The sequence below is a fragment of the Ruditapes philippinarum genome, unplaced genomic scaffold (genome assembly GCF_026571515.1).
Source record: "Ruditapes philippinarum isolate M1 unplaced genomic scaffold, ASM2657151v2 ctg2050_1_1_1_1, whole genome shotgun sequence".
NCBI classification, from domain to species: Eukaryota; Metazoa; Mollusca; class Bivalvia; order Venerida; family Veneridae; genus Ruditapes; species Ruditapes philippinarum.
In genome coordinates this window covers 100,049-154,271 of record NW_026867228.1, presented here as the reverse complement: position 1 = coordinate 154,271, position 54,223 = coordinate 100,049, and the positions used below count along the sequence as shown (strand labels likewise).

The 54,223-nt window shown below is 30.7% G+C and overlaps 2 protein-coding genes and 1 long non-coding RNA gene across 3 annotated transcripts in view; 2 read left to right on the top strand and 1 right to left on the bottom strand.

The window, feature by feature from the left end:
* Positions 1–5,742: 5,742 nt before the first annotated feature.
* On the bottom strand, positions 5,743–9,204 carry LOC132735356 (complement C1q tumor necrosis factor-related protein 2-like). The gene is made up of 4 exons (XM_060722293.1): positions 9,150–9,204; positions 6,813–6,897; positions 6,526–6,577; positions 5,743–6,217 (listed from the first exon to the last, which is right to left on the bottom strand). Exons 2-4 carry the CDS (start codon positions 6,837–6,839, stop codon positions 5,820–5,822), a joined length of 477 nt encoding a protein of 158 aa, XP_060578276.1. The 5' UTR covers positions 6,840–6,897; positions 9,150–9,204; the 3' UTR covers positions 5,743–5,819.
* Positions 9,205–11,494: 2,290 nt separating this feature from the next.
* LOC132735350 (cilia- and flagella-associated protein 410-like) lies at positions 11,495–20,522 on the top strand. Its single transcript, XM_060722288.1, has 7 exons — positions 11,495–11,554; positions 12,976–13,076; positions 13,919–13,984; positions 14,322–14,545; positions 14,924–15,119; positions 15,804–15,894; positions 20,140–20,522. Exons 1-7 carry the CDS (start codon positions 11,495–11,497, stop codon positions 20,239–20,241), a joined length of 840 nt encoding a protein of 279 aa, XP_060578271.1. The 3' UTR covers positions 20,242–20,522.
* A 32,936-nt stretch (positions 20,523–53,458) lies between these two features.
* LOC132735358 (uncharacterized) overlaps positions 53,459–54,223 on the top strand; it is a 4,442-nt gene continuing 3,677 nt past the window's right edge. The window contains exon 1 of the long non-coding RNA XR_009626445.1: positions 53,459–53,676. This is a non-coding gene — a long non-coding RNA (uncharacterized LOC132735358). The remainder of the gene's footprint in view (positions 53,677–54,223) is intronic.

Below are 54,223 nucleotides of genomic sequence, written 5' to 3'. Positions count from 1 at the left end.
TCTAAAGACTCCTTGATCCTTAGTTTGAATTTCACTGAAAAAGGCGGACTAATTCTCCTTCACGTTTTATAATATTGAGTTTTTAGTTTTGATTATTGTAAAAAGGTGGATTATCCGTCATTTCAAGTAACCTTTTCAAAAGATTATTTGAAAAATATTACGACTTTGGTTTACGTTTTATTGAATGAAGCGGACTAGTCCTTTCTTTTGTTTTGTTTTATTATTGAACTGTTTAGTTTTGATTATTGCATAAACGTGGATAAGTCCACCACTTCAATTAACGTTTTCTAAAGACTTCTTGATCCTTAGTTTGAGTTTCACTGAAAAGGGCAGACTTATGCTTCTTAACGTTTTATTATCGAGTTGTTTAGTTTTGATAATGGTATAAAGTTGGATTAGTCCGTCTTTTCAGGTGACGTTTTCAAAAGACTCCTAGAAAAATGCATAATATTTGATCTGACATCGATAGAAAATGGCGGACTAGTACTCCTTTTCGTATACATTGCTTGCAATGTATACAGAGTTATAAGCTATATCTCAGAAATCGTTACAGGTTAAGTCGTTACCGAACAACATCCACTCCCGGATAAAAACCGCTATAGAAACTAGTTCTTTCTGCAGTAGCGTTACATTCCGACTACACATAATTAAAATAGTGTTTGCAAAGTTGTTTAAATGCTTTGAAAGTTCTTAATCGTTCATGTTCATGAAATAATAGACTCTACATTCCTTTAAAGAAAACAAAAAAAAAACAGTTCATTGATAAAATCGTAGTTTATACCTACGCGTTAAACTTCGCATATACGCATACGCTTGCTAGCATGAATGAATACATCGTAAATATAGTAAAGTCGTCAGAATTATATAAATGGGACGAAACATCTCAGATAAATATTTAATCAAATAAAATTCCTGATTTACATTTATGCAATAAAATTGGCCTAATGTGTTTTACAAAACGAGTATGGAGCTCCGTAACAAAATTTACCAGCGTATATCGGAAAATATTTTTTTTTAAACCTGGCAATTATCGTGGATTCGAAAAATAGAAATTTCGTAAGCTATTCTTAGAGAAATTGTTTTTTTTTCACAATTCCGATCAATAAATTTATCAATTATCAGCATTATATCGAAAAGAACACACTATATAAATGTTTTTGGAAACTCAACGGGCAAGCTTAAAAAATATGGATAAGCCGAAAAACACTTTTTACGGCGATACAATTGGTATAATTCCAACAAATTAGTTTTATCTACTTTTTTTCTATCCTTTAAATGATTAAAATTTACTTTCTTTTTGCAACCAGTGTAAATTAGAGAATGATTCTATTCTGTATTTAATGCGATATGAAAGTGTTTTCGGCAACGTAACAGTCTAGCGTCAAAAACATGGAAAAGCCGAAAAACACATTTTTACTGGCGATGTAATAGTCGTAGTTTAAACATGAGCCGCTATTAATTTTTTTCAACCTTTTAAATGAATAACTATTACTTTCTTTTGTTACCAATGGAAAATGTCAGAGATATTATTTTTATAAATACAGTATGAAAGTGTTTTTCGGCTACGTAACGGTCTAGCGTCAAAAACATGGAAAAGCAAAAAAAAAAAACAAAAAAAAAACACACACACACATTTTACTGGCGGTGAAATGGACATGTTTAAAATAAGAACTATTAAATAAATTTTTCAACCGTTTATATGAATGATTATAACATTATATTTGTAAGCAATGTAAAATATCAGTAATATTTTTGTAATAAACATTGTATGAAAGTGTTTTTCGGCTATGTTACTGCCTAGCGTCAAAAACGTAGAAAATAGAAAAGCCCCCCCCCCCCCCGCCAAAAAACAAAAAACAAAACACAAACAAACAAACAAACAAGCACATTTTACTTGCGATAAAATAGATATATTATTTAAAAAAGTGCTGCTAAATACATTTTTCAACCGTTTAAATGAATAACTATTACTTTTTTTTACCTTTGTAAAATGGCAGTTATTTTTTGTAATAAATACAGAAAAACTTGTATTTTTTCGGCTATGTAACAGTCAGCGTTAAAAACATGGGAAAGCCGAAAACCACATTCGACGCGCGATAAGAAAGGTATATGAATAAAAACACCCATAAAATAGACTTTTCAATCGTTTAAATAATCAACTTTTACTTTTTATTTGTTTATAGTAAAAAATAATCTAGCAGTCGTTTTATATTTATATGCTATATGAACTTGCGTAGTTACAATAGAGTAAAGAACATATATAGAAAAGCAATAATTTACTTCTGATATAATGGCTACATTTCATCTAAATCATTACGCAGTATTCATTTTTATTATCATATTATTTATACCAGTGGTGAAACTTATAGGTTGGCTCAGGGTGGGGCTTTAGATTGTTGAATGTTGGTCATCCATCATATGTCAACTGTGGTCTGTCCACATTTAGCATCGTCGGGTACCCACGGCCGAACTATTTACATTTATCAGTTATGTCATGTTAAATGTTAATCAACCATGTGTATCCGACGATGACATTACAGTTGTTAACACTCTGCTGGTCATTTTGTTTGTTAACTCTCTACTGGTCACACTTTTGCCCCAATTGTTACACAACATCGTAAGAATGTGTGTGACAGGTTTTGCTCGAGTTTGAACATGGATCACCTTGGTTGAAAATCAGAAGTAGGTCACAGTAGCAAAAAAATAGAAAAATGTTTTAGCTCAATGGTTCATCTAAAGTTAAGAAGTTGGTAACACAGCCTGATTATGGAAAAACCCTTGTTAACTTGCTGTCCAGTAATTTCTTGGAAATGTTGTATATGAAGACTATATGTAACAATTATTGAATAATGAAAATATTACAGTACATTAGAATTGTTTTGATTATAGATTTCATTTTTATTAATAAACGATAAAGTAATGCATTTGAAAATTAATGTGTAACACACCAGAATATATGTATTAGTGCATCAAAGTACAGTACATAGATCTGTAACATGGAAAGCTATACAAAAGGATGTACTATAATTTGGGAATTAAGCTTAAGTCTTGTAGGATGATTCAATTAATTGACTTTGTATAGAGTTCAAACCAGATCATGTATTTTATTAGATATCATCACTGGAAACTCAATATGACTGTTTCAATATTCTATACTGCAGTCCATTTAACAGGTGTTTTAAAAAATGATTTCTTTAGTGCTCATCTATCAGCTTGCCTAGCAATACACAGATGGAACATCACATCTTCCTTGTCTCATAAATAACTTTGGAAGAAAGAAGCTTTGGTGCATGTGATGCACTTGTTAGGGACATTGACCTTGGTCAGAAGATGACCCCTATTCTTTTTGAAGTCAATAGGTTAAAATCAACATGGCCTTGATGACAAAAATGGATTATATTATCAAGCAATGTATACTTCAGTACTTTCAGTGCTTTGATTGTTTAATAGTTTTAAGTTTTGATAATTGTATATATAAGGTTTTAAGTTAACGTTTTCTAAAGATTACTTAAAATATAACACGTCTTTAGTTACTTTTAATAAGGCGGACTACTCCTATTTGTTTTATAATTGAACATTTTAGTTTTGAGTATTGTATAAAGGTGGATTAGTCAGCCACATACATAGTCTTTTGTTTGAAGTACATTGAAGAGGCGAATTAATCCTCATTTGTTTTATTGTGCCATAAGATCTTTGTTAAAATACATGTTTTGCGACTTATGGTGGATTGATCCACCTTTTACTGGTACGGAATTATTTGTAATAAAATTTAAACTGGATTTCATGTGATTTTCTTTTCATTACTTCAACAAATCCAAGTCCTTTTTTCAACATTTTGTTGCAATTTTGATAATTTCTAAACAGTCCTCCTTGCTTTAGTGAACAAAGATTACCCCTCAATTATGGAAATCTTGAGCAAATTCCTAATTATAATATCAGCTGTAAAATTAATCTTCAAAAAGACATTTATATATTTACGGGCAGAAACAAAAAGACATTTATATTTTTACGGGCAGAAAAGAAACCTGCTTAAATTCTTCATTACGACAACTTGTATGATTGTTTTTTATTTGGTACAAATGTGAAACAGTAAATTAACGTTTGTTCATTTAAAATAGTGTTACTGTAATGCTTTCCCGCAAAATATTCTAACATCGGGCAATATCGTAGCAAATCAGTTATTGCTGTACGATTTTTTTTTCAAAATCTTGGACATTATTATTTTAAATCACTCATCATTTATTTCTTTGGACTAAATTCCGGCTATGAACAGTTAAGAATTATTGAAAACCGATAATCGTGAAAAATAACATTCCGGAAATGACTGATTAATTGCGATATTGACCGATGTTAGAAATGTTTTGGCGGGAATGAATAAAATTAAGACTACACTAAATAAACCCCATGGGATATACATTTGTCGTTTAACTACGAACAAACCATGATATGATACAACCAATACTACAATAAGAAGTGCACATAAAGTAAAAATATAGGACAGGTACTTATAAACATTTGCCCCTTTTATCAAAGAAGGACAACCGATTCAATGCACATTTGTGTCATCCGATCAGTTGTTTGGCTGAACGAGAAGCTCATCTGGTAATTATTTGAACGAATGTCACAAATAAATGTTTGGTACAAATTGAATATAAGGTTACATTGATTTTTTCGCACCCGTCTTGTTTCGCCAGTTACAGCTGGTCTTTCGTTAGCTAGTTTAATGGATTGCAGAGTTTGGGGTCAAGATTCATTCCAATCAGGAACAGTCTTAAATGCTTCACAGATATGCAGTAGATAATTAAAAACATGTTTGGGTGATGTCCTCCGCCGCATTCATACTTACTGATGCTACACAATTCAAGATATTATCAAATATTAAAATAATTATGTATTATATATAAGCATAATGTTTTGAGCTTTTTATTATGATTGCTTCATAAAATGCTAGGGTTTTAGCACTCCCGTATGAACTGCTCACGATCTTACTTGCCATCAAATGTTCCATTTACATAACTATTAATTATAATTAAACTGCTTTATATTATTTATATCTGGTAAAATAAAATAAATGTAGTAATGTTAAATAAATTAAAGATTAGCTAACTGAAATATACAATCATATTAATGATGTTGCACTTATTAAGACAAGCCGAGCAAGTCCTACGTTCATTTTCACCCACCAATGAACGACTAACTCGAACGGAGTTGTTTGGTGAACGCATAACATTATAGTGTTTATGAATTTATGTTTACATTTTTATTGAGGGAACACAAGACAAATTGTGTCGGTCCGCAGCTATGCATGCTTTGTATTCAAGTCGTATAAGATTTTACATCCGGAAAATTACTAAATAAAATAGTTATGAAAAAAGAAACGATTGCGTTGTGTATAAATGTTATGTGGTATGTTAAGTTTCTTCTATTTGACATTTATTAAGTAAACGTTAACAACTTGGATGACTTAAGCATTCATACTTGAATACTATACGAACACTTTTAGGATATTATACTGCTTTTTTAAAAATAACTTTTTCATCTTATATGTGATATGCAGATTTCATAACCTCTGTATCTATTACATTTTCTAAAGAACGCGTCCAAAACGACAAAATTGTAAATGTTGCAGGCTCAGTTTGATAGAGCCTGTCCATTGTGATGGGGAGTGCAAGTCGTTCAATTCTGTAAAATATAATAACATCTTAACACTCGTACGCACAAATAGAAGTAAAGAATGTGGAATATTATTGAATCAGTTTATTTCTTATGTAATTGAAAATTCTCAAGTGTCAGATTTTTGTCGAATTTCATGACTATGTTCAAACACTTGTAAGAAGACCGGTGAAGGATGGCCATCTGTTCTTATTTGAATACATGACGCTTTCTTCGTATGTACTCTTGACATAAACTTGATCACCCGTCTCAATTTTTGCTGGAACCATTGTCGAACTGCAGGTACTTACTGTGTCGTAATTTGTTGTAATTGCTATTGTAGTATTTTCATGTACAATAGCTGCGCACAAATATTTATATGCGGCATTACATATCTGAACGCTAAACTGGTACATTCCAGCCACAGGGGCTGTGAAGATCCCAGTGCTTTCGTTATAACCACAACCTTCATTAAGCAATACAACAGGAAATATGATAGATTCGTCGACGCCGTAATTACCCCCAGTACTGGAATATGCGTTAAACGCTACTTTCGGTGTGGTAACTGAAGGCAAAATAATGGAAATTTTAAGAAAATGTCAAGTCTGTTTATTATAGTAATATAACACGAGGAATAGCCTAACATTATTTTATAAAATAATTATAATCAATGTTTGTTTATGTCAAAATGTATGTAGCAAAAAAAAAATTAATTGAAGAAATCACTTTTTACATTTATTGTGAGGAAGTATCTCTTAATGTTATAAAACTGTATTAATAGCATCTTTGTGATGCGACATGATTTGATTGATTGTTGTAATACTCGGATACGTTAATCAGGCATTTAGTGTAAAATATAAAGCTGAAATTTACCACATCCCTGTGATTCTGTTGTTTCCAAACCAACCAACAGCAACATACATATCTGAAATATCACTTACTGAGTAATGTTATAAAAATTGAACAACTTACAACTTTGTTATGGTTGTTTTAAAGATATTTTACTTGTTACTAAGACAATAGCTCTAATGATACTATTAAGATTTTAAAAGTGAATCACAGCTTAAATTGGGAAAAAAGGCATATAATAAATTTTATTTCAGAAATCAACGATCAATAAAATTAAGATTCGATTAAATTGCACTAGAAATAAGTCATACCGTGGTAGGTAGGATAAATGACCTCATGTTTTACAGATTGGCAATTTCCAAGAAGGCAAGAGCGAAATGAAAGAGTATTTTCTTTCTGAAAATGCAAAAAATAGCATGATTCAACGGCAACCAATTGATTAATAATTAATTGAATATAACTTTTATGAAATTGTTATTTTCTCTCTGTACTTGTGAAAAATTGTCATTTCATTATGCTAAAATGGAGTTACTTATAAGCGAGGTATTTTACGCTTACTAATATTATGTCACGTTTAATGTATTTGTCATCGTATTCGAGTCTTGAAGTCTTTATAATGCATAAGATTAACAAAGTAGAGAAAAACAAAATCCCTAAAGAAAACCCAATACGAAAAAAACTGAAATTGTTTCAGCCCCGGTTAGATTGAGCCGTTCATGGACGTTAGTGCTTATTGCAAGCTATTACCCCAGTCCCCTAAAATTTGCTTTAGCAGAATTCAACATTTAAAGATATACTAGCTATGCCCATCTTTGGATTCAATACTTATACTGCAGAAATTTACTGCAATTTAGTAAATTCTCCCTGAATATGTCTAATTTGATTAAGTGAATATATAAACTATGTTTGGGAAGCTGCCTTCCCTTTTACTTGTCAAATTATTTTGGTCTATTTTTACAAAAACTGCCAGTTTTTTAATGACACTATGTATATGTTAGTGTTCATCCGTGCTGTTCTTCAGAAATTAGAGACTTCGACGGGAGCGACGGCGACAGGAGAACGTTTCTATTTGCTTTAGAACAGCTACGGATGAATACTAACATACTTGGTGTCAAGCTTTATTTGTCCTTTATTATGTCACGACTAATTTTTACGAGGGCGGTTCTATGAAGTAATATAAAAAAAGATGGCGACTATGGACGGAATTTCATTGGATGGCAACTAAAGCTGGTCACTAAGCATTCATACTGTGATTATTCGTAATGTGTAGAAATGAATATTAACATAACATGTTTTCTCTGTGTATATTCAAAACATGTTTATTTAACATTTCAAAAGATTTTGTGTAGTATGTTTATTTTGTGTGGCTTACGGGATAATCTCTACGGCAAAGAGTTGACTTTTTTCTAAACATGAACAACAACAAAATGTTCTCCTCAACTGCTATGAGGTTTACTGTTATGTGCTTTAAAATAAATATTATTAGTTATGTTGTATTTTTCGTATGTACATTATCATTTTCATCATTGTAACCAATATAAATTTATTTCACTTCAATTTGCATAAACTCGATGTTTAAAGACGGGAGCGATTTGTTGATTCTAGAATAAAAAGTCACGTGTTGGAAGTAATTCTGAATCGAACGATTCCGTTTCTGAATCAAGAAAAAAGTAATAAAGTTCTAAGGAGATATTCAAAATGGTGAAGAAAGCTGTAGTAAATTACAAAGTCACTTCACTTTTAATAATGCTGGATGAAGATGATGGATTGTTTTAATCAGTCATATAGCTTGAAATAACGAGAAAGGAAAAAAAGAAATCCCTGCATTGGCGGTTTCAACGATGTACGTTAAATAATTCTATTACTGAAACCTACTATGGAATTCGCCATCTTTTTACCACTTGATCTTTGATTCCATGAAGAATTGATTCCGAGAACCAGAATTGTTAAATCGAACGTGCTTCAGAAGTGCTTCTATGAATTATTGCAAAATCGCACTTGCCTAAAGTCAAGACCAACTTGGCTTTGGTATGACTAAAATACGCAAAGGAGATTGTTTTGGCGCAACGGACATATTTCATAAGCAAAACAGGCACAACGTTTGCTTTTGTTATAAATACAATGTAACTTTGTTTTAAAATGTAACACAGATAGTTACTTAAGGTTGTTTTGAAGGATTCTATGACACTTAAAGCGGTCCCTTTATACATCGTGAACACAATAAAATCATACAAGCACAATTACAAATCTTATCTGTTCTAAAATATTATTTGTATATCTACATGGTTACTGCTACCATTGACTATTATTAGGATGAACGTGTTTATCCGATATCTGTACAATGTAATTTTTAAGTGGTAAGTGATCATACGAGAGAGAACGCAATCGTTTCTATGTCATCCGTAAAGATGTATGGCTAATTAAAAAGCAAAAACACAGATAAATTTACATATTCCCACTAGTCATATTTAAATAGCTAAATCAACTAGGTCTACATGAAATTTTGCTGTTTCGAAACAAAAACATTTCTAGTTTGAATAAAGAACTAATTAAATAATTGTCAAAAACATGGTACAGTTTTAAGCATAATGTCACTTTTATGAAATATAACAATTATACATATATATAATGATATATTATGTACTCACGTGTTTCACTGACTGGACGTCTGAGGTGTAGTTGCATGTTGTCTGTGCTTAATTTATACTGTTTGCCTTGTAACATATTGCAACATTTCAATAGCAAAATCGACTGACAAAGCAACAAAAGATTTGATTTATTGGTTTAATTCTTTGTTTGATAACAATAGTAAAAGAACCAGAGTTGAGATGAAGATAAAATTTGCAAGCAGTTGCTTCAATTGTATAACCACGTGAGCAAAAATCTCTCAAAACATTTCAAATAACCATATAGTTTCTGTCACGTAGAATGATGATCTTTTCCGTACGATGAAGATGTGATAGAAAATGTTCAAGTTCATGCAATATGTATATAACATTGTAACATAGTTTCTCAGGAAGCTGACAAAGTAATTTATTGAAAAATATTATACTTTCATTAACTTTCTCGTTCGATCCTTTTATTCTCCGCAGATTTAAAACATATTTTTATATAATGTAGCATAAAATTAAAGCTAACCAGGAAGATGTTTTAATTTGAATTTTAATATGCAATCATTTTTTAATTTGATTTAATGAGTAGGCCTGGTTCTTATCATTTTTTCTTAGTAAAATTTCTAAAACTGTTGCCCCTGTTAGCTGATCATTTCAGAATTTCAAAGGCATTGCTTATATTTGCTCGTTTCTTATAGTTGAAGTTATAGTTGAAGTGAAAAGTATAATTTTGATTTAGAATGTTTTATGATAACATCTAAATATCTGCTAGTTAGCGCGCAATGACAGTTATATGATTTGCTCTTGTTGCATCATACTGTTTCATCAGAACAACTGTTGTTAGAAATTCACAGGATAATGTTATCAGAAAGACAATACAAAATCATACAGATTTATGCTTTGAGATTATATAAGCCTTTGGTTTGTGAAGCTAGATATCTGATTTTGCACAATTGTTAATTTCTCGTCAAAACAACATAAGTTACCAGACATGTACTCATACGTACATATCGCATACATGATATTTCAATCAAAAGTGAATGTTATACGAGAGTTGTTTAAAAACGAATTGGACTTACAGTCTTGCATCATCAATTCAATTTCAAATATGTTTATATTATATCGACCGTACAATGTTTCTACAATTTGAGCATAAGGTTAATAAATAATTGTGCTAAATGCTTGTTCCCTGCAATATGGAATAACCATGGTCACACGCACCCGGCGCAGCAATTCAAAAAAGTTATTGAATTTAAGCTGCACTTATCAAGTTTTAAACAGCAGTTGTCATAGCGTTGAATCTAAAAATATGACGTAGATGGCGCGATAGCTCAGTTGGTTAGACCACTGACTGTAACTCCTGAGGTTCCGGGTTCGATCCTGGGTAACACCCTTGGGATTTTTCAGAAACACTATCAGTGCTTCCAACTTCCCTAGAGGTAAACTGGTACGAAACCCAGGTAATCCTCGCATGTATCAGTGCTACACACTGGGCATACAAAAGAACCAAGGGATCTTCTATTCAATAAGAGCTAGGGACAGGTTCCCGGATTCCTTTGTATCTCAAAGCTGTCTCTAGTGTCTACTTAGGTGAGGACCCTACTGGAAATAAGTGCTTGCACTTTCGTAGGCTATCCATTACCCCGAATCAATCGAATAAATCAATTAATCAGACGTTTGCTAAAAAAACGGTAGTGTAAAGTTTGCCTATATATTATCAATGCTCCTTCAGATACATACAAATCAATTATTAAAGGAAAATTATTCGGGCACCAGGCCATTCGTTTTCAACATGTGCAGGCAATTTAAAGACTGCGAATACGAGATTTATACTAGCAAGGGGAAAATTTACGGAACTTTAGTGACGTCAATTGCAAAAGCGTTTCAAAGGGGTCGACAGTAACAACTCGGCGAACTGTCCGGTATGTTTGATATATATACATCGGGTCGATTTTTTTCAAAATCTGAACAAAGAATTAAATATGAGACATTTTGTTTTTAACAATAATTTTAATTTATTTAACAAGATAACATGTTAGCAATTAATTAATATTATAACGATTAACGGTAAGAATAAGTAGTATTTCATCATTTTTAGAAAAAAAGCACTAGCCGTCCGGTTACCCTTTTAAGTAGAGCGTTGGACTGTAAATCGTGTGGCCGGGTTCGATCCAGGACGGCAAGCCAGTTACGTAGTGATCACGAAATCCTTTCAACGATCACAGAAGTTTCAGTTCCTTGTGGAAAGCGAAGGCAACTGTAACTGGTAAGACTGCTTAATATATACACACTCCTGTGCATCGGTCAAATGTTTCACAATAAAAAGGGAAAATAAGAATAAAAATGCGAAGGGAGCTAACTTGACATCCTATCCAGGAATAATGTGGTGGATAAACAGTGCTCTGGTGAATTCAATGTGGTTTACTGCCGTGATCCGTATAGTGAGAGTGAAAACAACCAAACACCACTACCTTCACCTGATTTTCAAAAAATGATAGCCTGCATGTGCATTATCAAATTGTTTTGAACGTACGATAATGTTTAAATCTTATTATAAATCGCTTATACATTTTAAAACCATGCCAAGAGTTCTCAAACTCAGACAGTTCTTAGTTTTTTCCCTATTTCTGTTGTCCATGCCTCATTCATTTTAAGATAATTATTTTAAAATCTCAAGTCAACTGGAAATCAAAAGCGAAGTAAAGTAAGAAAATGTCTGTTGGCAAAATTTATGTTGTAATCTGTAATAATCATATATAAATGAAAAACTGTATTCAGAGTGCAGGGAACAAAAGAACACAGTTATGCACATAAGATAACATTCTTGGTTTCACAATGATACCGATATTTAAGCTGAGATAAATGCCGTGTGTAGAATTTGAAAGAGAATTGTGAATGTTCGGAAAACCAGTAATATAGTGCAATACGTGAAACATATGTTGTAATTTTCTAAAATGTTTTGTTTTATAGCTATAACGTTTATAACTTTCTTGCCTTGGATAAATCGTTTATGTAAAAGGCCTATCATTTATTTAAAGACCTCTTATGCCAGAAATGCTAAAGTTTTTTCATGTAAAGAAACGTAAATGTTTGGTATCTTGCTAAAATACTCATTTTCCATAAGGATTAAAGTTCTATATTTGCATATTTTGCTTTGTTGGCAATTAGTATAATTATAATGAATAAGTATTTTGTATGGAAGTCAAAATGCTGTTTTATTTACAGTTTTGCTACCTTTACAACACATTAATGCACAATTAGCACTACATCATTCAGCTGCACAAATCCATTATTAAAACATTATTAAAGAGGTGTTTAACATTTCTAAAGAATTAAGTAAATATTGATTTCTGAGGCATAATGTGCAGTTGCACGTTTAAATGTTCTTATCAAAGATTTTATTTATAATAGTATATCGCCACGTAGAAGAATTTAGCGGTTATATAAAGACGATAGAGTGTTCCTTTTGAAAACTGCTTTTAAAATTGCGAATGTGTAGGTTCAGCTGAACGGTATTGTAACAAATCGACCACAACAACAACAACAACTAAACCGCAAGTTTATGGTAACAGAAGCTTTCTGCGAAAAAAACAAAAGTGAGAATTTCGATAAAAAATGTAGGAACGGTAAAAGTTGAGAAATTATTGTTTACCAGCATTGTAGATAAATGTTTATTCTATGAATCGAGACCGGTGTTTATCTCCCTTTTGCAGTTGGAATGTTAGATCGTACCCACTGTCGAAAAGGTTCAATACCATGTGAAAACTATATATGACAGTATATATACGGGGGTGTGTCTGCAATTTTTTTCGGATAATATTTCGGGCAGTTTGTGTTATATGGGTATTTATGATTATTTTAGGACTCTGGTGCCAGTGCAACATTGAACAGTTTGACAGGTCCTATTGTTTTGGCTCGTACTCGAGCTCCTGATCTTGAAAGTGTTCGAAAGCTTAATTGCTGGTACGTTTAAAGATGGTGTTTTATATAAATTTCAGAATAATAACTTTTTTCTAGTAGCATAAGGTTAAGTACGCAACATTCGGATATAAATCCGTCCGGGCAGTTGACAGTTAAATTATCATTTTAACAAACATGCATTAATGAAAGTAAATTTGTTTATTTTTTTACCAATTCAATATCTCAAAATTACATGTAAATATTTGGAATGAAATGTCTAGGTGTACACTACTCTGGGAGTAAAGCATTTTTAGTGGGAGTGAAACGTCCGACATTCCAACCATGGATGGTCAAATTTTAATCAAACAAGGGTCTTTCAAATAGAAGTTTGGAAACGCACAGTGTAAATCCTCGCTACAATTAAACACGTGGTATGACTCGGTATAGTTTGCTATACAGTGAACAGGTGTATGCACAGTCATTTTATGTAAGTGTTCAAGAACAGGGCGCAAATTAAATATACTCAATTCATATGATATCATGGGTTCTATGATATCACGGTATTTATATTATCTGTGACTGCTAGAAAATGTAACACATGTCGATGCTTCTATTTTTATAAAATTGTTACTTTTTAAAGTAAAAAATGATAATGTAATGTAGCCAGGATTAGTTTTCAGTAAATGAGTAACCAACTTATTTTTGATCGAATAAACAGTAATCTTATAATTTGATTTTTGAACAGTGATGTACATCACTATCGATAGATAACTTAATCAAGGGACTCAGCCGCGACATCTTTTTGTTGTAAAATTGGTCTAAGTCCAGACCATTCTATTTGAAAGACCCTGATCACACTGAGTATCCTTATATTTCACACTGTGATTATAAACTTTATATTTCAGGGGTTCAGAGATAGATGATATCAGCATTGTAAGAGAAATGCCAAATTTAGAAATATGTAGTGTCAGGTAATACTCATTTTTTAATTGAAAAAAGGCTGTTTTGTTAACAGTTGTTGTTATTAAGTCCTCATAAGAATATGATTTTGAAGTTATAAGATCAATTTTCATTGTGTTAACCAGAGATGTAAATAGTTATCTATGTATGTGTGTTTACTGCCTTTATAAATGATATTGGTAAATTTAGTAATTAATAATGAAACTGATCAAATGCATTCAGTTTTATCTATTATTGAAAGCTATTTGTGAGTTAACCAGACATAGATCTGTTAAATATCTTGATTATTCTGGTAACTGCTTCTATCTGTTAAAATGTTCATGTTTAATTTTCCTGTATTTATTTCAGTGTAAATGACATCATTACTTTGAAAGAGTTTGAAGTATGTGAGAACCTACAAGAACTGTACATAAGGAATAATAAAATACAGGAGTTAACAGATATATGCTATCTTAAAGGCTTGGAAAAGTTACGCATCCTTTGGCTCTCAGATAATCCTTGTGCGGTGGGGGACAACTATAGAATGACAGTGATCAGAAATTTACCTCAGTTACAAAAGCTTGATTATATTGGTAAGTTTTAAAGTAGGAGCATGTTTGTTGTCATACCAGGGTCTGTATATATTTATTTACTAGTGTCCATTAGCTTCAGTCAAAATAAGGACAAAGCTTACAGGTAAACTTATTTAAACCATTCTTGAGACCACATTTTTTGAAATAATCAATACTGGTTCCATAATTTTGAGGAAACGAAATCGGTCATAAACCCTGCTTGGTTTTCTGGGTCAAGAGGCTAACGCCTTATCTACTAGGCCTAAGCTCTTCTTAATAAACATTAATCATTTTGATTCTTGCACAAGGAAGACAAACAGTGCTTGTTGCTACTTACATGTATGTCCCTTTTTGTAAACTTAAAATCATACATATTTATATTAGTCTTGTTTATTACAGTTATAAAGGATGGTGAGAAAACTGCTGCTAAAAATCAAGGGGAGGAACTCTCACTGCCTGATCAAGACCAAGGGAGTGAACCCAGTGAAGAAAAGCCAGTGAGCAATGGGGAGGCAATTGCTGGTGGAGATTCAGAAAGTAATGATATGAAAAAATTACCAAAAGATCCAGTGACATTAAGCTGGGAGGAAACAAAGTAAGTTAATAATTCAATTCTGTGGCGTAGCTGCTTATACGCCAAATACATACATTCGTACAATTCATTCTGAGAGGTAAAAAATTAGAAAATCATTTCAATGTGAAAAATGATTTTAAAAGAACCTAGTGGTATCCGGGGCTGCAGGCAAGGTACACAATGAAAAATTCCTCATTTATGAAAAAGACCATATATTTTTTTTTATTTTATATTAAAATATATTGTATCTATTCCTTGACCTCCTCTGTGAAAATGTGTATTTACATTTAAAATTGCCCCAGCTACGCCTCTTCAGATTGTTAGTTTTGTTTACTGATATACTTTTCACTTTTTGAAAGTGTAAGATGTCACTGTGACACAAAGATATAATACTATATATGTGATTGTGAATTTCATACTAGGAGATAACTTTGGAGGTGGTTTTTATGGTTTTTTTTGTGAAATGATTTAAAGTTTAAGTTATAACTTGCAATGAAAATTGAAAGTGAACAGTTGTACTAAGCATGTACTTTTGATCTTTAATATGACCTTAACAGTTACTGTATGATCCAATAAAACTTGCAAGTAGGCTTCTTGCAGAATGTAATAAAATGTTTCCACAGGAGAATTTATATTAGTATTGACATGCTTTGCATTAATTTCTTATAACTTTTATCAAGTGTTTTCCTGATGTTTTATTTTCAGTAACATACGAGAACAACAAGGCTTAAAGCCGTTACCTATAGAGAAAATAGGCTCACCGAAATCTGCACCTACTCATTCTACCAGGACCAGGGTAAGACTAGCAAATCTTTATAAAATATGTTGTGGATAATTTCAAAATTATAAATTTAACACATTTGTTTTCCATAAATATAGATAACGGCATTAATTTATGATTTCAATCTTTCCCTTATTTATTGATCAGCTGCAAATTTGACATTGACATAAGGATGCTTGGTAGCTGCTCATCCTTTTGTATCATTTATATCATCTTGTCCAATATTGAATAAAAGCTTTGCATGTGAGGTCTAGGGGGAGCTATCTAGTCATCATGCAAAAAAAAAACTAGTTAAAATCAGTCAAATTTTCACTGAAAACTATTAAAATGTCAGGTTCTCTTTGGAATATGCATTACCCATTTTTGCAACCCCCTGTGGTAAATAATTCTGGTTTTGCACCTGCTTTGGAGTAAGAGCAAGGTTCACTTAGCACCAAAAATGGCCCCATCTTAGATATTGATAAAAACCTAAAGATGTATAGTACAATGTGTTACATTTTCAAAATAGACATTGATTAGGCAGCTCTGGTTACTATGACGACATAATGGCGTCCTAATTATAACACCTGTTTAATTCAATTAAATCACAAATATGACGACAATTTTCATACAACACTAACAAATTTGTGTGTTTGACTGAAATAAACTCATAAAGATAGCAATATATTGCTTATATACTGTAAACAAAATTATAGTTTAGTTAAAATTAGGCTTTTGTGTCGCAAAACTAATATAAAAGATTAATGGGGCTCATTTCGGATATTCCAAATTCGGATATTTAGAAATAAATATGTGCATGCATATTATTTTTCGCCTAACTAAATATATTTATTTTTATTTTAATAAATACTGTAAGTTTGTTCATTTTTCATTTTTTAATAATAAATGTCGAATTTGTTTGTTTTATTCATCTACTTCTTACCTTATGCTAAAAATAAGGGTGTATAGAATCAATCGCAATTTTAATGTCCTGTTTTAGTCAGTCTTTGGACAAGGACGTTGAACATAATAATAATAATAATAATAATAATAGTAATAAATAATAATAATGATATCATTATTATTATTATTATTAATACACAAAACAGATAGGTATTTATGTCTAACTTACACTAAACATAAACTATGTAACATTATATGTAAACAAATAGTATGTTAATACTAGGAGTTGTTGACTTATTCCAATGTATAGTGTAAAAGTTCGCCTTAATCAAGTAAATTTATAGATATAAAAGTTTGTTAGAATTTTTATGCTACCACAAAGTGGGGAGCATATAGCGTTGCACTTGTCCGTACGTCTGTCCGTACGTCCCGAAATCTTGTGAACGCAACTCCTCTTAAACCGGATATGGCAGACTTTACTTAAACTTCCAGGGATGAACAACCTTAATGTGTAGATGGTAGTAAATTAAGGAAGGAATTTTCGCTGCGACCAAATTTAACACAATTATGGCCCTTTGTTGATTTGTTCACTATATACCATATAGAAATTTTGTGAACGCAACTCCTCTTTAAGCTGCATGCCTCCAGATGAGCCAAAATATTTCAATAAAATCAATAATGAGAAAAATGCACTAAAGTTTTAAGAAAGGATAAAACATTCAAGGTCCAAGTTATATTTTACATATTATGTTGGGTTTAACGCTAATTTTGCAGTATTTTATCACCATACTTCTGTTGCGTTACTAACGCAGTAAGGGCTGTTTTTGCATATGTTGGCCACTTTTTGGTAATTTTCGTGGATTGTACATGTTGTAAGTGCCGATTGCAATATGTAAATTACTTTATTTGTTCACCTCACATTATTTTACTTTTAAATACATTTTCAAAATTTTTATGAAAATTAACATGAATCTGAAGGCGTGCTGCTTTAAACCGGGTGGCAGATTTTGCTTAAACTTCCAGGGATGAACAACCTTAGTGAAGGAAGTAATTTTTGCTGCGACCAAATTTAACAGAATTATGGCCCTTTGTTGATTTTTTCACTATATACCATATATATGTTGTCAGTGGGGGCATCCGTGTCCTTTGGACACATTTCTAGTTTTGTCAAGTAATAATAATGTTTGCCTGTATGCTCTTTCGGAGTATACGTAATATTTGATACTGAACTGCAAATACGATACTATTTTCTTTTTTGAATTATGATACAGCCAAATACAGACAACTATTTATGTTATTTATAATTTTGGAAATCAGACTTCTATTACAATTGAAATGTAATGATCCATGACGAAATGAGAACTGAGAAAAAAAACAACATTTATTTACATGTATCCATAACTTATGTGACATAGAACCTAAGTAAGATTTGGTTTATATCATTCCAGTATGCCCTTACATCTATATAATGGTTGTAAATTAAACATTTAACATAAGGAAGCCTACAATTAAAATTTAGTTTAGCATTGTCTCTTTTACTGTTACTTTTAACAATTATCTTTCACACTGTATTAAATGGCTATCAATTTCAAAATACAGCTACATGATCAGCAAGATTGTCAGCCCAATTTCTCACTGCTGACCGAGTCTCATCACTCCTCAAGATATCCATATGCGAGGTACCATGTAACGGTGGAGACATCGAAACAAATTCAAACTACACGTGCACCAACCACCAAAATGCAGTAATACGCACCAATGCTGTCATTCATGTAGATAATCCAATTCATGTAGTTATGGCTGCTTTCATGTATGGTCTGCAATTTCGTGCACAAAATAAAAGGATCCTTTGTGAGGAAGGACAAGTCAAGACTTTTTGTCTAGTATTTCTTGGAAACAGCTAAAGCTTAATACCATGCTGCTTCTTTCTCATCCTGGGAAGGTCTACTGAACACATTTCGTCCGTTGACTCCTAACATATTTCCTGCTTTGTCAATTTCTTGTGAATATTTTTTTAATGAGAATAATACTAAATTAATAAGATTTATAACTTTTTGCTGAACTGTTAAGCAATCAAATGTCTAACACAACTTTAATACCTTAATAATTATGAGGTAGCACCGATTAGAAATGCTAAATATCTCAAGGAATAAATTAATATTTTCTGAAAAAAGCACCATCTATTTTGTTAATTATGAAAAAGAAAATGTAAAAAAAGAAAAAAAAAAGAAAAAAAAATCATGATCAAGGTTTTAACTCAAATATTCTGGGTGAGAGGCTCCCATGCTACCACTGAGCTAACGCAATATTCCGAGATGACATAACATCATTTAACAAGTAGTTTTACATATACATCAATGCAGACGATGTGGAATTATAGAGTTTAAATACTCTACATACAGCATTTTTTAATTATTTTGAGACTTTCAATAATTTTATTTTCACAAAGTAAATTGAATTCTTCTAATCTACCTTTTAAAAAGACATGAAAACCTCTTAATCACTGTGTTTAAACGACCACAGTTGTTTTTTGTTGTTGTTGTTATTTGTGAGGGCGAAAGAACCGGACCCAGATCAAGTATTCGCGATCAGCAATGAAATAGCCTGAACAGCATAACGTCTTTCAATGAATCAATACAATTACATAACAACACCTTGCTAATTCTAAGAATGAAATATTTAAGGCATAAACAGAATTTCAACATTTATTTATAAACGTTTACATATATTTCTTTTAACATGTCAGAGTTTTGTTCACAACCGTTACAGTGGAAACCGGTCGAACTCGTACCAAAACATAATCGTAATCATTTTAGTGAAAGTGCCTTTAATTTGCTAGAAATGATTTTCCTGCCAACATTTATTAAAATGTATGTTATGAATCATATTTCAACAAGTAAGAACAAAAATTAATAATGTTGAGTGCAGTATACATGCTCCATGGTTTGCATTTAATGAAATAAATGTAAAAAAATGACGTTAAGATATGAGGTAAAAATCTAATTTTGGAATAGAGCACAGGCAAGCCCCAACTTTATATTATAGTTGAAGCCTTAGATACATTACAAATCAATGGTGTAATGATTTTGTTGGGACTGGACTGTGCTGATACTTTAATTTTCGTTTAAAACACCAAAAATACGTGAATTTTCTTAATTTTGCTGGAAATAGGGGTATTTCCATAGAACATAAATCATACTAAATGTAAACATATGTCTATAAATTTATATGTTTTGAAGAGTTTAAGGATTGAACTACTAAATAAAACCTAAAAACAAGAACTTTGCATCAAATTATTTTTTGGCAAAATATTGGGCAAAAATCCATGGTTAGTGAACCTAGCTCTTTATAAAATGTGCATATTTTTCTTATTTTCAGAATGCCCATGTGTTACAAGCAGTGCTTCTTGTAAAAGAACTAGACAGAGATAGTCTGGAGATTGTGGAAACTGCCATCAGAAAAAGACTTCATACATTATGAGATTATAGCAGTCACAGATGGTCAACAAAAATCCGAAGTCTAGCCAGATAAGCATTTATGAAGGTCAAAGGTCGGTCAGTAATAGAGATCTTGACCTTTCAACTTTGCTGTACTCCTGTTGTTTATCATGTGACAATGTTGTGTGTTAGATCTATTGATATCTTCTGCAAAGATAAGTTAAGAACAGATTTTAAAAAGGTATGGGTAATGTTTTTTGAGAAGGTTGCTATAAGAGTATGGTAGGTGTTTTAAATGTATTCCTGACGAATGATGCTACACTGTATAGCTTAAGATAATTAGATTTGGAAACATGTATGTTGTGATAATATTTGAAGCATGATGAATTCTTATAATATCCCTGTACCAAGAATTACAATTTTCTTATAGGAATGACCTACGTCTGTCAGTCCGTACAAACCCAGAGGTACTTGTGTGACTTGGAGAACAATAGGTAAAGTGAATTCTCTTTGATCCTATTCATTTCGTTTTCACTTGTGTGTCTTTTTTTAAGCCTTGTGTGACTAAAATGGCAAAAAAGATCAAAGGACAAGTCACGTAAGTACCATTTCGTAAGTACGTCTGTCTGTCCGTCTGTCTGTCTGTAATACTTTCATGTTTAAACCGCTGAAATTTTTTTAAATAGCTTGGCATTATGAGATGATGTGCAGAGCGCAATAATTGAATTGCTACCCCAAGGTCAAGGTCACACATGTCAAATGTTTAAATGTCTACATTTTGTGTCTGTCCATAACATTTAAACTGCTGCAATGTTTTAAGGTAATAATCACCATTATGACACCATTGGCAAAGCACAATAATCAATAAAAAAACACTGAAGGTCAGGATCACACTCAAAGGTCCAATGTAAAAACATCTATTTTTCATGTCCGCTCTATTACTTTTTGAAGGTTTTAAAATTACTTGGTAAAGAGGTCAGAATTTGCTAAAATACCCCTTTCTGCGGTATAAACGCAGTATGAATACGGTGTTATGTACTGTAGAAATAGTCCTTAATCGCACGTTACCTTTCAAGTATTACTTGAATCGTAAATCAAATCTGTTTCCTTTTCTTAAAATCTTTCCAAGTTTGATTTTCTTGAAATATTTTCTTTCATTTGATGGCATGCAGCTTTCAAATTTCTTTCTACAACAAAGTTAAATGTAAATGCATGATAAATATCAAGCTACGAGTTCCATATCTTTCAGCAACTTTATAAAAATAAAATAATCTAATGTATTGGCTGCGAAAACCTCTTCCCCGATAATATTGAATTATAAACCGATCCTTCACGTTGTCGTTTCTAGACAGAAATGGTGTTGAAATGGTATCATGAAAAAGTATATCACCACGATGATCTATCAACATCCATTATCATAATTATATAGTACATGTACTTTTCTCACTATTTCCTTTGATCAATCAAATTACGACTAAAGGGCAATGTGTACGGGAAATATCTATAATTCACCATATATGGAGTTTCCTGGGTAACAGACATTGAAGATGCCACAGAAAGCATGTTATAGCTATATAGATGCATGTAAATATATCAGCATTTAATTGTTTTTTATGTGTTTGAGGTGAGGGACATTGTACTTTTTTATTTCCCTTCTTGAACAAACTAAGTCTGCGGCTGCAATTATCGTGAAATTTTGTTGTTTTTAATTGTTTTCATTTTTGCTTCCAAGAGACCAACCCTTTCCAGACTTGTTACTTCACAACAACAGGTGTCATGAGCCGTGTGGCAGCTATAAAAAGGTCAAAGTTTTCTACACGCGAAAAGATAGATAGACGGACAATATAACTTACTGGTGGAAAACACTTTTTATCACTACTACTATAAAATTATTTGTCCTGTACATTAAAAGTTAAAGCTTGTTATTGTTCAATATGTTTTCTAAAAGTTTCATTCTGAATCAGTTTACCTTAATTGATGCAAACTCAAACTTGTTAAAAAGTATATTTCAACTAAGTCGTCATTTATAGAAATGGTTAAATCGCAGTGTAAAATATCTAAATGTGACATTGTTCTTTTTTAAATAATTAACTTCTGAATCAGTTTACCGTTCTGTCAACTTAAATATTACAAAAATGTAGATTGATAAGATTGTCTGAGGAATAATACAAGCCTTTAATTGAGCCTGTTGATATAAAACAGTGGGCCCAATGGCACGGGATTTAAATGCAGAATTCAACATTTAAAAATGCATACTACCTTTGAAGTTTGATACGATAAAATCTATTTGAATGCATGTAAAAAAACGAGGTTAAGGATATAAGAAAAGCTATATTCTAACTTTGCCTTTTAAAATACACTTATACAGAAAAATTATCCATTATTATATCATATTATTCCGTTCTTAGTCAGAAATGGAACCAATCATGAGAATACGTCATTGATTTATAAGAAAAGTCGCCGGAAGATGAATAGTCTTTAAACCAACAAACATTTGGATACATGTCTTATAATATGTGTGCGTTGGCTCGTTTCCATTTTCTCTTTATAAACGAAAAATCATTGGAACAAAAAGGAAATAATCATGCGCCAAAAGTCTATTTGGAGTCTCACTCAAATTAGGCGTGTTGCTATCATTGTCTTCGTTAACAGTAAATGCAGATAATTTGAACTTAATTGATATTGCCTTTATATTTGCAGACAAATGCAATTTTATACGCAAAGCTTTTTAGTGTTTGGGTTATTGCCCTTTGGTGTGTCTTTAAATGTCACTGTGTGCAAATTGACTTATCTTCTAATAGATTTTGGCGTGGGCGAGTGGTTAAGGTCGTTGATATCAAACCACTTGCTCCTCGACGCTTCGGGTTCGAATTCCGACTTGGACTTTGGATTCCTTCATGTGAGGAAGCTATCCAGCTAGCTAACGGAACGTCGGTGGTTCTACTCAGGTGCCCGTTCGTGCCTGAAATAATGCACGGAAGGGCACCTGAGGTCTTCCTCCACCAGTAAAGCTGGAACGTCGCCAAATGACATGTACTGTGTCGGTGTGATGTAAAACCCAAACAAACAAACTAATATAGATTTACTGATTAGACCAAGGTTTGTTTGATCTCTCTCGGGTACATTTTGTATTATTATATATTTTATATGTGCATATCCCAAAGTTCTAGTATCTAAATGGACCTATATTTTGTCTAAATTTCAAAGTAATCGTTAGAATGTGAAGAAGTGTAGAATTTGTCACAAATACAATGCATGTTTGCTCTCTATCTGTAAATTAAGTGATTAAAATACTTTAAGAATTGTTAATGTCTTAGTCTAAATTCATTCTACCATAATATGAAAAGGATAAGGAATTTACAATATAAACGTAATTTTTGATAATGTTTATATTCTAACAGGAAAATAGAAATATAGAAATGTCTTTTTCGTTATCTCATAATGTATTCCTTTTGCAGATGATTTATATTCAGGTCTTGCCATATGAGGCATATAATGTGCTAATCATGTCCATTCAAATATATTCCCCGCTTCAGGAAACTCATTCCAACTAGACGCACAATAAATCGGAATATATTTGGAAGTATGAAAGGGTTTACATTGATTACTAAGTATAAATCTTCAACGTAAATATTACTGTTTTTAACAAATAAATTCTAATGTTACATTTTAGAACAGTTTTTAAACATTAAGACGCCGAATTAAAAATATACTTGTCCAGAATGATTATATCCAGATACCTTTTAACCAATGGTTATATACGGACTATATAAGGATATTGTATTGTCTGATCTGGTACATCATATTCTATCCTATCAAATCATAGTTACATCAAATGCAATATAATATCATACCATCAATTTATCATATTTGTATGTGATATGTTATTGTTCAAGTTAATTGTGTTAAGTTCTGGTCTTGTCTGGTATGGTTTTTCATGCCAAATTGTCTCTTTTCGAATTATATCTAATCATATCTTGTGCCATATTGTTTTATTTCATCATATTTGTTTCATAGGTTAACATACAGAAAATGGAGTACCATTTGATACAATATATAATTTATAAAATAAAAAAAATCTGGAAAAAATATTCTGATAAACTATGCAAAGAAAAAGACTCCCACTGTAGACTTTATAACATGTTTTAGTCTAAACAGTCTGTTTAAATTGTAAAAAAAGACTTTATATAATTTGGCAATTATTTCCCAGACAGCCGTTCGATTTTCAATTCATTGGATTATCTTACAAGGAAATGTGTATTTCAGCAGAGTAACATGGAAGAAAGACTTTCAGCCGAGTGAAATTCATTTTAAAGGTAAATGATTCTGGTTATAAAATGAGAAATCTTAGTTTTTAATGAGATAATTCATGTAAAAAGACGTAGTAGACACAAAATTTGTTCACCAACCTAATTTCTAATTATGAGCGGAAGAAAGTTGTTCAGATACTTGAATTTATATACAGAAGTAGCCGTCGGTTTTCTCTCGCTTGCTTTTAATTGAAAATGCAATCTTAGTTTCTACACACTCAGCAAAATTTAAATCTTTCGCCAAAAGTATTCTTTATCAATATGTTACAAAGCTGATATGTCTTCAACACTGTTTCTGGAATATGTATCATGTTGGGATAGTCTTTGTCATTGTTAAATGAACCTATTATGTTCAGGTTTGACATGGCAAATTCTTAATATTTGAATGAAAAATAAATGCAGTTATGTTGAGACCTTCTTACGATCATCAATTCAATTATGTTTAATTGTAAATAATTTTAATTCAATAGTCATTTAAATTCTCCAAAAATATAAGATATATGAACGAAGGTACTCTATAAATATTCTTTAAAGCATTTTTTGTATTTAATTGGTCATTGAATGATCTAATATGGTATTTACTTAATATGTCAGTCTTTTTCTGACAGTACATTTGTTCATTCACTTTTTTTTCTTGTCACGGACAAATATAATCTTTAAGTTTGATCCATTATATTATGCAGAGCAAATTTAAGAAATGCCGCTAACTTACTTATCTGTCTGTATTTTTAGTTCTAAGAAGCTCTCTTTTTTTATTTCTCCGATCAGTTCTAGCCAAGACAGTTTGAAATAGGGATCTTGTGCTCAAGAAATTGGTAAAGATAAAGATTAATTTTAACATTCCCTTTTGGCTGCTAATTATTTAAAGTACTAAATTACTTCCATTTTCCATCACCTTCGAACAAAACTTTGAGAAAGATAAAGAAGAGATATTTTAAATTTCATTAGAAGGATATAAAATTGAGTAGAAAACAATTAGCAATTAGAGGTTTTCAGTAAATGGCATAAAGACAAAAGTCAGTAAAGCAAAATCATCTCTCAAATTTCGTTAGCATCATTTAACTGAACAAGCTTTGATAAATGAATATCTTTAACAATTTTTTATGTACTAAATAAATTTTGTTTTATATGTTTTTCCAAAAGCAAAATATTTTAATGATATTTAAAAAATATATTTTGTTTTAAGTACAGTTGTTCATATTGGACCTAAGTACGTATAGTGACTTTGGACTCGAATTGACTGAGTCAGTTCAAATTGAATTACAAAGAAATATAATCACCTCTAATTTTCAAAGCATCGCTAAAATAATATTCCATCTTTAATAAATACATGTACCAGATAAAATAGCAAAACTTAGATTATATTTTGGGCGAGATATATCATATCAGCAAACACACATTTTACGAGCACATGCCTCAGGAGAGTTCAAAATTGAAAATACATTGTTTGAGTTTTATTACGAAACAATCGATCGTTAATGATAGCTGACAGAATGTGGTTTTGGATATTAGAAAACAAATTGTTTATCATTTGAAATACAAAGTACATTTGTTTAAAAAACGCTCGCTCTTTATGCTCAAAATCTCATTGCAGTGGATAATGCACTCTTTTTTATTGCTATAACATGCACAAGTAATGATATAGAAACACACTGTTATAAAAGATGTACTTTTGTTTTGATAGTTTCCTCTTCCTGTTTGCATTTTATCATTATTTGTCATATTCTTCCATATATAGACGTTATACCTTTTGGCGTGGCTCTTTTATGTGCATCAGCGCAACAAATATTGAAATTGTGATGTTTCAGCAGAAAAGATGTAGTGTAACTATAATTGCTTACATTGTCATTAGATGCAGATAATTGAATGTAATTGACTATATATTTGTAGACTAATATAGCTCTACATTCAAAAGAGTGAGTTGTTAGTTTTTATTCTTTGGGCAAAAGTAAGAGACACAATTATCAATATCACTAAAAGTTTGTTTTATAAAATTATCAAAACACTTGAATTCTAAATCTAATGTGAATTTACTTTGACAGGAAATGTGCGCCCGCTGTTGCACGATGAATATCAGAAGAATTTAGTTTGATTCGGCAGTTTAATCCAAAAAAATTTTAAAATGCCAATATTTCAGGTTACAAAAAAACTTTATTACAAATTGGATGCTTGAATGAGCATGATAAATTAATTTTTATTACCCTTCCAGATTTTTTCCGCCTTTTTGATTGGATATTGATCACCCGAAAGAAATTGATATAACCGAGCCAGACGGGTAATATACACACTAAATTTCCCCATTGGGTACCCAACGTTATAAACAACATGCGCTGAAGTGATGCGCGTACGGTTCGATTTTACGCGGTGTAAATTCCGATTTACAAGCACTTTTTAACTGTCAAATGATAAATATTTACCAACGTAGAGTAATGATACATATTACCATCAGTATCGAAAACAAATATGACCTTGTGAAAGCTTGATATTAATTACAAAAAAGTGCGGTCAATAGACTACTCCTTTTCTCTTGTTTACATTCGTTAGGTAAGGGAAAAATACGTCATGTATTTATGTGACGTCATGTTGTGACGAAGAGGTACCCTAAAGGGAATCTTATTTCGACGTTTCATTTGAAACAGCAATGATTTTTTTAAAAATCGTCTAAACTCGGCAGGGGAAGGGTAATAAAATTATTATTTTGGTTTTGGAGTGATATATGTGGATATATTACATGCCAAGATAAAATATCACCCTCGCCTAACGGCTCGGGTGATATAAAATCTTAGCAGGTAATATATCCACATATATCACTCCAAAACCAAAATAACATATATAATATAATGAGCATCAGCCCAATCTCTCTTTCTGGAAACAACACCTCAACTTCGGTCATTACAACTTCATTTAATAAGCCAGAGCGGGGCGTTCTTAATTGTAAAAACAATATATATTTTTGGACGAAAACGTTATCTTCAATTGTCTAAGGTGTCCTATTTTGATGTCATTTTTTCTGTTTTGAGTGAAACGCAGTTTATTTCCTTCAAATTGAAAGTTACAAAAAATGTCACTCCCAACTGCTACATATATATCACCACTGTTTCCTTTCCATATGATCTCATTCAAGAAATTATTCGTTTCCGTAATCGACAAGGTAAAGAAAAACAAGCTAGTTTTCATAAAACACTGATCCCTTATTTTGAGAAATCTGAAAGCCTACTTGCCAAACTCAAGTTATGCATTTCAGCATACAAATACTTGCTTAGATGTTGGGTAAGTTAATAAGAAAACGTCTGCAAAAGAAAAAGGAAATATAAAAGTATGTAGCTTGTCTTAATAATCTAAGAACCTTTCATCTAATTAAAAAATTGAAGACAAAACAGTTTTATCTGAATGCTTTATCTATATGTATGCATGTTAGATAAAGTGGTTAAAAAGTCTGTCATTGACATTTCAATGAATGTGAATTGTTGTGGAGATAAACGAAATATTTAATAGGAAAGGAATATTATTATCTGATAGTTAATCAATTTGAAAAGGATCTTATTAACTTCTTCTAGGGTGAATACGTTTAATGCGCATACCATTTTAACAATAATTTCTATATCGCTCAATATATTTATTCAAACAGATTTGTTTCTACAATATGATTTTGGAAACATCGATACGATGGGTGTATTTTTTGACATGCATCTGAAAATTTAGAAATATGTTTATATTTGATTTAAATAGACACATTATTAATGATCCGTTTCAAATAGTTTCTTTATAGACAAAATGTCAGTGTATGTATATATGTGCAACGAAAGCTGACATATAATATTTTTGGACTAAATTTCCTATAGTAGGAATTATGATTGAATAGTCAAAATTAGTTATAATAAATAAAGAATAAAAATAAAGAAATGAAGAGGGTACATTTCTTTTAAAAATGTAACAGAACCTTACAGTGCTTGACTAAAAGTCCACTCCGAGATCAATGCCTCTTTGAGAATAAGCACCCTTATTACGGGGTATGAATAGGTATTTTAAAATTGCAGACCATAAAAAAAACCATTTTTAAAAAGGTTTCAAAAAAATAATAACAACATTAAATAGAGAGAGTAAACATCTTTTATTCCATTCACTACTTATATATAAAAAATTTTCCCCTCGGGGAAATTTGGGGAATTTTCCCGAAATCTGAAAACCCCACAAAGACAAAAAATTCAATAACGTGTGAATTGTTGATATAAAGTAGAAGTTCAATGTATTTGCTGAGGAACATTAGTATATAAATGATAAACATTTTTGTGATTTTGGCTAGTTTTTATTATGCAAACGAGTTACTGTTTTTTAAGAATTTCCTTGCATCTAATATAAAATATTTTGTTTATAAAAAAAGATTGATAAATTTCAAAAATGTAAAGCAGATGCTTCCAGATTAATGCTAATTTTATTAAAAATTTAAAAATGTATTCAAAAGTTAAGTATTGTAAAGAGGACAAAGAAAGTAATTTACACATTGAATACGCCACTTAAAATCCATGTTAATTACAGTAAAAGAGGTCAGATTATGCTAAAATACCCCTTACTGCGGTATAAACGCAGTATGAATACGGTGTTATATACAGACTGTAAACTTAGTCCTTAATTCACGTTACCTTTAAAGTATTACTTGAATAGCAAATCAAATCTGTTTCCTTTCACACTTTTTTCAAGTTTGATTTTCGTGAAATATTTTGGTTCGTTTAAAGGCATGCAGCTTTCAAATTTCTTTCTACAATAAAGTGAAATGTAAATGCATGATAGATATCAAGCTACGAGTTCCATATCTTTGAGCAACGTTATTAAAATAAAATATCTAAGTGTAATGTCTGCGAAATCCACTTTCCCGATAATATGAATAATTATTAACCGATACTTCATATTGTCGTTTCTAAAGGTTTTGAAATGGTATCATGAAAAAGTGTATCACAACGTCTTGCGTTCATTATGATCTATCAACATCAATTATCATAGTTATATAGTACATGTACTTTTCTCACTATTTCCTTTGATCAATCAAATTACGACTAAAGGGCAAATGTGTACAGGAAATATTTATAATTCACCATATATAGAGTTTCCTGGTTAACAGACATTGAAGATGCCATAGAAAGCATGTTATAGCTATATAGATGGCATGTAAATATATCAGCATTAAATTGTTTTTAATGTGTTTGCTGTGAGGGATGTTGCACTTTTTATTTCCATTCATGAACAAACTGAGCCTGCGTTTTAAATTATTATGCAGTTTTGTTGTTTTCATTATTTTCACTTCACAACAACAAATGTAATGTACCAGCTATTAAAATATCAAAATATTCTACACGCGAATAGACAGATGGACGTACAATATACCTTTTTATCACTACTATCATAAAATTATGTGTCCTTTACATAAAATGTTCAACCATGTTTTTGTTCAATTTGTTTTTCGTAACGTAAACTCAAAGTTGTCAAAATTTATATTTGAACAAAGTCGTAAATTATAAAAAAATAATTAAATCGCAGTGTAAAATAATTTAAGTTTGGCATAGTTCAATTTTTTCTAATATTTAAATTCTGAATCAGTCTTCCGTTTTCCCAACATCAAGTATTCAAAAATGTATATTTTATTTAAGTGGTCAATACATCGCAGTGTAAAATCATTTATCAGATAATAAAGTTACTTGTTACTCAAGATTAGTATTTATTTCATTTTTAAGATTGTTGCATGAAATGATAACTGCATATATTTTTTCAAGAAATATAAACACTGAGATTTGGGGCGATATTTAAAATTCCAGTCACTTGATTTACAATGCTGTTATCATACAAAGTCTGGAAGATACATATCCTTTGAGAACGAATATTACGCTTTAAAAATGAATAAGGTTGCATAAGATAGTTAAAAGTTGGAGGTAAAAGATTGTCTGGGGAAAAAAGCAAGCTCAGTTTAATTGATCTTGTTGATGTATTACAGTTGGCCAAATGGCACCGGCTAAAATGCAGAATTCAACCTTTAAAAATGTATTCTTCCTTTGAAGTTTGATACGATAAGATCGATTTGAATAATTATTAAATTAATAAGTTTAGGATATTATAAAATCTATATTTTCACTATACCTTTTTAAAATACATTTGTATAGAAATATTTTCTCTTATTATACCATATTATTTTGTTCTTAGCCAAAATTGGAAATGTACAAGTATCACAAAGTATAACCAATCACGAGAATACAACATTGCTTTATAAAATAAGTCAGTGAAAGTTGAATAGCCTTTTTAACCAACAAACATTTGGAAACACATCTTATGATATCTGTGCTTTGGTTTATTTCCCTTTTCTCTTTAAAAATGAATAATCATTGGGGGTTTAAAAAAGGAAAAAAAATCTCAAAAAACCAATTGGGGTTACTACAATTATGGTGTTGTATCATTGTCTTCTTAACATGTACAGATTTAAATTAAATTTTAATTTTAAATTTCCCCTTTTATTTTTTAGACAAATGCATTTTTTTTCGCAAGGGTTTTTTTCTTTTTTTTTGGGTTTTTGCCCCCTTTTGGGGCGTCTTTAAATGTCATGTGTGCAAATTTACTATCTTGGATAACTTTTCTCTTGTTTGGCGGCGAAACAGCGGATTTTCTCGTTTTAAAGCATTATAATTTTAAGTTCTATATTAACAATTCGCAAAAATTCTATTTTAAACATATTTTCTAATCGGCCCGTTTTAATTTTTATATTTTAAAAAATAAAACCATTACGAAACTTTTAAAAAAATACTAAAAATTTAAAAAAAAGTTGACTGTCATGACAGGTCACAAATACCTATAAATTCAATGTACACGCACTCACATACTGTATATCGCTGAATGTGTGAGTGATAGCTTTACGAAATAATTTGAAGGAGTGTCCTATATATAATTGACAATCGTATTTTAAAGACATATTTCTCGACTCAGGTATCATAACTTCACTTAAAAGGTTACAACCCAATGATGACTATCAGCATGAAAAAAACATTATTGTGACACTTGACAGTACTGAGACTAATTTGCTTAATTATTACCTATAGAACATATTAAGTATATATAACTTACAATGACAAGAAAAAGTCAGATTTTCAAATTCCTAGCCGAACAGGAGAAAACTATGAAAAAATAGAGATACGCAAATTCTAATAACATGCGCCTGTATTTCACGTTTCAATTAGAATATTCACATTGTTTCATTCATTATAATACCTTGGCATGAAATAAAATGAAAGTTTGTTTTCGAAACATACCTCGAATCGAAATAAAATAAAATATTTAAAAAAAAGGAGATTTTCTCACTTCCCAATGTGATGTGTAGTATCTTAACTCAAATCAAACTAATATCCTCTACAAACATACAACTTGAAAAAAGTTGACATTTTCATTGGTGGGTACACAAATGTCTTAAAGTAAACTTAATCTCGATGGTTCAATTTGTTGTGAAATTGTCAATATAAAAGTTGCCCTGATAAATATATAATTTATTGTTAAAATCGCATTTGTTTTGTACGTTATATCAACATTGGATTATTTTTTAGTTGACCATATTAGGGACGAGTTGACTCTTTGAGGACGAGTTGACCAAAAGTAGGGGACGAGTTGACCAAAAAGGTGTCGAGATAACCACGGGACGAGTTGACCGGATTGCATCTCCATTGGTGCTCCCCGCATCGAAAATCATAGTCTAACATGTCAATAACCGTAAATCTTTTATCTGTATTTAAGCCGTTATTGGTCAAGTTTAAAGTAGTGCTGCAAGGCTCTTTAAGAACAGATCATATGAAAATAGTTGCATGTGAACAGTGTTGTGCTATCGTGTATAACATGGTTTCAAAGTGTTTGAAAATACTTTGAAAATTGTTCACACCTTAGTCAAACTTTTTTTTACCATAAAATGAAAATGATATGAGAAACTATATACACGTATACATGTAATTTTTATAATGTTTATATTCTTCAGGAAAATAATAATGGGCTTTTATTCTCTTAATGTATACCTTTTAAGGATGATACGTGATGTACGAGTATATTCCGGTCTTGCTATATGAGACATATAATGTGCTAATCATGTCCATTCAAATATATTCCCTGCTTCAGGAAAACCATTCCAACCAGATGAACAATAAAATCGGTATCGCGGACACATGCACTATCATGTGCACCATCATCAATGGGGGAAATGATAAAAGCACACATTTCAAAAGAAGATTAGTTTCATTGGGTGAACAGCGAAGAAACTCTCACAATATTAGGCGACTGAAATTAGCATTTAGATCTGGGTTGTCAATTATTTTAATGCGCTCGTTATAAGAGAATCGATTGGAATACAAGGAAAACCTACACTTTCGTAGAGGTTTGGTATTTTTATATTTTCGTTTTATCTCAGGGGTTTTAATGGGACATGAATGTTATACATTCAACATATAAAAAGGACTAAATTCATATTTTTTATTAGCGTGAATAAAAGAAGTTACCTGGTTACATATTTTCAGAGGATAAAAATATACCCAACTGCCACTGCAAATACTAACATCACAATGTAAACAATTGGAACCCAGCGCATGTTATGTTGTACCCTGAATTTTTACATTAATCAGTTTACAACACTAAGACACCTTATTAAAATCACTAAAACACCTAATTTTCTTATTTATAACTGTACTAAATTTCACAATAATATTCTTTTTACTATTTCAATTTTTACATTTGTACCAAATCCAAGAACTACGTTCAATCAATATCTGGTAATCAATAACGTTTAAATTAGAATAAACAATTTATGCGTGAATCATGCTACAGTTAATAATATCTTATTACAGCTTGGGGAAAAAAAACGTTATAACTGGAAAACCTGTGCTATTTTATTGCACAAACCGAGCTTCTGAATCCAATTCAAATACAATTTTCTATTATTCCTGAAATGGCGAGAAGTTTACTTTCTTTGTCAACGAAATAATAAGCATAACTAATAATTGCTTAAACCTTTCATCAATGATTGTACTTAATGGTGCTGATACAGCTACGCAAATGCCATATTTTCTAAGATGCAATAATCAACCGTGTCTCCAATGCAGTTCTGATGTTTTTACTGTACTTTATATGTAAAGAATGGGTAACTTTATAAATGGATAAAATCCAATTCAACTTTCGAAATTATTGTCTCATGAATCTTTAAGAATAGATTATTTTTGTGCTCGAATGTTATCATAAATGTTTGAATTGCTTCATATTAGTTTTATTGTAAAAACCAATGTAGTGCTAGTTTAATTCTTTGTCTATGAATGTAAAACGATTATTTCACAATTAAAACAAACATTATTATCATAACGAAATTTCTAAAGTGTTGTTTCATTATCCCAATGCTTTCTCGAGATTTTATTCTAAAAGCGTGTATTATATACTGACAATGACTTGTGCCATACTCTCATCTTATTCGGTCTAACATTTTATGGTATGAACACTGCTTAGTATATGTAATGATATTGTATTGTCTGATCTGTAGCATCATATCCTATGCTATCATAGTTACATGAAATGCAATATTATATCATTCCAACAATTTATCGTATAGGTTTAAGTTAATTGTGTTAAGTTCTGATTTTGTCTTGTATGGTTTATCCTGTTACACTGTCTTTTGTCGGATCATATTTAATCATGTCCAGTGCCATATTGTTTAAAGTCATAATTTTTATATACCAACTAAAAATGGACTACCAAGTGATATAACATATATTCTAACACTATCGGAAATTTTTCTATATAAACAAAGAAGGCCCGAAGCGTGCATTATTCTGCAACAATGCACTCGCCGTTCTTATTATCTCCCTGTGTATTTTCACATTGAGGGCGCCATTTTGTTTGAAAAATCTGATAATTAAAAACAATTTTTTGTCGAATTTTGTTGTGAAAACTATCTAGAATGATAGAAAATGGTCTAACTAAGAAAATAAATCCGAACACTAATATCTTTAATTCAGTCGTTAACGCTGTACAGACGTTTAAAGTGTTGTTAACGTGACGTCACAATGTAGCGCCAAACAGCACGTGCAAAACAATCAAAATCAAGTACGCTATTTTAACGTCGCAGACGAGTTAAGTTTTACATTTATTTCACTTTTAATAATTTGTATTTCGCTTGGAAAATTATAGACTGAAATAAAATAAATAAACAAAGTTTTATCAACGTTTTCAAAATTCGTTTTTCTCAAAATGTTTCTACACACGGTAGATTTAACAACAGTTTTTTCAACCCACTGGAACGGCCTTTAAAGAACGTTTCTATTGGAAACTCTGAGGCGAAAACAAATTTAACCGCCAAACATAAAGTCCAACTTTATAATAATAATTATATTTTTTTCTTGACGTGTTAGAATGGAAATAGATATTAACTTTTTATTACTACACATTTGAACTCAAACCGTGCATTATTCTACAACAATGCACTCAGAATTGATATCTATTTCCTAAATATATAAAATAAATAAATTCTGGAAATATATCCTTAATTAACAATGTAATAAGAAACTCCCACTTAAGCTGGTGTAGACTTATAACATGTTTTTGTCGTAGCTGTATGTTTAAAATTGTAAAAAATACTTTATATAGTGTTATTAATTTGGTAATTATTTACCAGACAGTCGTTTGATTTTCCAGTTATTGAATTATGTGCATTTTAACAGAGTTACAAGGAAGAAAGAATTTCAGCCAAATAAGTTTCATTTTAAAGGTTTATATGATTCTTGTCATACAATAAAATAAATAGATCCTAATGTTATAATTCATATGAAAGAAAATAAATTTTAAACTTTAAAGACATATTTCATAAGATTTTTTATAACTCTACTTACGTACACATAACTTGTTGACGAACCTATTTTTAATTATAAGCGGAAGAAAAGTGTTAAGATTCTGTTGATTTATATACAGAAAAAGCCGTCGACTTTCCCTCGCCTGTTTTTAATTGAGAATTTCAACCTATGTTTCTACGAACTCAGCAAAAGTGAAACCTTTCGCCAATAGTTATATTTATGAATATGTTTCAAAGTTGATACATCTTCACCACTTTTCCTGAAACATCATGTTAAGATAGTGTTTGTCATTGCAAAATAAACCTCTTATTTCCATTTTTTTGCCATGGCAAATTCTGATAATGTTAATGAAAAAAATTAGATTATGTTGAGAGTTTCATACTTTCTAATCAGTAACAGTTTTTCTATTTTGTTTATCTATTTATTTTATCAATATTTTTATGAATGTACACAGCTATTAAGCGCACATTATACCTCAGAAATACATTTTTTTATCCCTTAGAAATGTAAAATATGTGTTTTAATAATGTTTTAGTAATTTATTTGGAGCATGTTAGTTGTTTAACAACTAAAAAAAATAGCGCTGAATGTGCCTTAATGTGTCAAAACGGTAGCAAAATGTAAACAAAGTAGTATACTTCCATACAAAATACTTATTAACTATACTGACGGACTTTGAAACCGCATAAGTTGGGTTTTTGCTTTATTGTAGGGAAGAGCATATTCAATTTTTAAAATATTTTGCATACTGAAAGACATAATGTGTCCATAATTCTCAGTTAAAATTGTTTCTGTTTCTGCCTCTATGCATGGTAACCCGCCATGAAGGTAGTATTAACATATATTCTTAAAAGGCAGCATTTTTATCTAATATGATATTTACTTAATAAAATCAGTCTTGTTCCGATAGCACATTTATTTTTTTTCTTGTCACGAACACAATTAATGTATTCTCTATGTTTGATCCATTATATTATGATTGCTTAAGCAAATTTAAGAAATGCCGTGTCACTAAAAAGGTAAGAAGATATGCCTGATAATCATTTTTCTGTAGATGTTTTCTTTTTGTATGTTTAGTTCTAAGAAGCTTTCGATTTATTTCTTTCTCCGATCTGTTCGTAGACATTTTGCATTTGGGATTGTCACTTGTGCTAGAGAAATTGGTAAAGATAATGACAAATTTAAACACTCCCCAAAGACTGATATTTATCTAAGTATTTTTTTACTACCATTTCTCATCACCTTCGAACAAAACTTTTAGATATAACAGAGATCTTTTAAATTTCTTTAGATGGATATAAAATTAAATAGAAAAACAATTAGAGGTTTTCGGTAAATGGCGTAAAGACAAAAGTTACTCTTATGTTTGTTTAAAGCAAACTCATCTTTTAAATATTGTTAGCATCATTTCACTGAACAAACTTTGATATAAATCAATATTTTTAACAAATTCCTATGTATCTATCTGGTTTTTCAAAAGATGAATTTTTTAATGAACTTTAAAAAAAAATAATGTTTTAAGTACAGTTGTTAATATTAGACTAACATAAAGTTAACTTTGGCTCGATTAGACTGAGCCAATTCAAATTGAATGACAATGTAATGTTAATCAACTCCTTTTTTACAAGCATCACTAAAATAGTATTATATCTTTAAGAAATACCAGATAATATAGCAAAACTTAGATTATGTTTGGGGCGACACACATGCTGCGAGCACAGGCCTCAGAGTTCAAAATTGAAAATAAAATAAACATTGTTTGAGGTTTATTACTACACAATCGATTCTTAACGATAGTTTAATGAATTTGGTTTTGGTTATTAGAAAACAACTGATGTATCATTTGAAATGCAAAGTACATCTGTAAAACAAAATATTCGCTCTTTATGCTCAAAACTCAATGAAATGGATAATGCTCTATTGTATTGCTATAACATGCACAGGTTATCACATAGAACACAACATTTACTATTATTAGTCCAAGAAAATCCGTGCATAAAATAGGGTAAATTGTGCACCTCTTGTGAAAAACATGAAACTTGGCATGGTGGCAGGAAATCATATTTCAATTCATCTCAGCCTGGGATCCACTTTTTAAAAATCCAATATGGCCACCAAAATCAAAGATGGCCGCCATATATTAAAATTTCAGAATAATTAGGCATTTCAGCTGTAGTCGTAGCTAGAACTATATAAAATAGCACCAATTAATTAAATTACACATGAAGTTATATTCAAGCCTAGCATCCAGGTTGATCAAATCTAAGATGGCCACCATATTTTACATTTTTTAGAATATTAAAGTTTTACTGATGCATCATAACAGGTCAGTATGAAATAGCACCACTTTAATATATTACACATGCCTCGGATCTAGGTTGTGCAAATTCAAGATGGCTGCCAAAATCCAAGATGGCCGCCATATCAAAATTTACAGAATGTTATATTTTTCAGCTGTTGTTGTCATTACAGAATAGTATGAAATAACACCAATTTATAATAATTGTATTACAAAACTACATATTTATTTATATTCAAGCCTCGGATCTAGGTTTTGCAAATCCAACATGGATGCCAAAATCCAAGATGGCCACCATATTAAAATTTATTTAAGATTATTTTAGTTTACCAGCTGTAATAATTTTCAAATTAGTATAAAATAGCACAAATACTTTATATTACACCCTTTTTAAACATATCAGCATGAAGAAAATCTATCAAAGATATCAACAAATCAAGTTAAATATTGCCGCATAACCTAATATTATTATGAAACTGTTTTAAAACATATGTTTCATATTGAAACATGCTCATAATTAAACTGTCTCAGATTTATTTTTTAAAAGCATTTTTCCTTTGTTTAAGAATAGAATAAAAGAAACAAAAAAAAATACTTCAAACAAAAAGATTGGGGTTAAACCATTTCATAATTTCGTTACCTGCCCTTGAATAAAAATCTTTTTGCTAGTTTTAGATACTTTCAAGGGCAAGTAACTTGCAATCAAACTAAGCTGAGCCTTATTTAAATGATTTAATATGAAGCTGACCTCCTATTGGGTCATTGTGCAAAAGTTAAGGGGATGGTATGGAACCTTTGTATATATTTTTACCAACAGCTATGCAATTTTCCCTAAAAAACTTTTCATAGTAATAATTTCATAGGATTCTAGGCTATGAAATTTGTATTTTGATATAAGAATTAAAAAAAATGTAACCCAAAACTACTTGAACTATCTATATTTAAGTTCTGTGTCAAAAGTGACCAGTTCTTAAAAAATTGTTTCTGAATACTAGGCAAAGTAAATTGCTGAAAATGTTTGAAATATTGATATTTCAACATTTGTACATCAGTTCGTTTTTTTATACTAACTTAAGCAAGGTACTGTTTTTTTAAGTGTTATAAACTAATACTGATCTGTATAAACAAGTAAAACTACATGTAAGTCCATTATTCATAATTAACACCTACTGATCAAGTACTGAATGGTGATCCAATTAAGGTAAGTTAAGTTCTGTTATTATTGTGATTCTAGAAGCTGCAAATAAAAACAAAAAAGAAAGCTGAACAAATGACAAGCTACAATGATTTTAAGCAAACAGTAAAAAACTCATAAATTAAGCTAAATGGGGCATGATTTCACTAGTTCTTGTGTACAGTACTTTTATGACAGTTGTGGAAAGAAGTAAACAAACAAAAATCATTCAATCTGTGTAAACAACAACGGTATTTAGATTTATAATTTGCTAAAACTAGCAGCCATCCAGACATATGCTTATGAAAGGCTTTATCTGGCATTTCAACTGCTATAAAATATAAAAGGAAGAAATAAACAAGAAATACATGTAGAGTGACAAGAGCATTTACATATACTACCATAAAACAAAGTAAACATATAATTAATCATAAGACGAAAAAACATATATGTAATTTCAAATTAGAACCTTTTTTTAATTTTAGCTGTAAAGGTACTGAAAATGATATAAATATTATTATTCAAAGAAGAAAGAAATGTTACATAGTTTTTCTCTTTTCTTATCATAATTCAATTCAAACGTTTATTGCAGTTAAGTAAATACATGCAATAGCAAATAATAAATGATAGAAAAATACATGTAAACATGAAATTTTCGATAATCATAGTATAAAGAAATATAAACAAATATAATTAATATATTACATAATCAAAATATAATGGAGATAGAATTCTAAACATTTATCAAAGAATTCAGAAAAAAAAAAATACAATAAGCATCAGTTCAAGTTAGCCGCAACAATATTGAAGAATTTAATTATTTCAATAACTATGTGATCCTATGTTTATTCAAGCTTTACAATAAATGTGAAATTCTATTTATAGTCTGATTTTATTGACCTGTCAATTATGAATACATTATAGCACTCATTTACATATTCGATCCCACTTCGGTTTTTTCCGTTTATTTTACGAGAATTAATATGGGTTGTATCACTTACGTTTGGAAAATCTCACTAGATTAATGTAGGTTCTTGTAACATCCGCAATAGCACAGTCGATTAAGTGATTACCTAATGCATGAGGGGTCCGAGGTTCGATCCCCTTTTTTGATATTGTTTTTAGACTTATTCTTTCTTTATTTTTAAGTATATTTTAATGAAAATGGTCAAGCGCTTGCAATTTGTCTACACGGATATGAACCAACTAAGAAACACTGAATTGTCACATTTTATATTGTATAAATACATTTATTGATTTTAATCGGAATGAATTTTCAGTATTAATTCTTGTTATATACAAATGTATAGTGTTTACAAAATGGTGCAAAACATATTAAAAATGGAACAACCATATCTTAAAAAACATGTAGAAAATAGTTATGAAAAAAAATACTGGACATACTCTGTCTCGATCCTACAACACGTTGATCATTCAGATAAAATATACCAGTGGTTTACCTATTGCACTATAACGGTCAGTGTAACTAATTCAAAATAACAAGATGAATATAATCACATCTTACTGCGCACATCTCACGGAATTTACCGAACATTTATCGAATATTAATATATTATGTGCATTGACCGTATAATCAGTATGGAATTGACAGGTTAATAAAATCAAACAATACCATGTGCTAGCGCCAGTGTGTTAGTATGTCATGAATATGTTATTCTGTGTATATTTCATTGATAATAAAAGTTTGTGAATGACTGTTGAATATTACAGTGAGTTGGCCAATAACGGATCACTAGCGAAACTTTTAGTGTTTATGAACGATCGAGCGATGTTTAGATTCATATATAAATGTATGACGATTAGAAGTATTTTTATTCCCCTTTTACTGTATACTTCTTGTGAATTTATAATCTGAATGTATCGTGGTGTATTTACCGTTTCCAAACTTCTTGTAAACATGCCAATAGCGGGTCAAATCGGGCATTAGCGGGTCACGTGATATACGAACGGGGGTTTTCTCAAAACATTAATTATCTGTAAAATTCTTCCTTAACCTGGAAAATATTACACTACTATGTGTTACCGCTGAGTATTAAAGTGAAAAGGGTACCAATAAATAAAGAATCCAAGTGGCAGCTGCATGATTGTGATAAAAACAATAATGATTGTAATAATGCTGATCTAGATATCTGTTCAATGAATTGTAAATTGTGTAGATAACATATTTATTCTATTTTCAGTGTTACAGGGGACAAAGCAGCTCATCGAAGCAATTTTTTGAACATTCTATGTAAAATTCCATTAAATTAACTGTAACACAAGTGTCTTGTTGTGAATCAAAAGCTTAAAATGCAGTCTCAAGAAATTTGCATGTTCTTCTATGTGGTCATTATGAGGATACACTTTATAAGAATAACAAACAAAATTGTCAAAACTCTGTGATATAAACAAACAAAATCATAACAAAATACATGTTATGATGTAAAACAATATTGACTACATCATTTAACAATACTGACTTGGTTCAACGTCAAACCTAAAAACAAAACACATGTGAATAATTAAAAACAATATTGACTAGATCATTAAACAATACTGACTTGGTTCAAAGTCAAACCTAAAGAAAACCCATGTAATTATGTAAAACAAAATTGACTTAATATCATTAAACAATATTGACTTGGTTCAACGTCAAACCTAAAAAAATACATGTAATGATGTAAAACAATATTGACTAGATCATTAAACAATACTTGCTTGGTTAAAAAAAATATGAATTTACAGTCATTTAAAGGCACATTATGTGTAAGAAAGATTAATAATTCTGTCGAAAGTGCAAAAATGAGTTTAAATATGTTGTAATATGGATTTATATCATGTGAGATGCTTATCATCTGATAGAAAATACCTTTGAATGTAAAATTATTGTGATAAAGCAAGTAAATTAATACTAAATATTAATTAACTTTAACTGTACTAAACCTAAGCACAAAGGAAACTAGAAATGGTTCAGAAATTTGACCAATAAGTAACTTCTGGAAACTGCAAAATGGGCATTTAAAATAAGAAAGCTTTGAAAAAATAAAGTTATAGCCTTAAAATAACAAGACTTTAAAAAAATAATGATAGCATTGTTAGGCTTAATTGGCTTTTACAGAGTTGAAAATTTACATGTTTATTCCATGTTCAGGATCATGGCACGGCCTTCTGGGATTTTATCTAATATTACAGAAAGTTTTTGAAAATTACTCTCAATATCTGGGTGAAATATAATATAGTTGCATAGCAACACAACCCCACCACCTTCAGAACTTGGAGCCGGCCATGGTGGGAAACTTTGAGTGGGCTCACCAGTAACTTCAGCTTCGATATGTCTTTTGTCCATAATGGTACGAAAAAAGCCAGCTATCCCTCGTGGAACATGGCCCATTGGAAGTCCTGCTACATCTCGCAATCGTAGCTGGCGTTTTTGGTCAGTGACACTATCATGTAACAATGTTTGCAATGACTCAAGTGGCGGCAACCACACCAAGCAGGCATCAGTTATCATGGAAATTTGTATATTCAGGCTCTACAGTTAAGACGTGTGGGGTGTAGTTGATGGTGGTCTTATTTGAAAAGCGTGATACCCTTTGATAACTGACTTTTTTTAAGGACCATGGATTGTTCTGAAGTTTCCTGAAAAATAAAAATTAGTTCATTAATAAAGGAAAATTTAGATTTAACAATAGCTTTATTTATAGTAAAAAAGTAATCCTAATGAGAAAAGTTAGGAAAAAAGAATGAATAACAGCACAAGCATTAAAGCATTTATTTATTTTTTATGGGCTAGCCATGTTTAAACTATTTATTCTTTATTTTTACCAACTGAGGAGGCTGGCATTCTGGGCTGGACTACATTGAACACTTTTTTCTCTTTCTCTTAGGCATTAGAATCTGAAACAAAAAAACAAGTAAACAAATGAGCTTGTCATGTCATGATGTGAGTAATGACAAAGAACAATAACCAAAAGTCCGGGGGGTGATTACAAAAATGTTCATGCAAGAGTGATAAATCTATCACATGTGATGTGAGTGATAATAAGTAACAAACATTTGAAGATAAAAGTAGATACCTCAAGAAATGAAGAAGTAATAATAATTATAATAATAATAGAAAAATATTAAATTTTAAACAAAATTCTAAGTTCAATGGCGAAATAATTCTGTAAAACAAATGTGTGCTTAAGTAATTAATTTTGTCACACACCTGTTGACGAAAAAACATGTATTTGAAGTTTAAAGTGGATAACTTAAAAATAAAGAAGTTACTGTACAGTTAAAAGTAATAGTTTAGAATCTATTTCAATGTTGCAGCAGTTTATACTAAATAAAACACCATATTTTAGCATGAACTGCATAATTCACTTGCAAAAATAACATAAATAAATTAAATTTTATATTTCTTTGTATACAAACCAAAATTTGTTTTAAAAAACATTTTCTAAAGTCTGTTGAATAACTTTGAGGCGGTCCCTTCCTGGAAAATTGCATGACCCGCTATTGGACAACGTGATACAATTTAATTGACCATCGCTATCACTATAATTCCTCATGCATTTTTTAAACGGCTGCTGCTGCAGATATTTAACATATTGGGCATCAAATACCTACCAGCTTTGATCGAATATCTTTTGGGTTTTTCAGCAATAAAGCAGCGACTGCAAATTTGTGTTGTTTACTGGCGCCAATATTTCGCGACAAACGAAACGCTTTGGTAAAGCATCTGAATGAATCTGATTAGAATTATCCGGATGTTTACATTTTTTTCGCTGTCAAGGAGCTAACATCCTAATGCACATGACTGTTAGGTTATAACACTTTTAAGTTCAAAACATTTAGTAAAATAATTTATTAAATTACTGACTGACCCGTTAATGGCTATGATCCGCTATTGGCTAACTCACTGTACTATTGGCCACGTGACATATGTTCTTTGTTGTTGTGTAAATTCCATCGTGGATTTTTTTCAACTCTTAAGATTTTTTTTTTATTTTAATTTTGTGTTCGGATATTATTAGCATAGTAATTAAATTTTGCTAGGTTTACATTTTTTTTGTTGTGTTATCACTCATTATGTTTATGAACTTTTGTTTCGTTGGTCAACTACAATAGAACTGAAGTAGGGCTTGAAGTATCTTCTTCGAATACCTTTATATTTTTGACATACCAGAAAAAATGGTACTCTGTTTCAATTTGTTGTTGGTTGCAGTTTGTACATAATCTTTGGTTCCAGGAATATTTGCGTATCTGCTTGTTTCTATGGCTAGATTGTGTGAACTTGTTCTAAGTCGTGTGAGTGCTATTCTTAATTATTTAATTGTTATAACTTGTAGGTATTTTTCTATATCATAATTATGTTTATATAAAGAATAAGATTGTAATCGGCTAGAATTGTTTATTGGTGTATACCAATTTTGTTGGTGGATATCAATTATTCTTTGTTTGATGACCAGAAATTGCTTACTACTGATGTTTTCTTTCATTTAAGTTCATATAGACCACAGTTATGTACTATTGTCTTGATATGAAATTGTTATTGTTATCTGGACCGTAGTTTGTTTAGGAAATAGATATCAATTAATATATAATTCCATTCTAACACGTCACGAAAAATATAATTATTATTATTAAGTTGGACTTTATGCTTGGTAGTAAAAAAAAATTTCGCCTCAGAGTTTCCAATAGAAACGTTCTTTAAAGGCTGTTCCAGTGGGTTGCAAAAAACTATCGTTAAATCTATCGTGTGTAGAAACATTTTGAGAATAACGAATTTTGAAAACGTTGATAAAACTTTGTTTGTTTATTTTATTTCACTCTATAATTTTTCAAGCGAAATACAAATTATTAAAAGTGAAATAAATGTAAAACTTAACTCATTTGCGACATTAAAATAGCGTACTTGATTTGATTGTTTTGCACGTGCTGTTTGGCGCTACATTGTGACGTCACATAAACAACACTTTAAACGTCTGTACAGCGTTAACGACTGAATTAAAGATATTGGTGTTCGGATTCATTTTCTTAGTTAGACCATTTTCTTTCATTCTAGATAGTTTTCATAACAAAATTCGACAAAAAAATGTTTTTTATTTGTCAGATTTTTCAAACAAAATGGCACCCTAAATGTGAAAATACACAAGGAGGTAATAAGACCGGCAAGTGCATTGTTGTAGAATAATGCACGCTTCTGGCCTTCTTTGTTTATATAGAAAAATTTTCGATAGTGTTAGAATTGATGTTTAAGCATAGTGTATATCATGTGTAAAATTGAGTCATGATTCGATTTAAGTATTTCAAATCAATAATTGATCAGAAGTATATTTTTGTTAATATATAGTGGTAGTAATCCTAATTCACCATGCAGAACATCTATGTAAGTTGACCTTATAACACCTAATAGTTTCCTGCAATATTTTGAGTGTACAATGTCAATGTTCTTACATTCATGGTATCCGAATGCTTCGGCCCCGTAATTGAGAACTGGGGAAACTAAAGCATTAAATAATTTGATTTTTTTGGTGATGGGTAACTCTGTCTGGTTATGTTTGGTAAATAGATTGTATTGTGTAAAGCGTGTGATGAATGCTAAGTAATGTGCATTAAAAGACATCGCGCTATAGTAAATTACCAATATTGATTACAGCAAAGGGTTCGTGTCATATTGCATTATCTCAAAGACAACTCTCTTTAATGTATGATCTGAAACCTAACAATTTCAAGACATTTTAAATAAAATCAAGGAAAATGTTCGCTTGACAAATTCAAGTTAAATAGATATTTTATCTGAACAAAAGTATTATCAGAACAACAAGAATCGTCGAATGTTCGAAATAGATTATTACATGAGTAACTATTCTGCTTTATGTCCATGATTGTATTACACTTTTGCTTTTGCTTAAATATTGTTTTTAGTTAAACTAGTTATAAAGTAAATATCCATTTTCATCGGAAGTTATTGCATGGTAATTAACATGAGAAAAAAATAGAACAAGAAGACGACTTAAGCATGCAACAAATGATTTTATTTACGAATTTAACCAACGATAAGTTAAAACGTTTGGTAGACAGATTGATTATTCAAATATCGTAATTGCACACTGTCTAAAATCATGTTCATGATAGACAATATAAAGGTGATGAAGAACATTCTGGACAGAGTCAGCCTTCACAGATCATAACTGAATTAAATGGATTGGTATTTGATTTATAAATACAACACACAAGTACACTTACAACTTTCCAGGTAAGGATTGTGTGTTCATGGTTCATTTATGTTACAGTTAGATTGAATTGAAAATTTCAGATCATTACAGACTCGGGTAACAGTATTTTCCTAGGGATGATATTTTTACTGTTACCCACACATTTATTATTTATTTATAATGTCTATGTGTTATTTATTTAATGACAGTAGCATCTATGGGGCATATAGATTTTACAGGGATAATAGCAAAAATCATATTGCATATTTGATTATAAAACAATCAACTTTACTATTGATTCATATAAAAAATATAATAAAAGAAATGACATTTAATAAATTGACTTTAATGCCAGTATGCCAATTATAAAAATGTGTTCGTTTTTGTCCAAATGTCATGAGATATAAGAGCTAAATTAATTTGTACGACCACATATTATGCTGTTTGCAAATGTCACAATTGCGAGTGCTTATTGCATAGCATAATTTACTCTGTAGGACGCTCAATAAATGTTCTGTGGGTGTTGATTGCAGGACGCTTTATAAAGCTTCTTTTGGTATTAAGAAACTTTATTAATTTTAAGTTCAATTTCGTCGTGTATATTATAACAGTATACAATGATATTTATTGTAATTTTAGTCACCATTATTATTCTTGGTTCAATCGGCAATGTCATCTCAATATTGATATGGAAATATGGCAAAAGGAGCAAAACAGCAAACTGTAAAACATATATGTGGAGTTTAGCTCTCAATGATTTGATTTTTTTGTTAGAGGGAACTGAGTTTGCTTTGTTATCTTCTGGATATGATTTACGTAATAAACATGATTGGATTTGTAAACTTGTGCGTTTCTTTGGGATGTTTTCACCACAAGTTTCAGCATGGATAACGGTTATGATTGCAATGGAACGAATGTTATACGTTTGTGTTCCTCTTAAAATGTACAAAAGCAATGTAAAAAGACGTTCTATTATTGTTATTGGCTGCATTATACTGTTTTCGTGCACTTTGAATGGATACTTTCTGTTTACGGCTTCAGTCATAGTGTACAATGTAGACGAAACTTTATGCTATCTAAATATTAATGGTGATGAAGATACAACTCGCTTGTTGAATGCCGTATCATACGGTATTTTCACATTCCTACTGCCTATGATATTGATAACAAGCAGTAACATTATCACATTGGTAGCCATTTGTGTATGGAAGAGAAAATCCCAAGAAAGGACACGTCAACAAAGGAGCATAAAAAATATAACAAGGATCGTGATATCCATAAGTATACTGCACTGTTTGTCAACGTTTCCATTGGCTATTTACATGTACTGTTTTTTCAACAAAACATGGACCGCAGTAATGCCTTATGCTAATGTAATTAATATTTGTTATTTCTTGAACTGTGGATTCAATTCCGTGCTATACCTTTTGTTTGGAGAAAGTTTTAGAACTGATTTAAAAGAATATATCACAAGCGTGTTTAATCATATTTTCACTTAAGACGCTTTTTACAAGAGGAGAAATATGAGTTTAAACTATTAACAGATAGAACCACTTTAGTTGACAAAAAACAAATAAATAAAGCAGTAGTAATATGTGAGTAAGAGCTAATTGTAGGTACATATGATTTCCTTACTGAGTGGTAAATTTCGAGAGTGGGTAATAGATAAAACCCTATATTGAATTATACTACACAGAAAATGGTAATAGTTTAAAATAGCTTATCTTATATAACATGAAAAGAAATGTAATCTACTGTTTTGTAATTTGTCTTATATACGATATGTGTGTGCTTTTGTACATCACAGTTAATTTTATAAATAGAACAGCAAATTAATACGTATTTAACATGCATGTCTTGTATATGTTTTTAAGCAACTATATTTAAAAAATGAGAATGTCTTATATTACGCTTTTATCAATATCCGATTTATCTAGTGTTTAGCGCGTATTTTCAAGATTCCAAAATTTTATACCTACAAATAGAAATGTTGTGAGCGTTACAGCCCATGGAGGACATACCAGTACACATTTATATTGATTTTTAAAATGAGGTATTTATTTTTAAATAGCTAAAATGCTTTGGTTTCCTTACATGCATGTTACATTTTACTTATTGAAATTTGATAACTTTTTTTTATTGAATTGAAATTTAAATAAAATAATTCTATTAACCGTTTTCTGATTGCTTTGTGATCAAGAAGATAAATTAAAAAACAAATTACCATTTCATGGTTGGTTTGTATACTTATAGAATCATAGAAATAACCTTGATTAACGACACACGAATAATCGTTCCTTATTCGTTGTTTATAATCATTATATATTTTGCAAAATAAAATTGTCTTGTCAATAAATAAACAACAAATAGAGACATTGTAAACTCTTTTTGATTGTGTTTGTTTAGTTAATAATTAATGTTTTTCACGCCCCCTAGCGTCGACTTGAAAAGTATTCAATCTTCTACACTAGTCTGTATCGGAGTAATTATTTCGAACGACCATTTTGATAAACATCACCAAGATGAAGTACGGGGCAGATTTTTACAAGACGTTCTGCTGCATTATATAATGTTGTTGTTTTAACTTCTTCCGAGGAATCTTCCTTTTCCCGTTCAGGTAAAACTATGGTGATAACATACGAAACGTGACTTTGATAAATAACCGTTTCGATACACAAATTCACATGAATGAAGTATACCTATTTCATTATGGGTCAGTGAACAAAATAAATTGTTGGGAAAGTCTCACAAGCTTTGATATCTTAAAAGATCTCCGCGGAGGTATTTTGACAAAGAGACTAAAAATATGTTTTCGAGATTTGCGTACCATTTCAAGTGCCACTGGAAAATTACTTGTGTGTTTTTTTCCAAATCATTCGCTTGCTCGGTTTGTTTTCAGAATAATCATTATAATTGTTAAATTGACCAAAAATGAAAATAAATTAAACTTTGTTTTACCTCAAATCCCGCTAAGAATCGTACCAAGCACTCGTACAATTTAAACTTAATCATGTTTTTATTGTCTTTTGCAAGTTGTCCGTAAAAGTTCCACAAAAACATACTGTAATAGAGCATGATAATCAAACACGCTTTCATTGTCAAAATGTAACAATGTATTTAGGAAAAATATGAGCCGTGTCACGACAAAACCAACAGTAGGTTTGCGACCAGCATGGATCCAGAACAGCCTGCGCTAGGGGTTTCTTTACTTGTTATAGGGTCTGTAAGCGAACAGCATGGATCCTGATCAGACTGCGTGGATGCGCAGGCTGGCCTGGATCCATGCTGGTCGCAAAACCATTATGTTGGTTTTGTCGTGACACGGCTCAATTATATTTGCTTCCCCACATTTTTCAACAAATTAGGAAAGAAAAATGCAACACATACGGAAATTCTTTTACATGCCACGAAATCCTCAAATGCAAAGACCGTTAAAGATGGTGCAAAGGCAATAAGAACAGTCAATTTCGAAGTTTATGTCTTTAAAAATAGACATTCAAGACGAAACCAAGAATACATCTTTTTCAATACCGTCATCCCCTGTAAATTTATACTTGGCAAAGAAGGTTTGGCAATAAAAATACCTCTCAATAAAATTTTATCAAAGAAGGAAAACAACTAAATGTGATTCCTACGAAAGACAGGTAGGGCCATTTCAACATCATGAATTCCCGATTTCATCTTCATGGATTCACAATTTAAACTTCGTGCATTCCCGTTTTCAAAATACGAAATTCACGAATTCACGATTCAGCTTCATGAATTCACGACTTCAACTTCACGAATTCACGATTTCAAATTCATAAATTTACGATTTCAAATTCACGAATTCTACTTCGTGAATTCACGATTTCAACTTCATGAATTCACGATTTCAACTTCATGAATTCACGATTTCAACTTCACGAATTAACGATTTCAACTTCATGAATTCACAATTTTAACTTCATGAATTCAACTTCGTGAATTCACGATTTCAACTTCACGAATTCACGATTTCAACTTCACGAATTCACGATTTGAACTTCATGAAATCGTGAATTCTTGAAGTTGAAATCGAAAATTCATTAAGCTGAAAAATTAAATTCATGAAGTTGAAATGTCCCCACCGGTCTTTCGTAGATTCCTAGTCTGTAACAACACAGAATTCTGTGTATTAAGCAAAGAATAAAATATTTTTCTCGGTGAAAAAAAATAAATGTGTTATTCCACTTTCTATTTCAATCGTCTAATAGACCCCTTTACCGGAAATATGACACAAAATTTGTTCTAAGCCTACTCGTCCTGCCTTCTGGTACCTGGCTGATAATGGTGACATTTTTTATGCAAACCTTGACTTTTACACTGTGTTGATAATTCCTTTGTGGCTAACATCAATGGCTTTGAAAAGGGTTTGCTTTTAAATGTCAATTAATTCTGGAGGCGAGGTAATCGTTAAGGACTAAATACCATACCATTAAATTAATTATCAGTAGAAGCTAAACATGAAAATACATGTACCATAATAGCTATCTAATTATTTATTCCTAACTATCCCTAATAACTAAGGTAGGGAAAATATGGTTTAAAATATTGTTTTCATGTTCTTACAGACAATTCGTTGAATGAACAAGAATACATTTCTTCCGTAATTCCCCCGTCACATATTCACAGATAACGCCACGGAAAAGCTACGGTCTAATCGTTCTACAAATATAAAGACAAATAAGTCAATGACATTCAATTATTTGTGTCTAATGATAATGTAAACAATTATAGTTACACTACATCTTTTTTACTGAAACATCACAATTTCAATATTTGCTGCGCTGATGCACATAATAGTGCTATGCCATAAGGTAAAACGTCTATATTTGAAAGAAAATGACAAATAATGATGAATTGCAAAAAGGAAGAGGAAACTATCAAAAACAAAAGTACATCTATTATAATAGTGTGTTCTACATTCAAAGAAAGGAAAGAGTTTTTAGTTTCTATTCTTTGTGCAAAAGGAAGAGACACATTTATCAGTCACTAAAAGTTGTTTTTTTTTCTATTAAACTATCAAAACACTGGATGTCTAGACTAATGGTTTATGTTTGAAGAGGATTTAACTTGACAGGAAGTGTGTGCCCGCTGTTGCATGATAAATCTATTTTGATTGGTCAGTTTTATCTTAAAGTTTCAAAATGCCAAGATTCCTGGTAACAAAAAATCTTTTTACAAAATGGATGCTTTAATAGTCATAAAAGATGAATTTACAATGAAAATGAGTCGTCAAACTGTTCTTCTATTTTTCTTTCTGGTAACAACCTCAACTTTGGTCATAACCTCATTAAATAAGCCAGTATGGAATGGAGCGTTCTTACTTAAAAATATATCTTTGGACGAAAACTTTATCTTTAAATGTCTAAGGTGTCACATTTTTATTTCAAATTTGAGATGACTGTATTTGTAGTATATGGGCAACTATTTTATTCATAATAAGATTATATTGAAAAAAACTATCTCTTACAAAATTATATATCTTTTTCCTGATTTGAGTAAAAGATGGTTTGTTTCCTTCAAATTAAAATTTTGCCTTATTGTATTATTGCAATTCAGAGTTATATTTGTGTCATTATCTTTTGTGTCAAAGGCCTCTTCCAATGCCATTTGTATCATTTTAGTGATAGCTCTTGTTGCCGTTTTTTTCCGTTTCGTTTGCTTCTAACAACTCAGCCTTACATCTTTTTGGAAAGAATGTTCTCGGCGAAGTTTTAGAATTTCTTCTTCAGAAAATGGTATAGACTTAACAAAAAATGTCACTTCCAAACTTCCTCCTTTCTATGTGATCTCGTTTAAAAAAAATTCGTTTCCGTAATCGAAGAGGTAAAAAAACAAGTTAGTTTCTCATAAAATACTGTTCCCTAATTTTGAACATCATACTTACCAAACTCAAGTTAAGCATTTTAGCAAACAAATACGTGCTTAGATGATGAGAAAATTTATCAGTAAATGTCTGCAATAGAAATAGGAAATATACAAGTATGTACCTTGTCTATATAATCTGAGAACCTTTCATCTAATTAAAAAAAAAGAAGAAAAAACATTTTATTTGAATACGTATGCATGTTATATCATGTATATAAAGTGGTTTAAAAGTCTGTCATTGCCATTTCAGGGAGTATGAATTGTTGTGGAGATAAACCATCAATTTAACAGGAGAGGAAGATTATATCTTAAATTTATTCAATACGAAAAGGATCTGGTTAACTTCTTCTATTAGATATGAAAACATTAAAAACCGTTTCAACAATAATTTATATATCGCTTATTTTATTCAATCAACTCAAACAGCTTTGTTTCTACAGTATGATTTTGGAAACATCGATCCGCTGGGTGTTTATTTTGACATGCATCAAAAATCGAAGAATAATGTTTATATTTGAATTCAATGAACGCATTATCAAAACTCCATTTTAAATAGTTTCTTTATCGACCAAATGACAGTTATTGTATGTAACAAAAGCTGATATATAATATTTTGGACTCAATTTCCTGTAGTAGGAATTATTATTGAATAGGCAAAATTGGTAATAGTATATATCGTTGACACTTTCAAAGCAGTATACTTGCTTAAAATATTCAACATTTGCAAAATAAATGCAGTTTAAAGTTACCAATCCAGTTTTAATGACTCAAATTTTTAGAACGAGTTTTACTTAAAACCCGGGAATAATATCTAAAGATAAAGTGACAAAATGTTTAAAAATAATGACATTATGAGACTCCTGACTTCACAAAAGAAACATTTATGTAGAGTAGTAAAATATCAAGAAACTTGTGTTAGTGATTTTATTTGTTAGCGCTTATCTTGATATACATCTTCTGTTCTGTAAATTTACATACTTTTTGGAAGGAATTTTTTTCAAAAAAAAATTTCCTTTCTATAGTAACGGTCTGCCCATATTAAAAAGAACGAACAACACCTAATTGACTTCTGTTTAAGCTCAATAGAAAACAAGTAGTTAATGCGACCAAGAAAGTAGTGCAGCAGAACTATATGTATACTTTCAAACGTGGATGACTTGAAGAAAAAGATGATGTTAAAAAAAACTTGAAATGATGATATTCAATGTTAGCTTACATCAATGGAACATAATCTTAAACGTGTACGAAAAAAAAACCACCAGTATTATTACGCATTAGGCCAAAGAAAAATGTGTGTCCATGTACCTATGTACAATAAATTGAATATAAATAAGGTGTAATTTTGTAGCAGAGATGCTGAAAAAATCACATATAAGTCAACCGAAGGGAAATAAAAGTATTTTTTGTATATATTTAGCAATTTATTGAATAGCGTTTTATGCCACCGCTGAATTTTTTACGTCGATAACTCAAGAGGAAACAATGGATACAATATGTGGCCTTTAAAAGGCAAAAAAATGGTTCGCAAATTATCATAGAATCAAAGCGTTTGAAACAAAAGTATTATTATGTAAATAATAAAAAACAATATTTCAATACAAGTCTTTCAAAAGTATTCTGGAATTAACGGATGCAATTTGGTAAAACTTGGTTTAGACTAATAAGTAGGGCACACCGTTCGGACCATCGACAGAATAACGTTCGTGTTTTTCAGATTTCAAGACATAGATTTGCTGATGAATAACATCGCAAAGGTTTGTGGAAATGCTTTTATTTCTTTGTTCAAAATCGTTTTGTGTTTGCAGATGTTAATTTGTTAGACAAACGAAATTAGGTCAAGGATTGTTTTCATTATTGAATTTACAGGTAAACTCGGCCGGCCCTACACCAACTCGGGACAAGTGACTTAGTCAACTCGACCCTCTATTAAAACCATATATTAGGATTAGGATATAGATTGTTTAGTTAATAACATATTGTTTGAAATTATCTTTAAGATAAATAATTATCTGAAGAAGAGATATCAAGAGACAAGACAATATATGTTAAATATTGATCAATAAATAGAGTTTTTAGATTGAATTTTTGTGACAATGAATTTTATTGTATTTAATACTGTTTGTTCTTTAATATGACAAATGCTTTTTTAATGATATTTTTTACAAAAAATCTGGAGTAGCAAAATATGCGTTTAAATTGTAAATTCTTTCTTTCTCTACAAATTCGCATACAAATTGGTACTTTCATCAATAAAACTTTTCAATATCCTTGAGTAGGGCCTAGATGTCTGTTACAGTACTG

Excerpts from the sequence above, each read along its gene's own strand:
- LOC132735356 (XM_060722293.1), bottom strand. The coding sequence starts at position 6,839 with ATGAGGTCATTTATCCTACCTACCACG. Across the intron at positions 6,578-6,812 it reads CATTTATCCTACCTACCACG|ATATGTATGTTGCTGTTGGT; the intron begins GTATGACTTATT and ends GTGATATTTCAG. Across the intron at positions 6,218-6,525 it reads AACAGAATCACAGGGATGTG|TTACCACACCGAAAGTAGCG; the intron begins GTAAATTTCAGC and ends TTTTGCCTTCAG.
- LOC132735350 (XM_060722288.1), top strand. The coding sequence starts at position 11,495 with ATGTGGTGGATAAACAGTGCTCTGGTGAATTCAATGTGGTTTACTGCC. Across the intron at positions 14,546-14,923 it reads ACAAAAGCTTGATTATATTG|TTATAAAGGATGGTGAGAAA; the intron begins GTAAGTTTTAAA and ends TGTTTATTACAG. Across the intron at positions 15,120-15,803 it reads TTAAGCTGGGAGGAAACAAA|TAACATACGAGAACAACAAG; the intron begins GTAAGTTAATAA and ends TTTTATTTTCAG.